At 40.2% G+C, this 72,089-nt stretch overlaps 1 protein-coding gene across 2 annotated transcripts; it reads right to left on the bottom strand.

Annotated features, from left to right (window-relative positions):
• Positions 1–30,875: 30,875 nt before the first annotated feature.
• Positions 30,876–48,095, bottom strand: CDK1 (cyclin dependent kinase 1). Of its 2 annotated transcripts, none has more exons than XM_081249446.1 (8): positions 47,996–48,095; positions 45,975–46,036; positions 43,721–43,877; positions 42,798–42,921; positions 39,723–39,893; positions 38,376–38,539; positions 38,124–38,265; positions 30,876–35,361 (listed from the first exon to the last, which is right to left on the bottom strand). In XM_081249446.1, the coding sequence occupies exons 2-8, from the start codon at positions 46,009–46,011 to the stop codon at positions 35,263–35,265; spliced, it is 894 nt and encodes a 297-aa protein (XP_081105572.1). In that variant the 5' UTR covers positions 46,012–46,036; positions 47,996–48,095; the 3' UTR covers positions 30,876–35,262. The 2 variants fall into 2 exon arrangements, with proteins under 2 accessions (XP_081105572.1, XP_081105573.1); XM_081249447.1 differs by lacking the exon at positions 47,996–48,095 and adding an exon at positions 46,322–46,452.
• Between the last annotated feature and the right edge of the window lie 23,994 nt (positions 48,096–72,089).

The following is a 72,089-nucleotide window of genomic DNA, read 5'->3' as shown; positions in this document are numbered from 1 at the left end:
AGGTCATTACAGAGTATTGAGTAGATTTCCCTGTGCTATACAGTAGGTCCTTTTAGTTATCTATTTTATATATAATAGTGTATATATGTCAATCTTAATCTCTCTGACCTTTTCTTATATAACTTAGTTTTCCTTGGACTCAAACAGCTTTCAAACTTATTTGTCCTTGGGACATAGTACGGTACAGTGGTTGTGTGAGTGTGAGGAGTGTGAGTCTTATGACAGCACGCTGTGTGAGCACTGCAGTGGTGAAATAGGCACTTTGGTACATAGCTGGTGGGGATGGTAAAGGATCCAGTCTCTTGGAAGGTAATTTGGCACTAGCTATCAAAATTACAAATGCAGAGGCTTCCCTGGTGGCGCAGTGGTTGAGAGTCACCTGCCGATGCAGGGGACACAGGTTCGTGCCCCGGTCCGGGAAGATCCCACATGCCGCGGAGCGGCTGGGCCCATGAGCCATGGCCGCTGAGCCTGCGCGTCCGGAGCCTGTGCTCCGTAACGGGAGAGGCCACAACGGTGAGAGGCCCGCATACCGCAAAAAAAAAAAAAAAAAAAAAAAAATTACAAATGCATATAGCCTTCAATCCAGTAATCCCATTTCTGGGAATGTATCCCACAGATAGACCTGCACACATAGGAAATGAATGTGAGCTTGATCCTTCTTGTAGCATTTATATTATTATTATGTTATTTATTATAATTATATATTATAGTACAATGGTATAATTGTATATTACAATATAAGTATATATTATTATACTCTATATTCTATTGATACTATTATTGATATTTATTGTAGCATTTATATTATTATTATATTACTTTGTTATAATCATACATGATAATGGTATATTATATTATGGTATGTTATATATAAGTGTATATTATTCTATTCTATATTGTTATTATTACTATAGCAAAAGATTTAGAAACAACCAAAATATCCATCAGTAAAAGATGGATGGTTAAATAATTACAGAACATCAGCATAATGGAATACTATATAGATGTTTAAAAAGTGAGAAGGTGGGAGTTCCCTGGTGGTCTAGTGGTTGGGATATGGCACTTTCACTGCCATGACCTGGGCTCAGTCCCTGGTCGAGGAACTGAGATCTCGCAAGCTGCATGGCATGGCCAAAAAACCCCAAAAACAAACAAAAAAGTCTGAAAGCCCTCTATGTACTGATATAGTAGATATTTAATACTATATACAGAAGATACATAATTCATATTATATGAAAGTGAATAGATTTTTTATAATATGTGATCTATATTATATATTCATGATGTATAATACCATATACATGTGTGTACCATATATATATATATATATATACTGAGAAAGGCAGCTTGGAGAGAGGTTAAGAGCACAGAGTCTGGAGCCAGAGTACCTAAGTCAGAAGCCTGACCCCACCTCTTCCCATCTGTGTGATCTTGGGCAACTCACTTAACCTCTCTGTGTCTTGATATAATCATCTATAAAATGGAGATAATAATAACACTTATCTCATAGGGTTGCTGAGAGTATTAAGTGAGTTAATATGCATCAAATGCTTAGAACTGGGTCTGGCACACAGCAGAGAAGAACCATATAAATGTTAGTTAATTTTATATTCCATGAAGTGAAAAGAGCAAAGTTTGGAGGTGTATAATATGCTATGTTTTGTGTAAGAAATGGGAGAAAATAAGAACCCCTATTTGTATTTGCTTTTCTTTGCACAGAACAGCATTAGAAAAATACTAACAGGAGGAGGGTGTGTGGTGCCAGACATAGATAGGAGAAACTTTTTAAGTGCATATCTTTGAATGTCCTTTCAACTTTTTGAGCCACATGGATTTAATGCCTTTTCAAAAATATATATATATTGTTAGTTTTTTTAAAAAAGAAGTATGAACCTCAGATTCATGAGAGTCTGAACTCTGACTCTACCACTCACTAGCTCCAAAGCCTGGCACAAAATTACAAAATTTATGACTTCTCCGAGGCTGAGATTTCTTTCTGCATAAAAATCATATCCACCAGTAATTGAGATGCACCAGTAACATGTCTGGTGTAGGGCGGGCCCATGGCATGTGCTCAGGAAGTGTTAAAGGCCCCTGATTCCACTTGCTCTTCACTTCACTTTCTTCCAGGTGCCCCCAAAGACACTGATTCTCCTCCTCCAGCTGCTGGCCTTCCAGAACCTGAAACCAGATTACCTGGGGATGGAAGAGGAAGGCCAGACTCTGGGATGAAATCAGAGCAGGGTTCAAATCCCAGCTAAGTGGATTATTTACCAACAGCATGGACTTGAGCAAGTGGCCTCAGTTTCCTCATTTGTAAAATGAAGACAGTGACAATGTCTCCATCTTATAGGGTGACGGTAAGAACTAAACATGGTGTTTGTGAAGCGCGCAGCTTAGCACAGAGGAGGCGATGCGTCCGCGGAAGTGACTGTGATGCGGAGGGCAGGAGGGGCTGGGAGAGATGAGACGGGGAGTGGCATTTGTTCCCACCTCACGCTCTCCCAGTGTTGCCAGTGCCTTAACTGCTGAAGGCCGGGTGCTAAGTCTTGCCCTCTTTAGCCTCCTGGGGGAGAGAGAGCGTCTGGGTTAAGAGAACACGTTATCATTCTCAACATGCAAACAAAGGCAGATGAGGCCCCAGCTCTCAAAGCATCTACACTCCTGTGGACCATAAACAAGCAAGCACAGAGAAGTAGGATCATGTTTGTGGGCTGCTGCCTGAGTGAGATAGTTATGAGGTAAATTGGAGAGCTCCAGTGGTTGGTTTAGGGTTTGACTATGCTTTTTTCAGATTGAAGATGTCCTAGTCTCCAGTTTTTTGAAAGATTGAGGACTTCAGACATGATATTCATCTAAGGAGAAGGAGGGGAGACGTCAAAATAGGAGGCAGTTTAAATCCTGTCTCCACCATTCACCTGGGCCTGTTCTCTCAATTGATGGAGGAGCAGTTGGGCTGGAAGGTAGCTAATTCTCCAGGTCCTGACACCAGGATCCGCTGCTCGATTTGGCATCAACCATAATATCTATGTGATGTCATTGCATAATATGATTTTTATGTCTTTGCAGACTGTAGTGTTTTACTTTTCCTCTTGCCGAGAGCCATGTGCAGCTGTAAGTGTCATGGAGTCAGGTTTTTACTATTCTGAATGTGAAAGGCCACATTTCTGGCAAGATGTGGATAAGCAAAACCCCATGTGTGTCTATAAAACTAAATAGGAATTCCAAAGTATCTCCTAGTATGAGCCCGGGATGTTACCCAGGTTTTAAAATATATAATTTAAAATCCATGATCCTCTTGAGAAAAAATTCAGGGAAGTAAAATAAATCTGCTCTTTTCTATACACATGCCTCAGGGAAAACAGAATTTTATGTAAATAGCTGCAGGTGGTGATGTAACAGTATTACAATAGCCCCTATCAATTCTTGGAGTTTTCCAAGTGTGCTCTGAACAAAGACTCTGAGTCTTTGTAAATTCTGTTCCTTCTCCCTGGAGTACCCTCTCCCTTCCTCCCTACTTGTACCTAATTCGCCTGAAAATTTTCTAATTTTCTTTCAGTTACAACCGAGACAACCCTTTCTCTGGGAAGAGATCTTCCTGTGCTCTCCCCAAAAGTGGGTTAGTTGCCCCTCCTCTGTGCTCCCTCAGCAACCTGAGTCTTTAGCAAATGATTTAAATAATCTTTACCACACTGTTTAAATAAAGTTCTTTTTTTGCTCTTGACTTCATAGCCACAGAATTGGTTGAAAAATAATCTTTGGTTTGTAATGCATTATCATTGCTGGCCTATGCTTGGCCCTGTTTTATAGTTAAGTGTTTTATTTTATCTCTGTATTTATTTGTAACCATATTGCCCAGTAGAAATATAATGGAAGACACATATGTAGCTTTAAATTTTCTAGTCGACCCATTTAAAAAAGTATAAAGTAACGTATGAAATTAGTTTTAACAATATATTTTATTTAACCCAATATAGCCAAAAGATTATGTCAATAAATAATCAATGTAAACATTATTAATGAGATATTTACATTCATTTTTTTCCATATGAAGCCTTCAAAATCTGGTATATATTTTACATTTAGAGCATATATTAATTGGGTCTAGTCACATTTCAGATGATCAATAGTCTTACGTGGCCAGTGGCTACCACACTGGACAGCACAGATTTATAATATAGCCAAATTCCATGCACACATGACCAAAAACAAGAGCTAAAATACTACCAATAACTTATGTCTACCTATAGATGCTTCCCTCATCCTGCTTCTTGTCATCTGCTCTGTTGGCCCAACTAGAAGTCAAGTTCATGGAGAACAGAAGATGCATATTATATAGATGTTTATGTTTCATTATCTTCTCAAAGTGTGGTCCCTAGATGCTGGGAGTCCCTGAGACACTTTTATTTCAAAGTGTTTTTTATAATAATATTAAGCCATCATTTGCCTTTTTCATAGGCTGACATTTGCACAAATCACGAAAGCAATGGTGTGTAAAACCGCTGGCACCTTACCACAAATCAAGGGAGTAGCCCCATACAGCACTGGTAGTCATTGTAATCGTCAATGCCATGCACTTTCGGGTTTTTTTTTTTTTGGCGGTACGCGGGACTCTCACCGCCGTGGCCCCTCCCGCCGCGGAGCACAGGCTCCGGACGCGCAGGCTCAGCAGCCATGGCTCACGGGCCCAGCCGCTCCGCGGCATGTGGAATCTTCCCGGACCGGGGCACGAACCCGCGCCCCCTGCATCGGCAGGCGGACTCCCAACCACTGCGCCACCATGGAAGCCCACTTTTGGTTTTTTTAAAAAAGAAAGTTGCACTTAAGAAGTCCTTGATTAAGCATTAAAATGTATTAATTTTATTAAATCTTGACCCTTGAATGCTCATCTTTTTAATATTCTGCGTGATAAATGGGGACACACATAAAGCACTTCTGCTGCACATCGACGTGCAAGTGTTGTCCCAGAAAAGCATTTGTGCCATTGTTTGAGCTGTGAGCTGAGCCAGTGGCTTTTTTCATGTAACACTGTTTTTACTTGAAAGAACAACTGACAGACAAACCATGATTATTCAGAGTTGGGAATTTAGTGGACATTTTCTCAAAATAAACAAAGTAAACCTGTCACTTCAAAGAAAACAACTCACAATATTTATTGACAATAATAAAAATTTGAGCTTTCAAGTGAAGACTCAAATTTTGGAAAATTTATATCTACCACTGTGAATTTCATAGCTTCTCAATATCTAAACACTTTTCCGGAGAAGTTGGTGGTGATATTAACAAATGTGAAAATTTTTTTGGTTGTTATGTAAAGAAGTGGCAACATTTGGAAGATATGTATAGCTCAGGGAGCCAATATTTCCCAAATGACCAGTGTATAATGTTAACAAAATCATGCATGGGTAAAAGATCCACTCAAAGTGCAGGATAAAACAGTGGATTTTAATGTAAGAGAGAACAAAATGTTCATTGATGTGGTTTCAGATTTTATACTGCAACTAACCTTTAGGAAGTTATACTTATTGAGTTTTGGTATAGTATCAAAGATTATCCACAATCATTTGAAAATGCTACCAAGATATCCCTCCCTTTCCCAAATGCGTACTATTTTTTTCTTTTCCTTCATATACTTTAAGCAAAAAACATATTGCAACAGATTGAATCCATATTGCAAGCAGATATGAGGATTCAGCTGCTCTCTATTAAGCCAAAATTAAAGAGGTTTGCAAAAATGTAAAACAATGACATTCCATTCACTTTTGTTTGGGAAAATATAGTTATTTTTCATAAAACGTATATTATTCATGTTTCTATGTAACAAGTTCAGTATTGTTATTTTTATTGTTTTTTTAATAAGTTTATTTATTTATTTATTTATTTATCTATGGCTGCTTTGGGTCTTCGTTACTATGTGCGGGCTTTCTCTAGTTGTGGAGAGCAGGGGCTACTCTTCGTTGCAGTGTGCGGGCTTCTCATTGTGGTGGCTTCTCTTGTTGCGGAGCACAGGATCTAGGCATGTGGGCTTCAGTAGTTGGGGCTCGCAGGCTCTAGAGTACAGGCTTGGTAGTTGTGGCACACGGGCTTAGTTGCTCCGCGGCATGTGGGATCTTCCCGGACCAGGGCTCAAACCCGTGACCCCTGCATTGGCAGGCAGATTCTTAAGCACTGCGCCACCAGGGAAGCCCTGTTATTTTTAAATAAATTAATAAGTTAAAATTTTTTAATTTCTGTTTTAATTTCTAATACAGTAAGTACTGATAAATATAACTAAAATAAACAAAAGCTCTGAGACCCTCAATAATTTTTAAGTGTGTAAAGTATTTCTGAGATGAGACCAGAAGTTTAAGAACCACCAGTCTAGCACATTTCCTATTCTATTCTATTCTATTCTATTCTATTCTATTCTATTCTATTCTATTCTATTCTATTTTGCTTACACATTGTATTTTGCTTACATATTATATTTTACTCGTATATTATATTTTGCTTACATATTATATGTGTTAATATATAATATATTTTATAGCTTTCATAATATTTTACTATTATCTTAAAAAGTGATCAAAGTCAACATCACCGGTGATGGGACAAATCAACATCATATGCTTCCCAAATAATGTACTGAGATAGACACAACATCTTTTCTATGGTATTCTTAACAAAAATGTACATCCTGAATCTAATCGTAAAGTAACTTCAGATAAACCCAAACACTGACATCTACCAAATATTTTACTTGTACTTTAAAAAAATGTCAATATATGAAAAAAATACAGGACTTCCCTGGCGGCGCAGTGGTTAAGAATCCGCCTGGCACACCCCAACGAAGAGCAGCCCCCGGTTGCCACAACTAGAGAAAGCCCGCGCGCAGCAACGAAGACCCAACGCAGCCATAAATAAATGATAATAAATAAAATAAATATTAAAAAATATTAATGGCAATTGGAAAAACCTGAATAAAGTCTGTAGATTAGAAAATAATAGTCAATGTTAATTTCTTGATCTGGATCATTGTACAGCGGTTATGTCAGAGAATGTTCTTGTTTTTAGGAAATACACCGTGAATAGGGGAAAGGTATCATTTCTGTTATTGACTCGGATGTTTCAGAAAACAATATGAGAGAGAGGGGGTCGGAGAGAAAAGAGCAAACATGGTAAAATAATATTTGGAATTTGGGAAAAGGAAGTTCAGAAATTCCTCGCATTATTAGTGCAATTTCTGTTAGTCCGAAACTGTCAAAATAAGGAGTTAAAAGGGAGAAAGTTTACTCAACAAAAACACGAGTGAATCTTTTTCTAGATACTCCACTTTTTTCAGCTTCTGGATTTAGATCTAAGAGGGATTAAACGGAGGAAAACGAAAAGTCTCTTACAGACATAAAGAACAGACTTGTGGTTGCCAAGGGGGAGGGGAGGTGGGGGAGGAATGGATTGGGAGTTTGGGATTAGCAGATGCAAACAATTACATATAGGATGGATAAACAACAAGGTCCTACTGTAAAGCACAGGGAACTATCGATATATTCAATATCCTGTGATAAGCCATATGGAAAACAAAATGAAAATGAATATATATATGAGTCATTTTGCTGTACAGCAGAAATTAACACAACATTGCAAATCAATTATACATCAATAAATTAAAAAAAAAAAACAAAACCAAAAAGTCTCTTAAGGTTATTATTATATCCTTACATTGCTTTAACAATACGTGCTAAAAGTGCCTCCAAAATTTACCTCCCCCTGTCATTTTTTCTTAAAAGGGCCTTTAAACCCCAGAAATTGAGGTTTTCATTACATGCACTGCAAATTATTTTGTTCCTACTTTGATGTGGCAGGAAAGAGGATCGTTTGCCAGTCTCTAAGGCAACATGAAGAGGAAGAGTAATTAGAGAATTACTGTTGGAAGAATTTAGAACGGCGCTTGCGTCCCATCTTAGCTTTGGCCATCAGGAATTAGGACAGCCTGCAGGGAAGCTTAACCTCAGCGGCTCTCAGTTCCAGGAGGCTCTGGACCGCAGGGCCAGGTGGGGTGGGACGCCGGATCCGTGAATCTTCATTCCATTCCTCTGGTCTGAAAGTGCACCGCTTGTGGCTCGACTGCTTTGAGGGTGAAAAAGGAGCTTGGGGCATCTAGGATTGGCTGAAAACGTGTGTGGTTAGGAGTCTAGCCCTACGGATAATTAGAAGCAGATCCTGGAGTGAGGGAAGGTTTTTTGTTTTTGTTTTTTTCTTTTTAGAACAACACGCCCTCCGTCTTTTCTTAACAATTCAATTCTGCATAGCTCGCCTCTCCCGCCTCCCTCTAGCGGCCCCGAGGAGGATCGTCACAGCCGGAGGAGCCATTGTTTTGACCGTGGCTTCCTTGTTCGGACAAGGGTCGCGAGCATTGGTTTCTTGTTTTAAGAGCCAGAGCCTTATAAATTAGTTACTCCACCCTGGGCTAAGGATGTTTAAATCTAGAGAGGTTAACGAAATCTCCCGAGGACGCAGCAAATTATAGGGCTAACCCAGGACAGGCACATAAGTCAACTGACCCCAGTCCTGAGCCCTTCCGAGGAAAACTTGAAGAGGGACCCACTGGCACACACGGAGAATCCCCAAAGCCGTACTTAGAAGAAAATACAAAGCCCTTATCTCCTTATCACTCAGGGCCTGCAAGCCCTGCACACCCCGCCCAACTTCCTTTCTAACCTGCTCCCAAGCTCTATGGGCTTCCACCACCTGCTTTATTTTTACCGTGTAGACAGCAGCACTCTCTGGCATTAGACTGTGCATCCATGTATCTGTTCATCGTCTGTCTTCCACTATACAATATAAGCTCCACGAAGGCTGCTTTTTCTTTCTTGCTCTCTCCTCAACACCGATCGCCTGATACTTGTATTAGATTCCCATGACTGACCTAACAAACCGCCACAAACCTGGTGGCTTAAAACAACGGAAAATTATTCTTTTACATTTCTGGAGGCAAGAAGTCTGAAATCAGTTTCACTGAGCCAGAATCAAGGTGTTAGCAAAGGCCACACTCCCTCCAGGGGCTGTAGGGGAGAATCGGTTCTTTGCTTCTTGCAGTTTCTGGTGGCTGCTGGCAATTCTTAGCTTGTGGCTGTATCACTCCAGTCTTCAAGGCCACCTTCAAATCTCTCTCTGCCTTTCTCATAAGGATACTTGTGATGGTGTTCACGGCCCACCCAGATAATCCAAGCTAGTCTCTTTGCATATCAGGAAATTGAGTTTCCTAAAGATTAAGTGACTGCCCATGGCCAGACAGGTAAGAGTCTCATAGACACAGGTTTGAATCCAGGCAGTCTGACTCCAGGGCCCCTCCACTACCGTGTACAGGAGTCTGATGGGCACTTGTACTTTTATGGTTTTTGCTTTATAGATGAGCCCAACTATCTATCCTTTACTAAGTCCTATTCTAGACACCACAGGGATACAAGGAGGTCAAGGATCGTGCCTTATCCTCCAGGATGTAGCCATTTATGTGGAAAGAAAAAGCATAAAGTTGGATAGTGGTTACCCTTGTGTGGTAAAGTGACTAAAAGAGCATGAACGGGCTTCTGGGAGCCTGTAATGTCATTTCTTGACCTAATGCTGGTTACAGTAGTGTGTGAAACAGTTTGGAAAAATTCATCACTATACACTTGTGATTTATGTGCTTTTCTTTGTGTATATTTTGAAAAAAGCATAAAATTAAGGCATAAAGTCAGGATTCTGGGAAATGCAGGGGCTTCGAGAGAGGCCATAAGGCAGTCTCTCCCACAGCACTGGATGTCTAGGCCATTCCCTAGCCTTCTGACTAACTGCCTGACTAATAAAGGGCTGTGAAGTAGGAGGTGAGGGAGTGGAATTTTCCAGGGACTTTCCTATCAAAATTCCCAAGGTCAGCCCACCTCAGACTCAAGTTTGGCTGTAAAGCAGAGTTAAACAGACATTTTAAGTAACATTTAAAACGTTGCCAATAAGGATTAACTCCCCCCCCCAAAGAAATCGACTGTCACATAAATGTGGAAAATCCTAGGCTAAACAAATTTTGATCCCTTTCTTTGCTGCAGGACTTGTCAGAGCCTTTAATATATTAACATGACCTCTAAGTCTCCAAAAGGGAGACATATTTTGCATTTTTTCCCCAAACTTATTTTACTATGGAATACTTTATTTGTTTCCTTAACACTTTCAGGATTAATATTCTAAGGAACAAATTTCGGGAAGTGCTATTGTAGAATCCTAATTTATAGATCCAATTCACCCAAAAATAATGGAGACCAAAAGTCATCTTTCAAAGCATCCCCTGAGACCTTTCTAGGTTACTCTCACTGTCCCTCGACAAGCCATAAGAGCTGGTTCAAATGACTAAATAAAATATCCCATAACCTAAATGTCTGGATAAATGATGGGGCCGGGGGGACACAGAGGACAACTGGGGAGCAGGGGAAGGTTAGGGTGCAAGTAGAAAAAATTACAATGACTTGAGTTCCAGATTGTCCTGAAAAGTCATAAGAGTGGTCTGGTTGAACAAAATGATTATTTACTATGAGGATGCAGAGCTTTCTCCCACAGCCAAAGCGTGGACTCTGGGACCCAAGGACAAGTTGGAACTGGACACCTGGATGCCACCAAGGCTCCTTCTCTGTCCTAAGTGCCCCCTTCATCCTTCAGTCTCTCAGTAGACCTATGTTTTTGCTTCTTGGCTGGCAAGATGGAAAATACAGTTGCCAGCAGTTCCAGAGTTTATGTGTCACTGTCCAGTCATGAGGACTGAGACTCAACTGACTTAATCCCAAATTCCTGAAAAAGGGATATTGGTCAGGCTGCTAGCCACTGGTGAGAACACTGGGTGGGTCACAGCGCATGCCAGTCACACCACGACGGTGTTGGGGGGAGGGGTGCAGTATGGATGCCCACATCCAGGTGGGGAGCTGGGCAGATCACCCAAAAGATGGCTGTTCCATCTTTTGGAACAAGGATCCATCCTGTGTACATCTGCTTTGTAAAAGCACTTTCTCACCTTCTACGTACATAAAGAAATACGATTTTTTTTTTGATGACTCGGGAACTTTCAGTTCTTCAGAATCATGATCCAGAACAGTGACTCTCCTCCCCTGACCTGTAGATGTGTCCTGTGGAAGGGACGCTGCAGACTGTGCTAGCCATTTCTGAAGATGATTTCACCCAAGTAACATGAGATGAGCTTGCATTTTTTAAAGAATGATTTGTTTCTTTCCCCTAAAATTTGAGTCCATGGAGGGAAATTTGGTTAATTAACAATATTTGTTTTGGGACACTGGTTGTTTAAAGCTTCACTGGGCAAGATTTCAGTTGTTTTCTGCTATTACATCCTCCATATTTAACGCCGTCGTTTTGAAAATGGATTGACTTCAGAAGTATTTTTCTCTTGCTTTGGAGATTTTTCACATTGGCCCAAATGGGTTTTTATTTTCCATTTTAATTTATACAGTATAAATATGATGTTGGACTTCTTTGGAGTTAACAGTTTCACTGTGCAGATGTTTCTTGAAAGCCTTTTCAATTCACAGGGTTGGTTAAAAAAAAATTTTATTTATTTTTTATTAGCCTGGCTGCCTGCCAGGGGTAGGTGGGGAAACTGTTCCATTTTGCATAAAACTGTAAGATTTTCTTTCCCTGTTCTTTCCCCACCCCCAGCCAGCTACATGATTATTAGGATTAAAGATGCCATAGTGACATCTTGTGGTCAGCTGCCAGAGACACAGCAAACAGTGGTCATGGTGGGATGACAGAAGTGATCTGTTCATTCTCCCATAAGTATTTCGTGATTTACTTTATTTGCTTTTTATTTACCAGTTGGCTCAAATCACCCTAGATTTCCAGGTTGTTTTGCTTTACGGAAAATACTGAACTTTACCCCCATAGGAAGGATAAACATGCTGTGTTCTGGAAGGGGAAAGAAGCACATAACTCTTACTTTTTGGCTTTTTGTTGGACCCCCTCATGAAAACAATGTTGCACAAGCTACTCAGTAATAACTCTGAAAAATACCCAAATCTTCTCCCTAAAAGCGGACAGGAAAGAGTGATTCTAAATAAGCTCTCATTCTTTATTCTAATTCTCAGCTTTCAGAAACTAACAGGCGGTTTGTTTACTTCACTTGTTTAGTATTTAGATGAAAACCTATAAATAATAACCCTCCAATCTTTATTTCCTCTCCCTAACTAGTGTCAATGGAGATAAAAACCTGCTTGCATAATTCTTGACTTTTAAAAGAAAAATGTAGCAAATATTATACAGAAAAAAAATTATGCTTACCAGAAATTTTGTAAAACGTAGAAAATATGATGTAATGTTAGAAGAGCAAAACACCAAGTTATATATCAGTTGAGGTCCTATATACATATCAATGTGAAGATCAGCATGGGTGTAGAAGTCTACACAAGTGTGGATATAAATGTCAATATCAAGGTCCATGTGGAGGAGGGCATAGATGCAGAAACAAGCCCAGAAAAAAACATATATACTAACAAACATTTTCTGTTTCATAGCATTATAACTAATAACTAATATTTACTTTCTTATGCTGTTCTCGATTATCTATTTTTTCTTGACTGAACATATATTAAAATCATAATCAGGAAAAATACTTGGCAATTTTTTTTAAAGGATCAATGTTCTGTTTGTTTATATGTAAAATATCTCCATTTCAGGATGACACAGAAACATGAAAAAAATTCCTGCAAAGTGAGACGCATAGTAATGCACTGAGATGAGGGAACCGGAGTGAATCATAGATCAAAGTCACTCAGGGAGAGCTAAAATGCTTGGCATTCCAGAAACCTAAAGGTCTGTCCTGTCTCTTAGGTGCCTTCCCTGTGGAGCTGAGGATACGGGGTCTCTCTGGTGTATGGGGCCACTCTCTGCAGGAGAGGTTTGCCAAGGCCTCCAGAGAAACTGTGAAATAGTTCAAGTTTGTCTTTGGTGCAAAATGTGCATCTCTTTTTTCAGTACCTAATGTATACCAGGTGCTTTGCTAGAATCTTGACATATGTTAGTACTAAGATTGACAATTCTCCAAGGTATCTATAAAAGTGAGAAAAGTGAGAGTTGGAGAAATTAAGTGCCCCAAATCACACAACTGGTCAGACTGGGATTTGAACTCAGTCTCAGTGGGCTCTAAAGCCCCTGCTCTTTACACTACACCTGCCTCTCACCGCCCTTTTCAGCAGATGAAATACTTTACACACACCTTTAGTGTCTCAGATCTCCAGAATCATAAAAGCAAATTCCTTTAGAAGCCATTGAAATATATCCTGAGAAGAACTCCTGTCAGGTGCCCCTCAAATTCCACTGTTATGGTGAACACCTTTATCCACATGCTCCTCGTGTTTCCATAAGAGAAGAGGTTTTCTTCTCCACTCCCCCCAAAAAAGAGTGGTAAATCCTTCTGGTTGCCTCTCTTCCCCATCACTCACTCGACCCCCTAGGGAGAGTAGTGTGATATTTCAGTGGTGATACTTGTGAGAATCTAACATCCTTTGGATCACATGAACAAAGGGGCAGGACACCTGACTGTAAAGGTAACACATACAGCCATCAGTCCTCTCTTCGTTAACCAATGTGTTATACAAAGCCAATAAAATATTAACTTTTCACATTAAATAAGTTAATTCTAAAGTTTAGTTGGAAAAATAAATAGGCAAAAGTAGCCGAGAAAATTCTGAAAAAGAATAATTACCAGATTTTTTCCAAATCAAAGTATATTATAAAGCTATAGTGATTAAAAGTGTATAGTGCTGATACATGAATAGACCAAGTGATCAATGAAAGAGAATAAAAAGTCCATAAATAGACCTAAAAGCACATGGAAATTTAGTATGTGATAAATTTAATATAGCTTAAAGAACAGTATCTCAAATCCATGGAGAAAAGATACGTTTTTCAATTAAAGGCTTTAGGACAACTGGATGGCCATCTAAAATAAAGTTGGATCCCATACCTCACAACTTCACCAGGAAAAATTCCGAGTGGTACAAAAATTTAAATGTAAAAAAGAATAGCATATGACAAGTGACATAAGAAACCATGGGAGAATTAGTTAATAATCTCAGAGTGCAGAATACCTTTGCATTTATGACACACACGAAACACAGAAGTCACAACGTTCTGCAGAAAAAATCAAAGACAAATGACAAAACTGGAAGGAAAAAATATTTATAATAGACACCATGATAATTTTTCGAAATATATAAAGAATTCCTAAAAATCAACAAGGAACAAACCAATGGCCCAATTAAAAACTAGGCAAATGATTTGCAGCAACATGGATGGACCTAGAGATTATCATACTAAGTGATGTAAGTCAGAAAGAGAAAGACAAATATATCACTTATATGTGAAATCTAAAAAAATGATACAAATGAACTGATCTACAAAACAGAAATCGACCCACAGACATAGAAAACAAACTTAAAATTACCAAAGGGGAAAGTGGGGAGGGATAAATTAGGACTTTGGGGTTAACAGATACACACTACTATATACAAAATAGATAAACAGCAAGGACCTACTGTATATTCAATATCTTGTAATAACCTATAATGGAAAAGAATCTGAAAAAGAATGTGTGTGTATATAAATATATATATTTATATATATATATATATATACACACACACACATATGTATAACTGGATCAATTTGCTGTACACCAGAAACTAACGCAACATTATAAATCAACTATACGTCAATATAAGTAAATACATAAATAAATTTTAAAATAGGCAAATGATATGAACCAACTCTTCCCAGCACAGAAAAGACAGAAGGTTCTTAAAACATCTGAAAAGGGGTTCAATGTCACTCACAATTGGAGAGATGTACTTTACAACTATCAGGGAGCGTCGTTTTGCACCCGGCCCGTTGGCAGACCTGAGACTTTGGTAGGAGACTGTGCTGGTGAGGTTGTGAGGAAAGAGGCCTGCTCCTACACTGCCGGCAGAAGTGGAAATCAGAACAGCCCCTGTGAAGGGCAGTCTGTGAATGCCCATATCCTTTGACCCAGCCATTCCACTCCCAGGAATTTATAGAACAAAAGATGCTCCCGTATGCAAAATGACTTAAGTACATGGTCATTCATTGCAGCAATGTTTAAACAGCAAAAAGCTGAAAACATCAACCGAATATTGGTTAAGTAAGTTATAATACACCCACCTAAAAGGCTACCATGCAGCTATAAAAGAAGAAAAGGATGACACTCTTTATGGGTGGGTATAGATCATCTCCATGAGATATTGTTAAGGTAAAATTCAGGGCTTAAAAGTGCATAGACTGTGCTTTCATCTTGTGTTACAAATCAAAAAAGGAATGCACTGAATATACATATCGGCTGATGTTTACATAATCTCTCATTTGAAGAAGTGCTAACAGTGTTTAGTTAAATAGCCAGAAAGGGGCTTCCCTGGTGGCGCAGTGGTTGAGAGTCCGCCTGCTGATGCAGGGGACACGGGTTCGTGCCCCGGTCCGGGAGGATCCCACATGCCGCGGAGCGGCTGGGCCCGTGAGCCATGGCCGCTGAGCCTGCACGTCCGGAGCCTGTGCTCCGCAACGGGAGAGGCCACAAGAGTGAGAGGCCCGCATACTGCAAAAAAAAAAAAAAAAAATAGCCAGAAAGAATGACCTCTGAATGTCTCAACTCACTCAACATGATGAGACCTTCGTGATGCTCAGGGCTATGCTCTCCACCTGAAGGTCAGAGAAGACTAATAGCAGAGGCGTGAACAGTACCCTCGGGGAGGCCCGAGCACTCCAACTACCGTGTCCTCCCCAGAACGGGGGGATCTTTTCAAACCATGTGGACACTTTTTTCTTAATTAATTGATACAAATCTGATACATTGATACATTCTCATCAACAACATATTTACATTCATCTTAAGATAAAAATAATGATTTATTTTTCCCCAAGGAAGATGCACCATATGGGGCTGAGATCTCAGATACTCACAGATATATGGTGGCCTTCACCCAGTTTTGGCAGCAAGAGAGAATTGCTTGGGATCCATGCTTACATCTTTAACTACCCAACTTTTTATGCTTGATCTTTCCTCCTGAATTCCAAATAATAACAAAAATAACTGAGATTTGTTGCACGCCAGGCATTTTGATTAGATGCTCACGGCAATCCTAGGATGTGAAGATCATTATTATCCTCATTTTAAAAACACAGAAGCTGGACTTCCCTGGTGGCGCAGTGATTAAGAATCTGCCTGCCAAGGCAGGGGACACGGGTTCAAGCCCTGGTCTGAGAAGATCCCACATGCTGTGGAGCAACTAAGCCCATGCGCCACAACTACTGAGCCCGCGTGCCACAACTACTGAAGCCCACGCGCCTAGAGCCCGTGCTCCACAAGAAAAGCCACTGCAATGAGAAGCCCGCGCACCGCAACGAAGAGTAGCCCCCGCTCGCCGCAACTAGAGAAAGTCATCGCGCAGTAGTGGAGACCCAACGCGGGCAAAAATAAAAAATTAAAATAAATAAATAAATAAATAAATAAATAATAAAGACGTGGAAGCTGAGGCTCAGAGGGTTAAATGTTTGCTCAGCATCACACAAGCTAAAAAGCAGAAAGGCTGAAGTTCCACCACAGATGGATCGGACGCCAAAGTTATTTCTCTTTATCTGTATCAAGCAACTTTCAATTCTCTCTGCACTGTTGTTTTTTGGGGGTTTTTTTAAATGTATTTTTGGCTGCGTTGGGTCTTCGTTGCAGTGCGTGGGCTTCTCAATGTGGTGGCTTCTCTTGTTGTGGAGCATGGGCTCTAGGCACACGGGCTTTAGTAGTTGTGGCACATGGGCTCAGTAGTTGTGGCTCACGGGCTCTAGAGCACAGGCTCAGTAGTTGTGGTGCACGGGCTTAGTTGCTCCACGGCATGTGGGATCTTCCCGGACCAGGGCTCGAACACGTGTCCCCTGCATTGGCAGGTGGATTTAACCACTGCGCCACCAGGGAAGCCCTGCACTGTTCTTTAATGCCTTCTTTATTTGGTTCTCTTTCTAGTGCTCCTCCATGACATATCAAACCTTATACATTCCTCTGGCTTCAATGTCTACAAATTCTAGTGGTTCTCAATCCGAGCTGCACATTGGACTCTCTTGGAGAGATTTTAAAACATACCCACCGGGCTTCCCTGGTGGTGCAGTGGTTGAGAGTCCGCCTGCCGATGCAGGGGACACGGGTTCGTGCCCCGGTCCGCGAAGATCCCACATGCCGCGGAGCGGCTGGGCCCGTGAGCCATGGCCACTTAGCCTGCGCGTCTGGAGCCTGTGCTCCACAACAGGAGAAGCCACAACAGTGAGAGGCCCGTGTACCGAAAAAAAAAAAAAAATACCCACCAGAACTCACCCACAGATACTTTGTTTTCATTGGTCTGGGATGGATGGGATCTAGGAATCAGTGTTTTCAACCCCTTCCTCCACTCCATGTGTGTTTTATTCAACTTTGCATCCTCAGTGCCTAGTAGGCACTCACTAAATATTTGTTAAATGAATGAATGAATGGATGATGAATGAATGAATGAAAGAAGGAAGGAAGGAACGAACGAATGAACGAACTTCAGGGTAAGGTAGGAGCCAAAATTGTTTTTGACAATAAAGCAAGAGCAGTTTTGAAAGTCCTAGGCTAGGTCATAAATGCAGAGTCATTTTGATCTCCTTCTGGGACGCTGAAGAAGAAGGAAGCTGCATCCCTGTAACCGGCTCCATTTCCACACAATGGAAAACTATAAATAGCAGCCCTGAATCACATGAGGGTTATGTAATATAAGGTTCACAGAACAGGCTGCCTTTATCACTCAGGCTTAAGTTGCACTGAAATGGAAACTCAGCTGATGCCCTATGTATTAGTTTCTCCAAAAGATGAAAGTCTCTGGCATTTGCCCAGACCATCTATTTCCATTGCCCAGGTTTGAGGCCGGTTGCCAGGGCCTTTCTTGATAAGGAATTCCTGCTGTCTTTCCAGAGAACAAGTAGGCAATTTCAGCAGAAGAATTATTTTTATTTGCAAAGATAAGACCAGAACTTCCCCTGATCAAGTGAAAAGACCGTGTATATCAGCTTTTCAGACACTTGGGAACACTGGATCATAAGCCTCCAGTGAGAAGATACATAGGCCACACTCGTGTGTACAGTTCCGGAGAGGTCACCCCTGCTTGTTCCCGTAGAGATTTGCTGATCATCTGAAATCCTTTGGTGAGACACTCAAATCCACTGTGTGCAATTTAGAACGGGTTTGTCATCCTCTATAAAATGATAAGGTACCTGGCCTGCCGAGGAAAGGGATCCGTGAGCTACTTCTGAATACACAATTGATTCTCACTGGTTAATAAAGGGGAACTTTGGAATAAATGTTTCCATGAGCCAAAGCGTAAGGATGTGGTGGCAGAGATGGGCACCCACATTCTCCTTTTCTTCTTCAACGCCCAACTAGCCCTCATTTCCCATCCTGGCTTGCAGTTAGGCATGGACATATGACCGTGTCTTAGATGATGGAATGTGACAAGTGAGGTGTGCCGTGTCCACACCTGGCCAGGCACATTGCTCCATGTTTTTATCTGCCTTCTGGATGGCTGGTATGGAGATGCCTGCTAGGGCAATTCTAGAAGCCACGGGATGAAGATGCTAGAGCATCACCCGTCTGGGTCCCTGAATGACTGCCTATAGGAGAGTCATCCTGTCATCCTTTTCATTACCCAGTGCTCTCATCAGAGCAAGAAATACACTTCTTGGGAATTCCCTGGCGGTCCAGTGGTTAGGACTTGACGCCTCCACTGTAGGGGGCACAAGTTCAATCCCTGGTCGGGGAACTAAGATGCCACGCGGCGTAGCCAAAAAAAATAAAATAAAATAAAACTTCTCTTGTGTTTGTGCCATTTTACACTATAGGTAGGCAGTGAGCCTTCCCTATCTAATTATAGATGTCATGAACATATCATTACACTTTAGCATCAAGGACAGGAATCCCTCATTTGCTTTAGAAGAAAAGATCTCACAAAATGGCTTACTCAAAACGATTCTGCCAGACTGCCTTTGCCCCCAGGTGGCCCTGGGAGTTGATAAGCTCAGAATTCTTGTCTGAAACCAGATGGGGATGTTTTTAGGGATCATCTGGCTTACCTCTAACGTGGATGAGCAATTTTTCCAAATTTCATCTCAAAACACAGACACTCTATGCAAGGACTTTAGCAAAGGCCTGAACTGGAAGAAAGGGATACTTCAAGTAAAATTCACATTGCACAACAGATGGGTCTCTGGAACAGTTGATCAAAATTGAAATTTTTATCAAACTGATCATATGTCAAGAAAATAACAAAGAATCTTTTAAGACCTTTTTGCAATTCAAATAATCACAATCCACATTCCCCACCTAAGTACTTTTTGAAATATCATAGACTAGTAATTCTTTTAGTGAAACACAACCTAGATTTTTCAGAAGCTGTAATGATTTCCACGATATCACTGAAGCGAGAGCGGAGGTGGAGTGGAGAAAGAAGAAAATAGAACACTTAGATGAAAGTGAAAATAATCCTCAGCCCAGAAATCCACTATGGTACAGCAGAAAGGATTCCTGGGCAAGAAAGTAGGCGAAGAGTGTTCGGTGCCCAGACACTGGATAAATGAGCAGAACTCGTTGGTGAAGTTGGTAGAATGCTCTAGAATTCTATTCCAGAGATAGAATGATAATGATAGATGATGCTTGCTTGGCATCTATTGCCAAATGTAAATGTCTGGCCATAGAAGAGAGGGGAACTCGGACCCCAGCTGATTCCCTTCCAACTCCAGATGAGGGGCAGGAGTGAAGGGGGTTGATAAAGTACGGTGCTTACTTGGGAAAATAGGTGAAAACTCACTCTGCAGAAGAGCTCCAACATCAAATAAACATAAAACGAGTTCTCCAAGTATGAGGGGAAAAAGTACGCTCTTAAAATTCAAGATCCTGGCAGGAAGGAAGGGATTACTGAGCTAAGAAGAAATCTATCCTTCCTCTGTGTAAGAGAGAAGATCTGGCACAGACTGTAGGACCTCACTCAAACTTTACTACTCTAGAAACTTTGTATAAGTCTCTCCTCAGCCATCAGGCCAAATCTGAACCCAGTGACTTTGGAAAGCTTCCCAAATGAGCCTTTCAGCAGTTTTGTATGCTGTTGAGAAAGGAGAGGCAGTGTAGCTGTGGCTGTAGAGCAGGGAAACCCAAATTCTTGATTGCCCCCCCATTGATAAAACACTATTGAGCACATGACATATGTGTAGCTATGGATTCAGAAAGTATATATGTGCACTACTGCATGTAACACTAACATATTATACATCATGGAAAACATATTCCCAATAAAAGAAATGTTACAAGGATACATCAAAATATTTTCTTTTTGCACCCTATGTGGGTTGTCTTGTACATGTTGGACTCTACCACCTTCAATCTTGGTCCTGGAACAGAGCCCTTATCTTCACAGGAGTGACTACAGTATGAAAAGGAGAATAATGCTGCACTCAAGTCTGTTGCCCAAGTAACCAAAAGAGTCATGTGGAAATGGAACTCCTTAAGGGGCTAACTCATGTTTCATTTCTAGGGCTAGCAGGGTGCCCTAGGACACCAAGGACATGCTGGGTCTTCAGTGATGCTTGTTGAATTCAAACATGATCGAGTAAATGACTGAACAATCAAACGAATGCATGACAAACAAAATTTTTAAGCTACAGGAGAAACACAATATTTAAGGCGTAATTCTCACTTGTCAATGAAAAATCTCCATTGCTGGAGGAGTGCACATCTTCTGCCTGGCCTACAGTCTGGAATTCCCAGGACCAGAAATCAGCTAAAGTTCTTTCCAATTTCTCATCAGGAGCTTTTCTTCAAAGGCCTTTGAGGTCTAGGTGGGTACCACAGAGGCCAGAAGAAGACCAAGTAAGGCCACAGGGAGAAGTGATGGAAACTGGCTAAATGAAGGATGATGCATAGGGCCTGATGAGGGTGATCATATTTGCCTCTGTTAGGCCAAGTGTTTTCTTCTCTGGGTGTCTAATGGTTTTGTGACTCGTCTCATCAGCTACATTGTAAACCTAAACAGGTCTGGGAACATAGGGTGTTTCTTCTTCTTCTGTCCGCTCCATGGTCTGGTGGAATGAGAACTAGACTTGGAATCCAAACCTACATGTCTTCTACCCAACTAGCTAGATGGCCTTAGACAAGACACTTAACCTCTGTGATCCTCAGTTTCCTTATCCAGCCAATAAGGATAGTACTACCTCACTCAACAGGCTGTTCAAAAGAGCAAAGAAGACTTTTGCAAACTGTGGTACTGTATACAAATGTAAGGAATTACTACTATAATTAAAGCAGAGAATAAATACATGTTGAAACGCCTTGAACTGAATAGAGAGGTGATGCAATCCTTTACACTAGGCAAAAAATCAATACGTGCCTCTACTTAAGACTCCTTTTAAAAATAACACATATAGAGAATATATTTATACACATAGAAAAAAACTTAAATATACATATATATAGAGAGAGAGCAAGCTAATGCATACATCAACACATCACATTATTGTCACCAATGGATTGGAAATATTGAACGTTTGTGATATTATGGTAAATAAACAAGCATTGATTAATGTTTTTCCATTTTACAGTTTAAAATATATGTTAATTGTATATGTGTTTTATTGGGACATGCAATATACCCATTATAAAATACTGTATCCTAAACACCATAATGGTTATCACTGGAATATTTCTGCTAGTAGAATTACTCTTAAATTTTATTTTCTTCTTTGTGCTTTTCTCTATTTTCCAAATCTTCTTTAATAAACACATCACACAACTTTTTTTTTGATTCTGAAGTATTTAAAAAGAAAAAACAATCACCCTTTTATACCTGACTTACATCTGTCTTGGACTGGTGGGTGACCACAGACTTTTGTAAGAAAATTTACAAACAATAATGAGGGAATTCCCTGGCGGTCCAGTGGTTAGGACACCACGCCTAATCTGTCTGTATATGCTACTTTGGGGTAAAAACAGAGAGGTATAACAATATACATTCATATTTACTTGCATAAAGAAAATATCAGGGGGGAAGGAGAGGTGGGAACCCAGGTGATGAGGACAAGAAAGAAGCAGGACTGTGTGTACTTTTCGTTATACTGTTTGAATTTTTAAAATATCATGTGCAAGTAATAACTAGCCTAAAATGCACATATTATAAGAGCTCCTGACCTTTGTTCTGGGGAGTCAGGCCTCACAGTGGGTCTGTGCTACAGGCTGCCATCACCAGTGGAGAGATGGATGTGCGGGCCTGGGCGGCGTGGAGGCACCAGGCTGGTCCTGGACTCGCTCTCCTCAGCCTGCTGTGTAGTCGTGCTTAAGATTTATCTGCTTCCTGTGGCAGCGCGGGTCCCCGGCTGCACACTGCCTACGTTCTCTGCTCCAACCCAGCACGGCTCTTGGTCGCCAGTTGGTCACATTGAACACAGCTGGCTATGTTTCAGGGACTCACCCTGTTCAATACACTTTCCAAGCCAGGCTCAGTACAAATTAAAAAACAAACAAACAAAACAAAAACACGTTCCCTTTATAGGCTTGCGTTCAGATGAGTCTGAGATACAGTTGAGCTAGAAAAGCCTGGGAGGTGCCCCCAGTGTGGCCAGGCCCCCTCCATGCTCCCAGGTAGGAAGGATCTGCAGCAAATAGAGCCTCAGACTTCCTCTTGGGAGTCCATTTACTCTAATGGGAAATGCTGACATAGGGTTCCTGACTAGCCAACTGCAAGCTGCCTTCTGCACATGCTCTGTCGAGGGGATGTGGGTTGCAGAATTTTGTCAATACAGGTAGGCTGGTCACATCTGGTGGCCCTCATCTGATCAGCAATGTTCCGTGAAACTCAGGGAAACATTAAAACTTTGTGAAAACTACATTAAAATTAGAAATGTCTATCCATGAGAACATACTATTGAAAAAAATGGCAAGACAAGACAAGGAATGGGAGAAGGTATTTACCACACGTATAACCAACAAAGAATTAGTATGTAGAACATAAGTAACTCCTATAAATCAGTAAGAACTAAACAATCAAAAAATAGGCAAACAAGCAGTACGCTCCATGGTCCCATGGATCTCTCTTGCTGCAACAGCGTTTGGAGGCCACAGACCCAGGGACGCCCCTCGCTCCAGCCTCCGACTACCCTCTAACGTTTCTTCCAGTCGCAACCCTCAGAATCAGCAGTTCAGGATCCTCGGCCTCGGGACCCGCCAACACCCTTTTCTGAGCTTAACTCCTTATTATGAACCAACCATGAGCTCCCAAATTGGTCAGAATGATTCCACCGAGGTGGAGGCCATTGTCCACCACCTAGTCAACCTGCATCTGCAGACCTCCTACACCTACCTCTCTCAGGGCTTCTATTTCCTCCGCAACGATGTGGCTCTGGAGGGCATGGGCCACTTTTTCCTCAAATTGGCCAACGAGAAGCGGGAAGTCTCCCAGTGTCTCTTGAAAATGCAAAAACAGTGCAGTGGCTGCATCCTCTTCCAGACGTGCAGAAGGCGCCCCAAGCTGAGTGGGGTAAAACCCAGGACGCTATGGAAGCCGCCATGCTCATGGAGAAGAACCTGAGCCGGGCCATTTTGGACCTGCATACCCTGGCTTCTGCCCACGCAGACTCCCACCTGTGTGAGTTCCAGGAGAGCCCGCGTCCTAGATGAGCAGGTGAAACTCATCAAGAACATGGGCGACCACCTGACCAACCACGGCAGGCTGGCTGGCGTCAGGCTGGGCTGGGCAATTATCTCTTCGAAAGGCTCGCCCTCAAGTACCACTAGGGGCTGACCAAAGCCCAGCGACCTTTGAGGAGCCCTCTGGTGTCAGGGCTTCTGCCTTAAGCCTTCTCTGCAGCCAGTAGGCAGCTTTTTAACTACCCTGGAGCCCTCTCCCAAACCTTGGACCAAGTGGAAACAATAAAGCTTTTCTGCAGAAAAAAAAAAAAAAATAGGCAAACAATTTTATACCTCTTAGGTAGTTAGAGGTGGAATGGCTCAGTCATACTCTGTGGTATATTTCCCTTTTTAAGGAACCAACAAATTTTTCTGAAAAATGGTTGCTAGTATGCAGAATTGCAATATATTTTTCATACTGATATTATATTCTGTAGTCTTGTAAAACTCATTTATTAGTTCTAGCTTTTTTTGTAGATTCCATAGGATTATCTATGTTGATGATCATGTTGTATGCAAATAAAGACAGTTTTATTTCTAAAAGGCAAGCAAGCAATTTACCAAAGGAAAACCTGGATGGTCAATAATATATAGAAAGACCCTCAGTCTCAAGGAAAGAAAACGAAAACTTCAGTGAAATATTGTTTTGGACTAATTAGATTAGCAAAATTGTAAAAGTCTGACAATCTTTTTTATTTATTTATTTATTTATTTATTTATTTATTTATTTATTTATTTATTTATGGCTGTGTTGGGTCTTCATTGCTGTGCGCGGACTTTCTCTAGTTGCAGTGAGCGGGGGTTACTCTTCGTTGCAGCGCACAGGCTTCTCATTGCTGGTGGTTTCTCTTGTTTCAGAGCACGGGCTCTAGGTGCACAGGCTTCTGTAGTTGTGGCACACAGGCTCAGTAGTTGTGGCTCGCGGGCTCTAGAGCGCAGGCTTCATTTCAGTACAGTAGTTGTGGCACACAGACTTAGTTGCTCTGTGGCATGTGGGATCTTCCCGGACCAGGGCTCGAACCCGTGTCCCCTGCATTGGCAGGTGGATTCTTAACCACTGTGTCACCAGGGAAGCCCTGACAATTCTTAATATTGGCTATTAAAACAATGGGAACACATACACTGTTGCTAGAAGTGTAAGTAGGTGTACCCACTTTGGAGAGCAATTTGGAGTTGAAGATATGCACAACCTATATATTAGGATGTAACTGGAAAAGAAAATCCATTCCAGGTCTTGAAAGGAATTTAATCAAAGGAATTGGTGACCTGTGGATTGAAAGAGCTGGGAAGTCAAACAGAAAACAGTGAGGGGACCAGGGACCAGCCATTTCAGGAACTCACTCCCATCTCAGTCTATTGAGACAAAAGACTGAGGCTACAGAAGACCAGGAGTTTGTTGGGGTCTCTAGGCAGAAGCTAGAACCAGGGTGGACCTGTGGAATGGGAGCCAGAGGTGCAGAAGCGACATCTGAGCAAGAGGCAGATACGCACTCTGACTTCTCTCTCCCGCCAGCGCCTCCCATTGGCTAAGCCCAGAAGCAAGCCAGGGGACACGGGAATCTGGGAAATGCAACCTATGGGGGTCAGGTCCCTGAGATGCAGAACAGAGCAGGGGAAGGACACGGAATGGGTCTGTACCCCCTACAAAAAAAGCCCTTGCACACTAGCAGATGGAGACATATATAATAAAACTTATAGCAGCGCTGTTCATAACAGCAAAATAGGAGAAACAAGTGTCAATTAATAGAAGAGATGAATAAATTATAGTAGAGTCATACAATGGAATGCTGTAGTAAAAGCAAATGAATTATAGCTACATTTATCAACATGGATGAATCTCACAAAGCCAAACAAAATAAATAAATGTCAGAATCATTAATGTTTATATAAAGCATAAAAGCATGCAATATGATGATGATGATGAAGATAGATATGTTGTAAAAGTATAGAGAAAAGTTGAAAAAGTGTAAGGAAATACATCTTTTTGAAAAAGAAAGGGAGATGTGGACAAAAAGAGATATACCGTGGGTTTCAAATGTAATAATAATGACACTGGGTAGTGGGTACACGGGGCCGCTGTATATTGCTATTGATAGTTACCTTAACTTTACAAAGGGGCCTGGAGGAGTGTAAGTCTGAGTGGCTGTTCTAAATGGCAGGAAGAGACTCCACTATCTTTGATTGGAGGCAGAGCTTGATGCCATTTGGCGAATGCGGACTGGCCCGAGAAACCCCTTCCAGCTCTCTCTCCCTTGGACCCAATCCAATTAGGCAAACAAACCTCGACCCCGCGAGCTCTAGCCGTGCGGTTTGGTCCCATCCCAGCAGCATCCTCCTGACTATCCTGCAGATATCGTGGGTAGGAGCTATGCTCCCGATAAGTCTTCAGTGTTAGCTTCTCAGGCCCCTCCGGCGGGCACTGGTTCTGTGTCTCACCATGGCAGGAAACACATTTCAGAGCTCTTCAAGGGTCCCCGTGAACCGCTCCCTGCCACTAGACTTGGGTTAGTTAGACGGTAGCATTCCCAAGCGTAGCCCAGCTCTCCAAAGATCACCATCCCCCAAATCTCTCTACTCTAAGCTTTTTCACTTTGCTTTTTTTTTTTTTTTTTTTTGCCTGAAGGATCTAAGCAGGGCCAGCTTCACAGGCATGTGACCTGTGCAGTCACAGGGGCCTCCACACTTGGAAAGGCCTTGGGGCTGGTTTAACGCTCTGTTGTTGCTGTCTGGAATTTAATACTTTTACTTTGCACCGGGCCCTGGAAATGCTGTAGCTTTATCCTGGGCCCAAGACTTGCGGGACAGGTTCTTAGAGCCATCTCCTTGTAAATCTGCGTATCAGGTATGGAATTCTGATAACTACTCTGACAACTACCTTACTGGCCGCAAGTCAAAAGAGGCAGGAACATCCCATTACATTTATTTACTTGCTTATAATCTGTCTTCCCAACAAGGTGTTGTAACGTCCACGAAGACGAGTTGAACGCTGTCCTCACGACCTAGTTATTCGGCTCATAAAACGTTTTCAATACTCATTGGAAGAACGAACATTTACAGAATCATTAAACCCATGCTTGTCCCAGAATTGTTTCCTAACAATAGTTTATATGAAAATCATACACCAGATTTTAGACAGAGGATATATTCTTGAAGAATGTGCATAACTCAATACTGATTTTTCCACAGAAGTTAATGGGAGATGCTTCCTCAAAATCCGCAACTATTGTACATTTTTGCTTTCATGCTGCTTTTTATTTTCTCAAGATTAACATTTTACAGGGTCCTTGCTCTAAAATGTGCCATGGGAACTGTTTGTTTGGCCTTCATGACATTAAAGCCAATCTGAAGTTCATTCCAAAATGCCAAATTCTCAGCCTATTTTTCAGCCCTAGCATTGTCACCCCCATTTAATGAGTGCTCAGGTGAGATTGCCTCAGAAGGTAAAAATACTTCAAAATATAAAACAGTCGATGTGAAAATAAGGAGAGTCAGGACTTTCCTGGCGGCCCAGTGGTTAAGACTCTGCGCTTCCAAGGCAGGGGGCGCGGATTCGATCCCTGGTCGGGGAACTAGGATCCCACATGCCCAGTGGCGTGGCCAAAAAAAAAAAAAAAAAGAAAAGGAAGTAAGGAGATTTATCACCACAGGCACCTGTAGGAGCTCTAATTCAGGGAAGCCACAGCCTGGCTGACACAATGCTGACAAAGGGCTGCAGGTATGTTTCCCCTGTCAAAGTGCCAGTCGGCAATGGCATACACCAGTTTTACAGTCCTCTTGGCTTGCCAACCTTCAAATGAACTTTCAAAAACTGGTGGTATTTCCATTATTTCAGATTCTATACGTGATCTTACACATACACTTATACTGACATTTGCATAATTAAATTCACACAAATGCCACCATACTGTGTGTCACTAGGTCACCTGTGTTTCAATGTGTCCATAAACACACGGCTCGGGCCTCCCTGGTGGCGCAGTGGTTGAAAGTCCGCCTGCGGATGCAGGGGATACGGGTTCGTGCCCCGGTCTGGGAGGATCCCATATGCCGCGGAGCGGCTGGGCCCGTGAGCCATGGCCGCTGGGCCTGCGCGTCCGGAGCCTGTGCTCCGCAACGGGAGAGGCCACGACAGTGAGAGGCCCGCATACCGCAAAAAGAAAAAAAAAAAAAAAAAAAAAAAAAAAAACACACGGCTCTACACTAAACAGAAGAACTAGTGGATGGTGAAGCAGCAAAGCAGCAGCGGCTCTGCAGCACCAGATGACCTGAAGTGGTTTTGGCAGCAAAATCAAACACAGGGATACTTCTTAAACGCAATTTGTTCCACATGGCAAATGATGGAAGAAGTGAAATATCTGACTAATACCTAATATTTAATTCCTAGACAAAACATTTCAGTGCAAATAGGGAAGTGCTTTATTTACTCTGATCCAAGTCAAAGGTAGCTGGATAATTAGTTTTCTTTAAACAACATTCAGCTTTTCTGACATCTCATTTTCCAAAAGCAGCTGTTAGCCAAATATAGTATTGTTTATTCACTCCCTGGAAGGCTGTTTTTAAAAAGAGCTTCTTCTGGTAAAAATATTGCATCACATAATTGGAGATAACAGGAAAAGTAGGAGTTGATGTTTGTATTTAAATAAACATCTGCTCAAAAGTCCAGTTTTCTGTTTGTGAATAACTGCTTTATTTTGTGCCATCAGGCACACTGAATGATTGCTGTTTATTCCTTGCTTTTTCAGCCATGCTAGGAAATATTCCAAACATGGTAACACATGAGATAGTTCTCTTGAAAAGGGATAAAAGAGATAAAGCTGAGTTCTTTGCCTTTTCCTTTATTATACATATGCCAGCTATTCCAGTGCCAGAGACCATATGAATATGTAATATTAACATCACAATGTTTATTACATGATACATACTTAAATTGCAGTTGGACAGTTTCTTTTTTTGTTTTTGTTTTTTAGAATGTGACTATTTAAAAATACCTGTAACACCTGAGTTAAACCCCCCATTACCCTCTGAAGGGAAGTAGAGAATGAAAATCGCTATTGCTCTTGCAAAGAACACGCTCAGCACCTCTCACTTACAATGTGCTTGGCTTGCATGTGCTACTTGCATTGTTGGCTATTTCACTTTTAATTTCGAACAACTGAAAATCTACGCAACGTTCTCTGATCTGACTTCTATTTTCTCCTCACTGATTACTTGGGTTCTCTCCTGTCTGCACATTTTATCCTTAAAATACATAATTTCTTTCTTGAAGCCATTATTGACTCCCAGCTTCACTGTCAGAGGCAATCTAAAACAGAGTAGAAGTCTCTTTAAATTGGAAGTCAGAAAACCTAGGTTCTGTTTCTCACTCTGTTGCTGAAATCTGTAGGTTCCTCCTTGGGAAAATAAGGATTGAACCGAACAATGTCCAAGATCCCGTTCAATTCTAAAATTTTATTTCACTAACTTGGAAATGAGATTTGTTGCAAGTGGGTGGGTGGGTCACAGAGTGAATGCCAAAATTTGGGGGGAGGGAGGTGAGAAGTTGGCTCTTTAAAGTTATCCAAGCTGCTAGAACCTTCTGTTGGCATGGGTAACTAAGAGCTCTGAACATATAAATAACACTGCATTTGTCATCCAGTCTGTGTGGCTTCAGATTGATGTTGACTGGTCTAAAATGCTTCGTGCTCACCAGGGAAACTGCAATCTTTCTATGTCCTGAACCATTTTCCATTAGTGCCTATGCATGAGAAGTAATTCAAACAAGAAGCCAAAAAGCATTTCTAAAACTATGTTCAAATTCTAGCAAGAAGATTTAAGATGGAGCAAATGTTCTGCTTCCCACTTGGATCTTTGAAGCAGTGAATGCAGTTCATGAAGAATAGATTTGTATTTTCTTGCACATAAATATGTCTGTCATGATACCAGAACCATTGAGACAAATGGCTATGGTCGGTTGGGAAATGTATCTTTTCTGTCCATATTATAAAGTATGTTTTATGGTATAATTATTCTTGTGGTTTTATAGTTAAGGGCATTTTTATAGTATAGGAAGCTTCTGTCTATTGAAATAGCATAGGCCACTTAATTATTATAAAGCTCTTTACAAATACAAAAAACTACTAATACTCATTAGGAAACAAATTCTCCCCAAACATTCTGCTTTTGTCATTGCATTATTTCCTTAACAGAAAAGTATAGCATGGTTTTGAAATCCTATCTCAAGGAAAGGCATGAACTGCCCATAGAAATAAATGCTGCAGATTTCTCCTCCTGACTGGTAAAGAGTAGGTACACATATGTAAGCATTCCTCAAAAGTTTGTAGGTTCTTTTAAAGGTCAATAGGAATACATCTATATCAGTACCATTCTACACAACCAATACTAGAAGCTGCATTGAAAACAATGATTATGAGAAATAAAGTGCTTTTAAAGGAAGATATTTAACTATGTAAGGATTTATAACTATGAGGGTGCTTAAAATTCAGGGTTCCTTTAGGATTATTTATCCAAGTGTTATCTTGGTATTGACAACTGTGGCTCTTTGGGGTTGAAATGACAGAACCCCAACTCAAACAAGATTAAGCAAAAAAGAATAAACAACCCACAACTCCTACACCTACAAGGGATAGTGGGTAGCTCCAAATGTTAAGGCAGCACCGCCGGAACCAGGGACATCATCACTTTCTTGGCTCAGCCCGTTCGGCAGAATGGGGGAGATGCCTCAGGCTTCCAGCCATGTCACCCCAGCTTAGCACTACCAGCAGAAAGACGACTTCATTCTCTCAAGGTTTCTATAGCAAAAAGGACCCTCATGGGCCTTGCTTAGATCGTTTGCCCACCCCTGGACCAATTACTGCTGCTGGGTTATGGTTTGTTTGTTTATAAAGGTCAGGTTATGGTTTACTGCACTGGTCCAATCTGGGTCATCCGTATGAACAAGGAGCCGGAATTAAGAAGCACAAGAGGACCACGTGCAATGTGATAAAAGGAGACAGTGCTGCCTAAAATGGGGTAGGAAAATGAACTGGACTGAAAGCTATCTCACCTTGGTCCTTTCAGCCTTGAGGTAGAGGTCTCAGGAGCTTCGGTGCTAACGAGGAGCTTGCAGGCCTGTGAGGGCTGGTTTGCACAACCCTGAGCTGGGCGCTCCTTGGCATCTGGGCTGCACTGGCTTTAGTATTTGCCTGCCTTCTTCAGGTTCTTTCTTCTTAAGCTTTAGAAACTAAACACATGTTCACTTTATCGGTTTATTGTGGGAAACAACATGATGCCATGGAAAGAGAACAATGTGAAGCCAGAAAGCCCCCAGATCCTTGCTCCAGCGTTTACTAGCCTTGAGACCTTTGGCAAATTACTTATGCTCAACGAATCTTAGTTTCACCATCTATAAGGTAAAGTTGCCCACTCCCTTACAAGGTTGCTGGGAAAGACAGGGAATGTATGTAAAGCACAGTGGCTGCTCACTATAGATGTTCAGTTGGTATTGAAGGGGAGGTGCCATAACCTTTGAGCAACCTTAAAGGGCTGGGATCATGTCTAATGCTTGAGGTTCTAGACCAAGGGCTGTGAGGATGAAAGAACAAGACATGGTCCCAGCCCTCACTGGACTTAGAATTTAGTAAGGGAGAAAGTAAAAGTGCCAGAAGAGGTAATATAAGAAAAAAGTGCTGAGACTTCAAAGGAGAAAGGAATTAGGCGTGTGCCAGGAACTTTACCCATATTCCCCATCTAGGGCACCTTGTGTTGCCATTTAACAGATTTAAGCACCAATTACTGTGGCAGAAAAATAGCTCTAACTGCCCAACTTTTGTAATGTATTGAAAAAAGAATATTTAGGGCATTCTGACAAGACATGTACTATATAATACATGCATGATGCCTGGCAGCCCTATCTACATCCCTCACAACAATCCTACAGTCCTACCTATGTATTTATATAAATAAATCCCATTTATTATCTCCATTGTGCAATTGAGGAAATAGATTCAGAGGTGTTGAGTGACTTATCCAAGGCTACAGATAGAATGGGCAGAACTGGGAACCAAGCTCCGATATGGCTCTAAAACTGGAATCTTTACATTACACCGTTCACTTGTCTCAATTCTCAATGACAACAGAAGATTTAGGTTCGAATTCCAGTTCAACCTCTAAATGTATGCCTGGCTCTAGGCCAGTTTCTCCTTCTGCACTTCTGTGCTTCCTCTACAAATAAGCTGACCAAATAGCTAGGTTTCTGTTCATTTCTCTAGAGTTCTGAGAACTACCCAGGCAGTGATTCTCAAAGTGTGGTCCCTGGACCAACAGCAACATCACCTGGGAACTTGTTAAGAAAGTATATTCGTGGCTATGCAGGATGTACTGAATCACACTCTGGGGATGGTCCAGAAATCTCTTAACAAGCTCTCAGGGAGACCCTAATTCAGCATTCTCAGGAATGCTGGTATTGTGATACCTTTTTTCCTCCTCAAAAGTCTATGACTCTCAGTGCATCTCTTCTGAAGCTTTTAAGGCATCTTAGAAACTTGATATTTACATGACAGCCTGGGACTAAAAACGCCAAGTCTTGCTTCCAAATACTTCATTAAACTTCACTCCTTTCTCCAAAGGGTCTAAAGTTACAATCCCTGTCAGTACCATTAATATCCCACCGGAGCCTTCTACTAGATGCTATTTTTAAGTCAGAAGTACCTCCCTCTTCAGGGACTTTCACCCTTTATCCCTCCATCCCTCGCTTTCCCTTTAATCATTCAATACTCTATCCATCTTGTCCCAGACTTATTTAAACAATGCCCACTACTCTCTTAACTCCACAGCCCACAAACATCTCTAATTGTCTCTACTCTGTCCACAAAATGCAAAATGATCCTAGGGTCCTATGGAACCTCATTGACTTCAGTTTGAATATGGCAACATTTAAAAGGGGTGGAACTGAAGTTGACCGATTAGGAACTACAGTTTGCTAAAGGCACTAAAGTGGAAGTGTATTCCACCTAGTAGAACTTTCAAGTCTCCTTCAGTACTTTAAAAATTATTTTTTACTAATTAAAAATTATTTTAGTTTGTTAATCCAAGTCTCCAAAAGACCTTGTATTAACTCTAAAACACTATCATTTTTTTTCAAACATTTAATTCACATATGCCAAGTCCACATATAAATTAGTAAGATTTTACTACAAATTACGTATTAACTTCTTTGCACCATTACTGACTATATATTTTAACTTTAACAGCAACAACAAAAAAAAACCCTTCTCTAAAGCCTACGGACAATGAGAAGGTAGAGCAATTGTCACAGAATATGGAAGTCTTCTATTGGTGATGAAATATACAACCTTCTCCCCTCACTAAAGAGTACAGCCTGAAACAGAAATAGAACAAGTTAAAGATAATGCAAGGTGACATGAAGTTTTAAGACAACTAAAACTAAATGTCGGTCCAAAGTTGTTAAACTCACCACCAAGTGGTGATAACTGGCTACATCAGAATCACCTTGGGGAAATTTTGAAAAGAGACAAATTTTCAATTTCAGAAGTGTTCAGGGTGGGACCAGAATTAGTCTCAGGTGTTTCTAGCACACAACAAATATAAGAACTATTGGCTCAGGGAACAGATCCACTTTAAAATTAATCAGAAGCACCATAGCACAAGCCAATGTAAAAATATGCACGAGATGAGGACCCAATTCAGTAGCTCTTCACCCAGTCACTGAAGCTGACGTAAACACTTTACACGGGACTACACAGATAGCTGGAGCAGGATGGAAAGGAGGTCACTCATTACAGCAACTGTTGGCAGTGTTCTACCTTCTCATTTCCCTGGTCCACTAAGTAGGTTCTCAACTGATGAATTACTGACTTTTCAAACAATTAGACTGCATGGAACAATAGTAGTGAGGATGCATGCTGCTTCTACCAAGCCCACAAGGCCCCAAACATTGGTGACACCAGTGCATCTATATATTATTGAAACAAAAATACCAAGAAATAATTATAAAAGACACACCGGTAGTTTCGGGGGGGAGGGCGGGAGAAGGGTATCACTGATTAATGCTGAGCCTGAACCGCTAAAGGGCTGCAATGCACAATTTGAAAAGTAGACTCACTTCAATACTTCACTTCATAGGTAAGAAAACACAATTCTGTAGATACACCATTTCACCATCTCAACTCAATCTTTGGTGTGACCTTTCATTTAACAAATTCCCTCCATGAAATCCCTCCACAGTATGACCTCAAATGACTTCCAAGCTCTGCATTCCCTTACTGCAGGAGGGCTTCCACCAAAGCACCTAGAACAAGGCCACCAAACCTCTCAACTTATAAGCCCTGTTGCCAAAGAAAGTGACCCATCCTTTCTCCTCAAGTGCAAAAATTTTAAGACAACAAGATTAGGTAGATCACCCATTACATTTTCAATCAACTGGATGAGTCACACAAGAATGCCCATTCTAGCCATAGGTAACCAGGAGGAAAAATAGAGTATATGGGCAGATAATGGATAGATGTACACTAAAAACGATAAAATTATTTTCAGAGACACTTCTCTTGGCTATAACAAATAAATTAGCCTGCTTACAGGTAAAAATCACAATGAGCACCATTATTAATTAAACAATTCCCAAAGCTAGTGATTTTAGCTAAATAATTTTACATTAGAACCTTCTAAGAAGGTTGCTAATAAACTATAAGAAGGCTGCTAATAAACTAAACTATGTCAAAATTTACAAACCGAGTTTTAAAGTCAGGCTTGAAAGCCAAGATAAGCAACTCCTTTGAATAGTTATTACCTCTGACCAAGGCACAAGAATTCACTCAAATAACTTTCATAACCTACCTAAAAATAGGATAGCTCATAAATTTTTTAAACTTCTTCCCTGCTGTGGACAGCCCTTAATCTCTGACTGTAAAACTTAGCAAACTTTGGCATACGCTAATGTTAGTTTTATAAGTTACTAAAAACCTCTCTAAATTAAGCATCAGTTCTCAAATCTGGATAGTTTTCTCATCTGAATGCCTAAACATTTAGGTCACGAATTGAAATATCAGTAGAAAAATATTCATCTTTGGGCAGGTTGTAGAGTTACCACATGGCAAGAAACTGACAAGAAAATTTAAACATTCAGAGCATAAAAATACTTCAGAGCATTATGAATTTTCAACTTAGCACACTTTCCTAAAGTTTAGTATTTCCAACTACAGGAAAAGCAGACTGCTGCAGGATTTTAGATGATTTAAGCTAACTCAAAATTTTCCCAATTCCTGACATCAGTACTAGATTTATATAGTTTTATTATAGTAACAAATAGTTGTTACGGTGGGATCTACAAACATATACAGAATTATTATATTTAAATTCATATAGAACAGTATTTACACTTTTAAGTTACACTTTTGAAATCAGAAGATGAGTCACAGCTTAAATTTTACAACAAAGAAAAGAAAAATACACAACACAAAAACAGTTAACAATAAAAATACAGCTATCTGTTCTCGACACAACACATGGAAACTGTCAGAAAGCTACATCTTCTTAATTTGACTGTCCAAATCATTAAAGTATGGATGATTCAGTGCCAGTTTGCCAGAAATTCGTTTGGCAGGATCATAGACTAACATTTTCTGTGGGAGGAAAAAGATTTTTTAAAAGGTTATTTAAGAAATAAACCATTTAAAAAAAAATCTCCAAAAAGCCTTACTTTTCTACCAATAAGCCATAAGCTAATAATTTTAATGAAAAACTACTAAATGAACATTTCTGTTAGTTTAATACCAAACCACATAAATGTCTTACTTCACCCCCTAGCTCTAAATAATCTATTCCTTAAATCATAGATATCTTGATAACCTCTTTTTGCTATAAATTATGGTTTAAGACACAAGCATTGATAGCTTTAAAACCAAGGCATAAATTCAAGAAAGATTATCTAGTTAATTATATTTACTTTGAGAATTAAATGGCCCTCTGAGTTATTTACAGCATTCCTGAAGTGGTGGCAATTAACTATAGAGGTTTCGAATGTAGCTTCCAGCAAGTTCCAAATAAAAACAAAACCAGAGTGCAATGTGTTATAAACATAGTTTAAATGAGTCACTAAATGAATTATGGTCAGACAACCTAGTATTAAAGTTTATTTACACATTAACAGAAAAGGCTGAATAAAGTTAAAATTTATCTTAAAGAAATATTATTAATCTTAAAGAAAACTAAATCAATAAGCAGACCCAGAGATACTTTTACTATCTAGTTACCATTTGAGCTCTTATTATATAGCTAGCACTCTATTAAGTGCTTTGTACGTTTCATGTTACTTAATCCTCACAAAAAAAGGTAGGAATTAGTCCCACTTTACAAATAAGAACTTTGAGGCTCAAAGAGGTTAAGGAACCTGCGCAAGTTCGTAGAGATTAAGAGTGATAAAGCTGAAATTTTAAACCAAGACTGACTTATGATTTACAGCAGTGATTGTCAACTTGGTGAGACTCTGCCCCTCAGGGGACATGTGGCAAAGTGTGGAGACATCTGGGGTTGTCACAACTGGGAGGAATGTGTTAATGGCATCTATAGGACAGACGACTGGGATGCTGTTAAATACCTTACAATGTACAGGACAGCCTCCAGCAGCAAAGAATGAGCCAGTCCAAGATGTCAATACTGGCTAGACTAAGGAACCATGATTGACAGTATGTTTTTCATTTCATTAACTAAAGTGAAATTCTTCATGTTCAAGAATCACGGAAGTTAAAAAGACAGACTGGGCCAGGAATATAGAAGGCCTTTTACATCATATCATCAATATTAATGTACAAAATATCTGAGTGGCAGTAAAGGATCTTGGACTGCACTTGTAAGCATTTGGGAACTCTAAGCTGAATTTGGTGGCATGATTTATAAATTGTGAAGGGGCCCAAAGATCAGTTTGAACATGTGTATGATGATATAGCAGCAGATTTTTTTTCCTTTTTTTAGTAACCTGTCAAAATCTTTTTTTTTTTTTTTTTTTTTTGCAATCACATTACCTGAGATTCATAAAAACTAGTCCCTTCTAAAATCCCAGTATTGGACTTCCCTTGTGGTGCAGTGGCTAAGAATCTGCCTGCCAATGCAGGGGACACAGGTTCGATCCCTGGTCCGGGAAGATCCCACATGCCATGGAGCAACTAAGCCCGTACCCCACAACTACTGAGCCTGTGCTCTAGAGCCCGCAAGCCACAACTACTGAGCCTGCGTGCCACAGCTACTGAAGCCCGCGCACCTAGAGCCTGTGCTCTGCAACAAGAGAAGCCACTGCAATGAGAAGCCCGCGCACCGCAATGAAAAGTAACTCCCGCTCACTGCAACTAGAGAAAGCCCGTGTGCAGCAACGAAGACCCAATGCAGCCAAATAATAAATAAAAATAAATTAAAAAATAAGTTTAAAAAGAAAAGAAAAGAAAAGAAAATCTCAGTATTTAAATACTGTTCTGAAACAAATTTCCTGAGGCAGGTCTAGGACAATTTTTTATCCTAAAAAAATTTTTTTTTGTCTTGTTTTTAAAGAACACAACTGTTTAGTTGGGAACAGCAACGTAACAGAGGGGAAAGGTTTTAAGAACTACATTCGTCCTTCTGTTAACCTGTGTGATGTGGAAACAAGGCAAAGTAAGAAATGGGAATTCATGCAGTAAAGACTTTAAAAATGAAAACGACTGTGTCTAAACTAAAAAGCAGTAAATACTGAGACAAAAAACCTGGAGAGGAAGGCCACGCCAAGCCCACAACTTAAAGGTCTCATCCTCTCCTTCAGAGTATCTACAGCTACCTATCAGATTAAAAACAAGTGAACAAGGGCTTCCCTGGTGGCGCAGTGGTTAAGAATCCGCCTGCCAATTTAGGAGACATGGGTTCGAGCCCTGGTCCAGGAAGATCCCACATGCCATGGAACAACTAAGCCCGTGCGCCACAACTACTGAGCCTGCGCTCTAGAGCTCACGAGCCACAACTACTGAAGCCCATGCGCCTAGAGCCCGTGCTCTGCAACAAGAGAATCCACCACAATGAGAAGCCCACGCACTGCAACAAAGAGAAGCCCCCACTCACCGCAACTAAAGAAAGCCCGCGCGCAGCAACGAAGACCCAACGCAGCCAATAAACAAATAAATAAATCTATATATTAAAAAAAGTGAACAAATGCCAAATCCTCCTCTCAAAACCACTAGTGTTTTTTGTATCTAAAATGGAGCTAGTAATGTGCTCGCTTTGGCAATAAACAATAACAGACATAATAGTTATGTGCCTGGCTCAGTATACAGTGGTTTTCTTCCTATTTCCTACGTGAAAGAAAGAATTAAGTACATTCAGAATCATGCACAGTGTTAAAGTCAATATAAAGGGCATTCCTTACTGAGAGCAGATCCAAGCCATTCTCATCCAAGTTTTTGACATGGGATGCTAAGCTTCCTGGTTTCCACTTGGGAAACGTATTCTTATAGTCCTGTAAAGATTCCACTTCTGGCCACACTTCATTATTGGGAGTACCCAAAGCTCTAAAAAGCCATAGCAAAACAAAAACTTATGGTTAAAGTATAAACATAATTCTCGTTATATACATGTTAATTTAAAAGTTCTTAGTAGCTCAAGTATAACACAAAAATACCTGAAAATTCTGAAGAGTTGATCGATTTCTGAATCCCCATGGAAAAGTGGTTTCTTAGTTGCTAATTCAGCAAATATGGTACCTATACTCCAAATGTCAACTGGAGTTGAGTAGCGAGCTGACCCCAGCAATACTTCTGGAGATCTATACCAGAGTGTTACTACCTATTACAAAGAAAATATCTTACTTGGAATAAATGTGGCATGTTAAATTACCTAAATGTAAACATTTCTATTTCATTAGGACTGTCCTTTAGAATGCTGCTTGATTGCCTCTGATAATAGTGTTTAAAAGTCAATTAACTATACACAATACTAAATGTTAGATAAATAATGAAGTATTTCTAAGTTATATTCATTAGGGGGGAAAAGAAAAAAGCATTCCAAGTCTTTTCAAATCATTAAAATGCGAGGATCAAAATAGCCAAGTTAGCCTTCACTTACAAAAAAAAAAAAAAAAAGCCCAATGATAACGGATTTGGGGTTGACACTGTACAAGTGCATGTAGCGATTACATGCTAAAATCACAACTAAGTCAAACAACAGTTTATTAGTAGTCTAGCACCAATCTACTATTTTAGCATATCTAATTTATCACATTGGAGGTCAGTGGCATATGTTTAAGCCAATGGAAACCAAATAATCTTTATTTATAGAGCCATGGGAAAAATGATAAAAAGGAATAATTAAAAGAAGCCAAGACATTTGACCAGATCAGCACTGTCATTAAGTTTTGATCTGGAGGAAGTCTTTGGGCAGAAGCGTAGACAACTCCACAGAAGACAAGGTTTCCCAATAATCCTTAACTATGTGAGTCAACATTCCCTTTCCCTCCAGAACTAGCAAACAAAATGCCAAGTCATCAATATAACACAGACAAAACTTGGTTATATTTAGAAGCTTCTAAATACATCTGAAACAGTAGCACTTAAGCAACAAAACCTGTCTTTTAACCAATCTTATTGTTTCAAGAGAGGATCCAATCAAGAGACAGAAATCTCATGGTAATTTGAATGGGGAAAGTTTACTGTAAAGGATTAGTAACTATAACAGAAGATTGGAAGATTTATATTGACTAGTAAGAATAATGACTCCTTCCTGTAATGCCTCTCCAGCACCCTCTACGGTCAAAGCGTAACATCACAGCAACTGGCAAAAGAAAAATACTCAAAAGGTTCCAGATACATTTTCACATAGCAGGCAATGAAGGATAACTTTGGAGCAGAGAGGCAATAAACTGATACTGGCACAGAGTGGAAATCTTTCTGATTGAGTATTTCTTTCTTGACTTAAAGAATATAGAAAACAATCCTGCAATCACACGTAACAAAAGCACCAAAAAACATACCTCATGTGTATATACTCTAATAGGTATTCCAAAAGCTCTGGCAAGGCCAAAATCTGCCAGTTTAATTGTTCCTTTATCATCAATCAATAGATTTTGAGGTTTTAAGTCTCTGTGTAGAACTCTTCTAGAGTGACAAAACACAATCCCTTGTAGGATTTGGTACAAATAACTCTGGAAGAAGGAACCATAAGTTAGAAAGTTAACTATACCATTTAACAATTTTCTAAATAATCTTGGTGGCTTTCTTTCAAAGACATGAGAAATTATAATGCAGAGAAATAAGCAATTTACAAAAAAAGTTCTCAAGCAATTTGAGACTAACAGGAAGTATTTGGAGGTGGGAAGCCCATTTATATAAGGTATTCATGTTTGTATACCTATGACAAAGATATTCACCTTATGGGCACATCTTTATGAACTCACTTATTCTTCTTTTACTTATTTTGGTCCTTAATTCTTAAGTCATAAGTTAGTTTTCTATATAGAAATTTTCTTAAACTTTTGTTTTATATAATTATAGCATCTCTATTTCTACCTTGAATAAGGTTAGTCTTTTCCATTTCAGCCTTTTATATTTACATATTCATTTCCTCTTTGGAGACATTGGTCACAGACTCCAAAAGAAACAACAAAGAGAATATTATGACTGTGTATTTAAAGTGATACAATTATCGCAAAATGCTGTTTGGTAAGTTCAGAGAAGTGTTTTATAAGATACTTGTTGCCAACACAATGTAATTGACATTTGAAGCAACATGGATATTACAGAAATAGAAAATATACATAGTTACAGTGTTGACTTATAAAGTTCAAAATTACAAAATACATAAAATCAATCAGTTGGAACAACTGGCTAGCCATTTGGAAAAAAATTAAGAACCCTCGGTCTTACACCAAAATAAAACTTTGATCCATCTAGAATTTAAGGCAAAAGTAGGGGGTGGGGGTAATCTACTAGAACTACTAGAAAAACATTGTCATGTATTGTTCTAATACATGTGATCTTTGAGTGAGGAAGACTTAAATAAGACATAAAAAATCTCAAAGTCCAAAAGTCATGTATAAGATTGTTAAATTATAAAAATTACTAACGGTGTACTCCATTAACAAATCAAAAGACAAAAAAAAAAGGAATAAAAGAACTATTATCAACGTGTTACCGATAAGAGACTCTTAGAAACCAGTGAAAAAAATATCCTAACAGGATCATCAGTGAAGAATATGTATAGGCTGTTTATAAAATGGCTAAGAAATGAAAAAATGTTAAGTGACATGCAAAATGATATTAGTCTTTTTCACATAATAGATTATTATCAAAAAGACTGATAAAAACAAGTTTCGACAGTGAGGTATTAAAAGAAAATACACACCATGATGTTTAAGAGTAAATTGCTCTAATTTTTTAAAGGGCAAATGACACTCTCTATCAAGATTTTAAGTGTAAATAAACATCTTCAACCCATTGATTCCACCTGTGAGAATCCATCCTATAAAGATGTATATGAAGATATAAAGATATTCACTGCAGCACTGATCATAAGGGCATGAATCACCAAGCTGGAAAACAATTTCAATGTCCACCAGTGTGGAACTGGTTTACCTAACTGTATCAAAAATTAGGAAGACGAGGGCTTCCCTGGTGGCGCAGTGGTTGAGAGTCCGCCTGCCAATGCAGGGGACACGCGTTCGTGCCCCAGTCCGGGAAGATCCCACATGCCGCGGAGCGGCTGGGCCCGTGAGCCATGGCCGCTGGGCCTGTGCGTCCGGAGCCTGTGCTCCGCAACGGGAGAGGCCACAACAGTGAGAGGCCCGCGTACCGCAAAAAAAAAAAAAAATTAGGAAGACGGGCTTCCCTGGTGGCGCAGTGGTTGGGGGTCTGCCTGCCGACGCAGGGGACATGGGTTCGTGCCCCGGTCCGGGAGGATCCCACATGCCGCGGAGCGGCTGGGCCTGTGAGCCATGGCCGCTGAGCCTGCGCGTCCGGAGCCTGCGCGTCCAGAGCCTGTGCTCCGTAACGGGAGAGGCCACAGCAGTGAGGCCCACATACCGCAAAAAAAAAAAAAAAGGAAGACATCTTGATCAAAGTGGAATTGAAGAAAAAAAATCATAGTGGGGATTTCCCTACGAGGTGATATTACAAGGAATACTCATTACAGTTACATTAAGACATAGATGGATGTCAAAAATAAATGTTTCTGAGTAAAAAAAAAAAAAAAATTAGAAAGACAGGTAGACCTATGGTCGAATAATGTTTTACACAGAAGAAGGGAAAGTAATGCATACATATATATATAAATATATATAATCCCATTTTTATAAAAACAGTAGATGTATATACACATACAAAGTTGACATATGAGTATCTCTAAGATTACTAATAAAACAATGGCTACACAGGGAGATCAGCTCCGTGCTTTGAGACCACCTAGAGGGGTAGGATAGGGAGAGTAGGAGGGAGACGCAAGAGGGAGGGGTTATGGGGATATATGTATATGTATAGCTGATTCACTTTCTTATACAGCAGAAACTAACACAGCAATGTAAAGCAATTATACCCCAATAAAGATATTAAAAAAAAAAAAGAATACCTACCTCTGAGGAGAGGTTTGGTAGAGATGGTGTAAGGATAATTACACATTTAAAATTTAAATGAAATTTAATGTCTAAAATAAATTAACCAAAATATATTCAAAACCAGAATAAAATGAAACCACCTGCCACCATCACCCTGCCCCAGGCTTTTGCTACTTTGTTTTACACGTACCTGACTGCCAAATAAAGACCAGGATATCCTAGCTTCCAACAATGTAATATGTACTTATTACTTTTATGTTATCTCAGGCACTACTTTTCACTTTACAGCTAGAAGCACTATCTAGTAATAAAATGGATAACCGTTAACAACCTAACCCATAGACTAACTGTGTGGGAGAAAACGAAATATTCTTTTCTTCCTTGTTCTACTTTTCTAACACTTTTTCCAAGCACATTTTCATGAAACACAGGGACTTCTACAGAGTAAACACTTTACATTCACAGTGGAAAAATACTAATAAAATTAGGCAAGATTCTTACCTTAACAAGTGAAGGATCCATGAACTGACCAGGAGGGATAGAATCCAAGTATTTCTTGAGATCCATGGAAAGGAATTCAAAGATGAGATATAACCTGGAATCCTGCATAAGCACATCTTGAAGACTGAAGAATAATTATATGAAAATTTAAAACTCTAACATTTTTGACCTCTCACAAAATAAAACTATTTCTATACATTTCACAGTTGCTGTTACAAAAAGTAGGGCCATAAGAAATTTTACTATACTGTTTTGGGAAAGAAGAGGTGGTAGCTTCCCTAGTTGTGAAAACCGTAGCACTAAATTAGAATTTGAGAAAGGAACCTCAGGGCAGCAACTGAAAAGTAAGGCATATTATATTAGGCGCTAACTGGCAAGCGGCTTCTACTCCAGAAGAACATATCTAGGTTGACTGCTTGTTGCTCAGAGCTTGTCTTTCCATTGAGGTAAATAATAGAAACAAACCTTACTAGTTGCTCACTATCTCTAGCCCCAGAAAAATGCAGTTAAATCCTAATTTGGAAAGATGCCAGTCCAAATACTTGGAAAGAAAAACTTTTTCTTCATCTGACCTATCTACCTGTCTCAGGTCTCTGATTAAGGAGTCTTTAAGGATCAGAGCTCTCAGAGTGGGAGCAGTGTCAAAGCTCTGTGAAAAGGACTTCCTTTTCTCCTTTGACCAGTTTACCCTGATTTTCCAGCCCCCACTACTAATCTTCATCACCAAGCTCCTCTAACTCTGTTCCTGCTTTACCAGCCTCTTTTTTTCTATGCCCAGCATTCTCAGTGAACAAAAATAGTAGGGTTCTAGTCAGCTCAGAAAGGTTAGACCAGAAATTAAGCAAATGTAAAAGTTTCCACAATGAAATTCACATTTGAAATAGTATGCAGAAAAGGATTCAAATTCAGATATTACACCATACCTGACTATATTTGGATGACGAAGTTCTTTTAATAGAGATATTTCCCGAATTGCGGTACTAGGAACTCCTTCCTCTTCACTTTCTAGTCTGATTTTCTTCATGGCTACCACTTGACCTGTAGTTTTGTGTCTACCCTTATACACAACTCCATAGGTACCTGAAATACACAAAGTGTCTGCTATGTGACAACCTCCACAAACTAAAAAAGGTTTTAAAAATGATTGAATTCCATAAGGTGTCACATGATAGAAATGTCTGCTGTGGCCAGATAGGAAGCATCTTAGTCATCATTATACCCTCATCACTTCCAAAACAACACTGAAGGTAACTAAAACCTATCATGTCTGTAGTTTAGAGAATTCATATAGTCATCACAGGTTTCCCATACATTTAAATTACCAGTAATTTTCCAGCACATTTTAGAGAAAAAGGATCGTTTGCAGATTGGAATGTATCTCCTGTCAGATATCCTACCTGGCAACAAGGTAGGCATAAAATACAGTGTAAAGATTTGGGTTCAGGAAATATTACTAACAGGAGTCACTGTGACACTTTCAGAAAACTTCATATAGAGTGCTTCGTACATTTCAAATATATAGTCAACAATCCTCATCTAGAAAAGAATGAGGATAAAATATTTTATTAAATATTTGATCTATTCAAGCTCATATTATCTACTATATAGCAGAAAGCCTCACATCCATTTGGAAGTTGAGAACACTGATTCTTATATATGGGCTTCAGATAATGAGCAACAATGTCAATATTGACATTGACAGGGATCCTGGAGTGGATCCCACTCAGGAAGATCAGTCATTTGCATAATATAGTCAAATAAACTGTTAATGGTAAATTCAGAACTTTTTAAAGTATGCTTACCTCTCCCTCAAGTGTACAACATTCACCTGGTCCTAAAATTTACTCATAACAACTACTGATTAACTTATAGCAAACACTAGATATGCATTTTAAAAAATATATTTATTTATTTATTTGGTTGCACTGGGTCTTAGTTTTAGCTTGCTGGTTCCTTAGTTGCAGCACGCAGGATCCTTAGTTGTGGCTTGCAAACTCTCAGTTGAGGCATGCATGTGTGATCTAGTTCCCTGACCAGGGATCGAACCCAGGCCCCCCGCATTGGGAGCGCAGTCTTAACCACTGTGCCATCGCTTAGATTCCTTGATATGTACTGAATTGAGTTTTAGACATCACACGTGCTCTACGGCTCTCTTCTGACTCTTTCTGAACCATATCACTTCTCAATGAACTACTGGAAGAGAGTTCTAGTTAAACAGAGCACAGTGATTCCACTGGTTAATTACCAAAAATTATTTGTGACATACAAGGTATGTGCTCTGAAATGAACTAAGCATTATAAAATTTTAAAATGTTCGATATGGACAAGTTATGGAGACTGAACGGTAAAGAGAAAAACCTTTGATCAACAAGTGTTTACAGAGTGCCTACTAAATACCAACTAAGGTTCCACATCATGGATATAGCTATGTTCTCTATAATCTAAAAAGACATTTCCTTGAGACAGGAAGAAGTTCCAAGACTAATGTAACAACACTCAGATTTTTGTTATTCAGAAGAAACCAGAGAACAACTTTGTAATAACTGAAATAAAAAAAGTCTGGATATATTTAAGAAATGAATTGGGCTGTCAAAAACTCAATGTCAAAGGGGAAATGTCAGGGGAACAAAAACGTTCACAATTCTGAAATGTGAACACTTTTGTGTTTTATTATGCAGAGAACATATGTATTAATGCACTAATACACTGTTAGATGTACCTGAAAGACGGGATTTAAAAAAACTAATTAGTTAATTAATTTTTTAATTTTTGGCTGCATTGGGTCTTCGTTGCTGCGCACAAGCTTTCTCTCTAGTTGGGGCGAGCAGGGGCTACTCTTCGTTGCAGTGCGCGGGCTTCTCATTGCGGTGGCTTCTCTTGTTGCAGAGCACGGGCTCTAGGCGCACGGGCTTCAGTAGTTGTGGCTCGCGGGCTCTAGAGCGCAGGCTCAGTAGTTGTGGCACACGGGCTTAGTTGCTCCACGGCATGTGGGATCATCCCAGACCAGGGCTCGAACCCGTGTCCCCTGCATTGGCAGGCGGATTCTTAACCACTGTGCCACCAGGGAGGTCCCAAAGATTGGATTTTAATGAATATTTACATGTCTTCATGTCAAGGATGTTACAGCATCATTAAATCATTTTGTAAAAATCCTTTTATATTATTGAAACCACTCACCTTCTCCAATTTTCTCTATTTTGGTATAGTCTTCCATAGTTAATCAATGGGTATGGTAGATCCTAAAATGAGAGGAAAAGCTGATTTGATTACATGTCACTAACTCAAAGCGTGCTTTTACGTTATTAATGAGATACTATAAGTAAAGCATTTCCCACAGTACCTAGTGCAGTATTAATTTTCCATGAATATTAGCTATTATATTAAAACAATAGTTAGAAGGGAAAGAACTCAAAGACTCTCCCACCCTTCTTAGCTTCTGAAACATTGGAAATATTTGTATATCCTATACCAGTGTAACATTTAGCCTCTTCCAAATTAACCCTCAAATTTACACATGGACTTACCTATTCTTCCCAAACAAATCCCAGATGTTCTCTTTATGTAACACTTCTAAGGAGCACCAGTGTGTGCCAGAGTTATACCCAAATATTTTAACGTGTTTCAACTTGCTCGAGTGACAGGTTTAATCTTTCTCCTGTTGTCAGCAGTCACATAACACAAACATGACAAAAAGTTTCAAGGTACTTTTTGTAAGGTAGGAAAGATCACTAAGCACTCTAAAAGAAAAAGTGCAATTCCACACATAAAATCTAATTATACCCCACACAAATGTCAAGAACAAAGTAAAAAACCATATACTTGAATCACAAAGAATGGTAAAAAAAATAAAAAGAGCTAAAATGACAACCAGATACTCAAGACTTCCTGTTAAGTCTTGGCTGGTAAGTTTGCAAGGAAACAATAGCTCCAGCAGCCCAAAGCATCATTTTATGATACATCACCGATGAAACCATATATAAAGGTCACTGAGCCTGCGGTTATATTGACCCTCAAGTTATGTTTCTCACAGTCTTCTTCAAAATCATTCCCGAAATAAGTAGAGATAAATCTTTTTAAATGAACAAAATTGCACTACCCTGGCTATCTTAAAAATGGTTAATTTTACAAATGACAGTGGACGATTAGGATAATTATCTTTTCTTCAATATCCAGATGTAATATGCCTAAAGCACAATGAAATTGCTGAGCTCACTTTAAACAAATAACTGAAAACCAACCCAATTTCAAAGCTTACTCTTCCACCCTTTCCTGGTTGTAACTATTTTAAATAAAGGATGCGGCCTCAGCGTACCTTTTGAATGCCCCCTGTGCTACCCGTGGCAGGATGTAAAATACCAGCGGCTTAATCCACCCAGAGACCTCCAGGTCTTTAGAGGAAGCAAGACGTGCACACTGGTAACTTCAGTATTAAATAAAAATTGATTAAAGGATTTAAAAACACACGTTTCTAACTCTCGGCATTTCTTAGATTTGCACTTTTTGCCAATTCCATAGAATGTAACCACCGCCAAGCATAAAATAAAAACGACGACGACAACAACAACAAAAAATCCAAGTTCTCTAGTGTTCTATGCCTTGGCTAAGTGTTCTTAAACGCTCTAGGAGGGCTAGGGTCATGGGCACAGAGGCAGGCCTGAGAAGGTCCACAAGGTAGTTCAGCCGATCGGTTTTCCCGGGACAGCCTGTGATTGGGAACGGGCGCGGGTACCTGGCCCAGGTACGGTCTTGCTTTCCACCCCCGGAGGGGAGGGCAGGACGCACCGCGGACGGGCGGGAGCTGCAGGGCCGAGGGCCGAGCCTGGCACTCTGCAAGCGCTCGGCGTCGTCCAACCAAGGCACGGATTTGGCTTCAATCAGGACCCGGGAGCCTCCTCAGCCACCCGCGTGACCCCAGACTGCAACTCCAAGGCCAGAGCAACCTCAGCCCTGCCGGAGTAACCCCGCCGGGGCTGCGCTCCCACAAGCCTCCCGCTAGAGCCGGCCGGCGTCGCTCCCACGCCCAGGCCCCGGACCCCAGGTGAAGGCCCGGCCTGGCCGCACGCAGACACCAGCTGCCCAGACCCCAGCCGCCTAATTATCACCCGGTTCCGTAATACTCCCCCTCCGAGGCCCACGAGTCGACGCCGGCCTGCCGAGTCGACGCCCCATAGGCATGACCCTGACCCCGGCAACTCTACCCGGCTTATTATCCCCCGGCGAAAGCGGCGGCGGCTATCACGTCAGCGGCGCTCTCCCCTAACTTCCAAGCGCCAGCTTTGAAGAGAAGTGCGAGCAGTTTCAAACTCACCGCGCTAAAGGGTCCTGGATTCACCAATCAGGTAGCCCGTAGACTTTCAAAGGAGCCAATCAGGGCCCAGCTTCCCTTAGGCTGGGCGTCCCGGGTGGCTAGAGCGCGAAAGGCGGAGGAAACGGCGGCTGGAGAAAAAGCAGGAGGGCGGGCGCCCACTGAGTCTGAGCGCAAGCGCCGTCTTTCATTGCAAGAAAGTGTCGTCTTACTGTTTCTAGTCATCAGAAACCTGCTGTTCGCTCTGGGTTGGTTTTTTTCCCCCTCCCAATATTGGCACAATTAAAATTTATTGTACTCAAATAGCTCATCACAAAAGCGATACTACACGTAATCCAAATCCCATTACTTTCACTTCTAATACTTAAAGCTAGTGTGTATTTATGTTTTTCTAAATTAATGATTCTCAGGCTGGACCAAAGGAGCACATTTCGGTTACCTTAAGAAGGAGATAACAGAAAGCTAGGAAAGATGTCCTCAAAAATGTAAAGAAAGTTTTCCTATATATATAGATATAGGACTTAGATATCTTTTTTTACATTACACACACACATATATATATGGCTGTGCTATATTTTTACCTCACATTTTATTTTAAATTTTTAATCTATTTAACATTTTATTTAAAAATTAAAATAAAATTTTTCTTTTAAAAAATTTTAAAATATTCTCACATCAGAATTTTAAATGTTCTTTAAAACACAAAAATTTGCACTTCTGCGGGGGAAGAAAAAGAGATCTAAATTACACTTTAAATAATCCAGTATCCCCAAATTCTTTCGTTGCCCTCCAATGTATCCTAAAGAGAGATTACTGCACTTGAACATCATTGTGAAGTCTTTAAGAAAATAAAAAAGTAGAGCTTCCCTGGTGGCGCAGTGGTTGAGAGTCCGCCTGCCGATGCAGGGGACGCGGGTTCGTGCCCCAGTCCGGGAGGATCCCACATGCTGCAGAGCGGCTGGGCCCATGAGCCATGGCCACTGAGCCTGCACGTCCGGAGCCTGTGCTCCACAACGGGAGAGGCCACAACAGTGAGAGGCCCGCGTACCGCAAAAAAAAAAAAAAGAAAAGAAAAAAGTAAAATAGAACTGGGGATAATAAGAGTGTTTGCACTGACTCTAAGGGACCTAGAACAAAGATTGATTACCGTGAGGGCTACAATTACATATTAGATGACCCAGATTAGGATAAGCAATGGAACTAGCATATCACATGCATTTAAGTGTTTAATACCTTGTTACACAGGAGCAGCATCTGTCATCTGGCTGTATATGTGGCACAAACACTCAGCCTTGGCAATTTTGTGCTACTGGGTAACAGAAGCAGAGCATTTGGGATTCAGGGTGGAAGTAGGGGATTGGGAAATCTTGGCCTGAACCTAACTAATAACTTTTAAAACTTATTTTTAAAATCTCAAATTCACATTTTAAATAAAAACTGCCCCAGACAAGTGCTCTAGAGAAGACTCTTCTCTGCTAGTCTAGGATATTATTTTTAACTAATTTTAACAAATAAATATATATATAGCTTTCTCTCTGGGAGGCCTAAGCAAGGGATTCAATTTATATCATCTAAAAACAGCTAGTGGGCCTCCCTGGTGGCGCAGTGGTTGAGAGTCCGCCTGCCGATGCAGGGGATACGGGTTCATGCCCCGGTCTGGGAGGATCCCATATGCCGCGGAGCGGCTGGGCCCGTGAGCCATGGCCGCTGGGCCTGCGCGTCCGGAGCCTGTGCTCCGCAACGGGAGAGGCCACAACAGTGAGAGGCCCGCATACCGCAAAAAGAGAAAAAAAAAAAAAAAAAAAACAGCTAGTAATTCATTATATACATTTTACATTCAACATAAAGAAGACCACAAGCTTCCATAGCTCTGACGCGAGATTTTTATTTAAATTTAACTCAGGGGGAATTTCTTGGCGATCCAGTGGTTAGGACTCTGCACTTTCACTACGGTGGACCTGGGTTCAATCCCTGGTCGGGGAACTAAGGTCCTGCAAGACTGGTGGCAAAACCAAAAAAAAAATTTAGCTCCGTTATCTCTCTTTTGTGTGTGTGTGACTTGTCTTTTTTTGTTTGTTTTTTGTTTTGGCTGTCTTTCTTTTTAAAGTTTCGGGGTTATTGTCAATTCAGGCTATCATCTTAGCAAATACAGTTTATTGTACATTGGGCCAACTTCTATTCAGTGTCACAAAAAATAAGTCAGATACTTTTCCTGCTCTAGGTGTTGGGGGTGGAAGATCACAACCATTACTTATAATTTGCTTCTGGCACTGAGGTTGTACGTTCTGCTATAAGCCGATATGAAAACACAGAGCAGGAAATTACTAATTCAAGCAGAGGATGTGACATTTGAAGGAACACTGGAGAAGGAATTGTGGAGTGGGGCTTCCATGCAGAGGAAGTTGCATGAGTAAAGCACTGAAGTCTGCCCAAGTTACTCAGGGTGCCTGCATCAGAGGGTGTAGGGCCCTTTAGGTGATAAACAGGGAAGGGAATTTGGAGTCAGAACCTTGAAGAGCCCTGAATACTGTTCTAAGGGGCTGCTCAGGAGACCTACAGCCTTGGCACAATATCTTAGACCAATTCTGGAAGTGGCGTGGAAAAAAACTAAAGAGGATGGAAAGGCATGTGCTCCCCCAAAGTTCCATATTTATATTTTGGCAACCTCCATTTAGAAGGGGAAAAAAAAAAAGATCCATTGGTACTGCACCTAAGTTTTTTGGGTTTTTTTTTTTGTTTTTTTTTTTGCGGTACGTGGGCCTCTCACTGCTGTGGCCTCTCCCGTTGCGGAGCACAGGTTCCAGACACGCAGGCTCAGCAGCCATGGCTTACGGGCCCAGGCGCTCCGTGGCATGTGGGATATTCCCGGACCGAGGCACGAACCCATGTCCCCTGCATCGGCAGGCGGACTCTCAACCACTGCACCACCAGGGAAGCCCCTAAATTTTGTTTTGTTTTGAGATATGTGTTACTGTGAACTGAATTATGTTTCTCTCCACTACCCGCCCTCCCATCCATACCTTGCAGCCTCTGGCTCGGTGTGATGTTATTTAGAGATGGCTCCTTGGGGAAGAAATTAGGTTGAAATAAGACCATGAGGGTGGAGCCCTCACTGTGGGATTAGTGTTCTTCTAAGAAGAGACACCAAAGAGCTTGGTCGCTCTATTTCCTCCACGGGGCGACACTGCTAGAACGAGGCACCATCTGCAAGCCAGGAAGAGAGCTCTCACCAGATTCTGACCATGCCAACACCTCGATCCAGCCTCCAGAACTGTGTGAAATAAATTTCTGTTTACCCCACCCGACCTATGGTCTTTTGTTATGGCAGCCTGAGCTTAGACAAGTATTTTTTCAGATAAAGAAGTTTGAGAAACGTGCTTTTAAATACGTAAAATACCCTGGAAGGAGATGCAACAAACTAATAACAATGCGTCTGTGTGGAGTGGAATAGTGCCTGGGGCACAGAGGTGGGAGGGAGGCTTTGGTAGCTTTTGAATTTTGAACCATGTGAGTGTATGGTTCAAAACTCAAAAGCTAGTCACCTTAGTCCAAAAATGAATGAAAGAGTAAATGGATGAATGTATGAAGGAACGCACGCATGAATGAATCTTGCCAAGGCTTCTTTTGCTACTGGATAAAATTCATAGAAGTTTCTAAAACAAAGTATCCAAAAGGAAAAGACTGTTCCTTTACATTAATTCAGAAAGTAAAACAGTGGAAAAAAACACGACACATAGTTTCAAGACCTTTTAATCACAACCGAAAACACTGAACTCTCATGGCTGTTCCTCAGACATTTCTCTGATTACAAAATAATGGGTTTTTTTAAAATAAATGTTTCAAACAATTCCATAATAAAAGTGTGTCACATACCATACAGAGTGGAGTAAGTCAGAAAGAGAAAAACAAATATCGTATATTAACACATACATGTGGAACCTAGAAAAATGGTACAGATGAACCGGTTTGCAGGGCAGAAACAGAGACACAGAGGCAGAGAACAAACGTACGGACACCAAGGGGGGAAAGTGGTGGGGGACGGGTGATAGTGGGATGAATTGGGAGATTGGGATTGACATGTATACACTGATGTCGATAAAATGGAAAACTAATAAGAACCTGCTGTATAAAAAAATAAATTAAATTCAAAAAAAAAAAGTGTGTCACATACAATCTCCATGCCTCCACCCTCATTTCCTCAACAAAAGACAGACAGAGGGATCACTGCTAACATTTTGGTACTTTATTTTTTTAATTTTTAATTTTTAAAAATTTCCCTCACCTATTTCACTCATCCTCCTACCCCCCTCCCCTCTGGCAACCACCTGCTTGTTCTCTGTATTTATGACTCTTTCTGCTTTGTTATATTTGTTCATTTGTTTTTTAGATTTTACATATAACTGAAATCGTACAGTGTTTTTCTTTCTCCGTCTGACTTATTTCACTTAGCATAATACCCTCTAGGTCCATCCATGTTGTCACAAATGGCAAGTTTTTTTTTTATGGCTAATATTCCATTGTACACATATACCACATCTTCTTTATCCATTCATTTCAAGATAGGCACTTAGGTTACTTCCATATCTTGCCTATTTTGAATAATGCTGCATGAACATAGGGGTGCATATATTTTTTCGAATTAGTGTTTTTGTTTTTTTTGGAAACATACCCAGAAGTGGAATTGCTGGATCATATGGTAGCTCTATTTTTAATTTTTTGAGGACCCTCCATAAATGTTTTCCTTAGTAACTGCCCCAATTTACATTCCTACCAACCGTGCAAGAGGGTTCCCTTTTCTCCACATCCTCACCAAGACGTGTTATTTGTTGTCATTTTGATAATATTCATTCTGATACCTCATTGTGGTTTTGATTTGCATTTCCCTGATGATTAGTGATGTTGAGCATCTTTTCATGTGCCTGTTGGCCATCTATAGGTCTTCTTTGGAAAGATGTCTATTCAGGTCCTCTGCCCATTTTTCAATGCCATTGTTTTTGTTTTGGGGTTTTTTTTAAATCAAGTTTCTTTCACATATGAGCTGTTTGTACTAATACTCTGAGTTTATGCCATACAAACACAGCAATTGTGGAAGATTCTAATTTACGTGATTCTAAATATTCCAGATCCCAAGAACTGTCTGATGCATTTATAATTGTTCATGCTGTGTTAACGAGTGTGTTCCTAATACAAGAAAAGTTCATTCTAGAGGAGGTAATGATATACTACAGTATCGAAAACTCTCTTTCATTGCTTCCACCATATCCTTAAGAGAGATTTCTGCACTTGAACATCATTCTTAAGTCTTTAAGAAAATAAAAGAGTGAAACAGAACTGAGGATAATAAGAGTCGTCTGGTAAGGTTTTCTCTTTGCACTGATGGGACATGTAGATATAACTTTACAAATCTGATAATTGGAAGAATTTTCCACAGATTAGCTTTTCCCCTATTACACACTACCCACTTATTTCCAGTTCAGGTAACATCTCTTGCCCTATATCTTCATTTCCAGATGCCTGGAGAGTGAGCAGAATGGATGGAAGGAGTTGTCCCAGAAGCTTTTCTTATATTAGGACTGCTGGGAGTAACTTGGAAGTGTTAGATACCACTCATCCTAATCTCAATATATCCTTAATTCAACGTCTCCTGAGCTGAATCTCAACAGTGTTCATGGTCCTGCCAGTGTCACTGGACAGGTGGAGAAGTGTGACTGACTGGAAGTTGAAGTGGAAAGAAACAGCAGCCTTAACAAACTGTGTTCAAAATATCTTATTTTATACATTTTACAAAGACATGACCATGTGAACACCTCTCTCAGAGCCCTGGAAGGGGCCTGTGCAAAGACAAGATCCTGATATGTAAGTTTCATGAGATTCATGGTGAATTTAACTCTGAAATTGGCAGACAACTTCATACATATTTGGAGCCAGGAGAAATGATCAAGGCTGTTATTTTAGCTGAATATCTGAGATACTTTTGGTGGTGTTTTATGAATTCCTAATGTCCCTTAAATTTCACAATACTGCTCATGCCTAAGATAGGCCCTTCTGCTGGAACTAAAAATTTAGAGTGACAAGTAATTCTTTAAATAGTTATGTTTGAAAAGTCACCTCAGTAAACCAGGGTAGTGGATTATGATTAGATATTTAATCAGTAAGTTAAGGAATTAATGTAAAAGTCCATTTTCTAATGGTGTTAAACAGATGAGGATCTATTTTAACTCAATCAGCTGTCATCTGGAATGATACAGGCCTGGGATTTCACATTATGAAATATTCTGCTTCATGTGACATGCTTACTATAATTGACAGATTCCAAAGAGAGAAGTTATAGTTACTCCTTCTTACTGCTAAAATGATACAGAAACATAATTTACTCTATCTTTAAAAAACAAGACAGGCAGGCTTCCCTGGTGGTGCAGTGGTTGAGAGTCCGCCTGCCGAGGCAGGGGACGCGGGTTCGTGCCCCAGTCCGGGAAGATCCCACATGCCGCGGAGCAGCTGGGCCCGTGAGCCATGGCCGCTGAGTCTGCGTGTCCAGAGCCTGTGCTCCGCGACGGGAGAGGCCACAGTGGTGAGAGGCCCGCGTACCGCAAAAAAAAAAAAAAAAAACCCCAAAAAACCAAAAAAACCAAGACAGGCACTTCAGAGCCTTGTAGCACCCGAGTGCCTCTCCAAGAACGTCAGTTGTCTGGCTCTTGTCTGTGCATCAGTTTATACCTGATGTGAGAGTGAAGTGCGACAGCAAATTAAACTCTATCGGCTCCACTCACCAAATATTTGAGTTTCTTCTGTTTGTCTGGAAGTATTTGGTGGCTACTAAAGATACAAAGATGGATTAGATATCTGTTCTTATTGAGCTTGACAGGAGGGGCAGAGATAAGAAAAATGCACCAAATGATTATACTCCTTTTATGCTAATTAATTAAATACTTTCCTTCTGGCTGGTACTTTGAGCCGAGTACTGAGGGAATACAAGGTAAAGTGATTTACATTCGAATAAGGCAAAAAGAAAAAGATATCCACTGTTTCAATAACATTTGATAACTTTATGAAGGCCTTATTTTGTCCCAAGCACTAGCTTAAATAATGGGCATACAAACAAGAATCAAATGCAAGCCCCCAAACTTCAGACTCCAGATGGGGAAAGATATAAATGAAAAAATTTCAAAGAGGAAAAGTAGAGATTTTGATTCAACAAGACAGAACAAAAACTTTTTCCTACCCCAGGAATCAGTTTTGATTTCTTCCACAGCCAATCCCAAACCAAACATCCAAAATGAAAAGTAGGAGGAAAGCCATTCAAGAGACACTGTCCTGACCAAGGGCCCTTCTGGAATGGCTGTGCCATCACAGTTAAAAGCTCAGGGTCCCAATGTCCTTAGCAGCATTATTCACAATAGGCAAGACACGGAAGCAACCAAAATGTCCACTGATAGATGAATGGCTGGATAAGATGTGGAATATATGTACAATGGAACATTACTCATTCATAAAAAGAGAATAAAATAATGCCATTTACAGCAACATGGGTGCACCTAGAGATTATCATACTAAGTGAAGTAAGTCAAATGAAGACAACAATCATATGATATCACTCATAGGTGTAATCTAAAAAAAGATACAAATGAACTTATTTACAAGACAGAAATAGACTCACAGACATAGAAAACAAACTTATGGTTACCAACAGGGATAGCAGAGGTGGTGGTGGGGAAATAAATGAGGAGCTGGAGCTTAACATATACTCACTACTATATACAAAATAGGTAAGCAATAAGGACCTACAGTATAGCATAGGGAACTATACTCAATATCTTGTAATAATCTATAATGGAAAATAATCTAAAAAATAAAAGATATGTATATATATAACTGAATCAGTTTGCTGTACATTTGAAACTAACACAACTTTGTAAATTAACTATACTTCTATTTTAAAAAAAGCTTAGGGTCCAAAGGTCACCTGGGCTCAAATCCTTTTAAATTCTGACTCCTTCCCTTAACTTCTCTGTGGCTTTGGGCAAGTCACTTCAATTCTCTGCGCCTCATTTACTCAAATGATGAGAGTAATAGTACCCAGTTGTGTCGTTTTGAGCATGAAATGAAGTAATCCATGAAATGTCTAGTTAGATCAACGCCTTGCCCACAGTAAGAACTTCACACATAGGATTTTCCTTGATTGTATTGATCACTGTCTCTCACAAAATTAGCTCTGGTGGTAGATACTGGAACAGAGACTTGAGTAAATTGCTATGGGGTCACAGGAGAGATGGGAAAAAACAAAACTGGGGGAGGCAGATCAGGCTTCATTAAATGACATGACCCTTGCATTGGGTTGGGAAGGAAAGCTGATGTCAGTTTAAATGGGAACGGAAGGGGAGGAGCCTGCGGAGAACATCCAGGCAAAGGGAACAGCATATGCAATAGACGGCATAGTGTCAGAGGTACCCCGCTTACGTGAAATTGGTGAAGGGAGCTTGATGATGCTGAATAAAAGCACATTTGAAAAAAGTCTTGAAATATGAGCACAATTCTGGCAAATAGAAATGAAAGAAGGAAAGTTGGTGGGGTGGAGATGACTACACGGGTGGCAAGGTAGGCAGAAAGGAAAATCATAGGGCAGGCATGGTGAACACGCCCCAGTGAGATTTGGCTGGAAGGTGGGGTGTGACAGGAGGTAAAGGGATAGGAGAGGGGAAAGGAGAGTTGGATGCATATTGTGAAGACTTTTGGAAGTCACTGTGGGGAAGTTTACCAGCAGCACTTCAAACAGCTCAAAGGGAAGGAAGGACTGAAGGTTTTTTCATTCATTTGAGCAGGGGATTGATAGGATCACATTTCCCCTTTAAACAGACTAATCTGGCAGTATTTTTCACAGAGGATTAGTGTGGGAAGAGAGAGGAGCAAGAATGTCAGTTAAAACTGACCTTAAGCCTTCCGTGGTGGCGCAGTGGTTGAGAGTCCTCCTGTCGATGCAGGGGACACGGGTTCGTGCCCCGGTCCGGGAAGATCCCCCATGCCGCGGAGCAGCTGGGCCCCTGAGCCATGGCAGCTGAGCCTGCGTGTCCGGAGCCTGTGCTCCGCAACGGGAGAGGCCACAGCAGTGAGAGGCCCGCGTACCTCAAAAACAAACAAACAAACAAACTAAACTAAACTAACCTGACATTTAAACTGACGTTAAAACTGATAACTCGTTCCAGGAGTTCATCATATCTAAGATTGGGACCAACTCTGTAAAGCTGAAATTTATAAATCTGTGTGTGTGTGTGTGTGTGTGTGTGTGTGTGTGTGTGTGTGAGAGATCTGGAAACAATGCTGTAAGGATATTATGACTATGGTTCCACTAGAGGGTAGTAGAGACAAATTGGTAAAGTAGATGAAGCTGTTTCCATCTCTACCTGTTACAAGCCAAGTGTTTTTCTTCTTGTCTATATTTTGTAATGTTTGTAAGCTTAATTCAGTCATTCCATGGCTAAGAAAAATATGACAAGTACATTTAGTAGGTTGTAGCTCTAGACAAGTTAGTAAATTCAAGGTACCCAATTTTTAGAAGGTAATATAGCTGGGTTAGGAAGACCAGAAAACCAGTTGGTATTTAGTTAGCCTCTTCACAATAACCAATATCTCATTATGACCTTGAAAAGAAACTTAAAAAAAAAAACTGAACCAAAAATATTTCATCCAAGTCTTTTATTGATTATAGTAAAGGAAAAAGAAAGAAAAGGAGAAGAGGAAGAAGAAAGAGGAAGAGGAGAAAAGAAGAAAAGAAAAATTGGTAAAAGTTAATTCTGGTGTGTTCTCTTAGATAATTGAAGTTGGAAGAAGCATATTTTTAATATACTCATTTATAGATAATGTCTTAAAATATATATTGCTATGTTGTATATATTGCTATATTTTATACACATACACACATCCTTTTGGAAACTAATATAGCACTGAAGAGCTATAATACCCATACTCTTTTTTTTTTGTAAACTTAGTATTTCCTCCAACATTATTTTATCTTAAGTAAAACTTTTTAAATGAATAAAAGTCATATATTTGAAAAAGCTTATTACAACATTTTCTATAATAACAAAAATTTAGAGCCAACCTAGAAGTCAAATAGGCAAATAGTTAAAAAGGCAAATTATTATATTCCCCCCCTTAATCAAATACCACACACCCAAACACATACATTATGATTGCAAGTTTATAAAATCATGAATTTATTGTAGAATGAAATAGACACAGAATTGTTCTCTTAGTGTCATGGGATGTGTGGTCATTTAAACACATTTCCATCCAACTAGTTTTATGGTGTTTTTACAATGACCACACACTAAAAGGGAATGTACTGCCACTAACATTTTACTTACAATTTCAAGATATTGTCATTTAACTTACATTTTTCAAGGCTGCATGGTGCAAAGATCACTATATATTAAAATTCTCATCACAATAACTCTCTTCAATGACCTTACCTTGTTTTTTTTTAAAAAAAAAAAAAAAAAAAAAAGGAAGGAAGGTATGGAGGAAAGGAAGAAACTAAATTGAGACACCTAGAATGAATATGTCTACAATCAATATATCTCTGGAGTAAAATATAGTATTTGAGAAGATTTATAAATACCTTCCACAGCAGCTTAAGAAAAGGAATGCAAAGAAGCCAGCAGAGCAAACAGTAACTTCAAATGAAATGAGTTGGTATTGCAGCAGTACTGTGTGTTACTAAATATCAAATAGGCACGTCCTACTGTAGGAGTAGATGCTTCCGTAAACTTGTTGAGTCATGAAAATGTCTGTGTTGATCACCCTCTTCCATCGGTAAAAACGTGATAAAACTCCAAAACTAAAAACAAACTCACCTTCATTTCAATGTCTTCTAAACACTTGCAAAGGCAATAATCATAGAATTTATAAGATAATAAAATGTTAAAGCTGTGGAGCCTTAGAGATCATCTTATGAGGAATGAAGAGAGTGTTAAGGAGATAAGTTTTTACATTTCCCCTATTTTCAGAGCTCCATGGACTTATTTGTATTGTTATTTAAGTTCCAGATAATAAACAGTGTAACTTTGTTAGTAAGCAGGAAATAATGTAAACATGTATTAATATATGTATATGTGTGTATAGTAAAATAGATAAAATAAATCAGTTTAAATGTTTTGGTATGATAATAATAGCTACATTTTATAACATTTAGACTTATGCCATGAACTGTGCTAAGAACTTTACATGGTCTATCTTTTAAAATGCAACAGTCCTATTGGTGCAGATTCAGCTTCAAAGGAGGAAACTAAGATCTAGAGAGGGTAAATAATTTGTCCAGTGTCAGCTGACAAGAGGTAGAATGGAGCCTTGAACCCAGGATTTTTCTGACTCCAAAGCCCAGCTTCTCCACTACCATGCAATCTTCCACTTATGTGTGATAAAATAAATATGACCCTCTAAGATGATAAATTATTGGAAATGTTATTAACACTAATTTTGGTAAATAGGAATTATACATTTATCCCTTATATTGCATATCTTAAGGATAATTTCATTCTCACTAGTGTTTCCTTAAAGAACAGTAGAAGTGTATCATTTTCTTTAAATAAGAATATGATTAAACAAGGTTGAATCATAGGTTAATAGTAGAGTATTTAAAATAGTTGTTCATTATTCTTGGAACACCACATGATTAGCTTCAGATGAAAGGGATGAAAAAATTCAGAACTCATTCTCAAATAGCTGTTGGTCCAGCTTTTCTCTCATTACTAGAATTTTCCACTCAAGATATCTGGTTATTTTCACTGTTTTTGTGGGTGTAGGCTGATGGTGCCTTAAGAACACAGAAGTGGATTAATGGTTTGTGACACACTTTCATCATTGGTGCATTTTTGACCACCTTTATTCATACAATTATTAATTTATAGTAATAATGTAATAAGCACCCACGAAACCATAACCCAACATCAAAACTGGGACCTTAACAATAGCTTACATGTGTGTCATCTTTTTTGTACCATCTCATTCCACAGTCACCCCAACCTCAGGTAACTGCTATCCTGAATCATCATTTCTTTGCTTGTATTTTTGTGTAATTTTATCTTACCTGTACAGTCTTAAAGAGTGTGTGTGTATATGTTTCCCCTCAACTTTTTATTAAAAAAATTTTTAACCTACAAAAATGTCGAGAGTAATAACAATAAAACCACTATGCCTTCACCTAGATTCACTGATTATCACCATTTTGCCAAACTTGTTTTATCTTATCTGCTCCCTCCCTTCACCCCTCCCTCCCTCCCTCCTTAGACTATGTAACTGAGCCCAGGAAATGTCAAGGGGAGGAGTGGGGAAGCACCAGTCAAGACTTGTTGGTCTGGGGACTTCCCTGGTGGTCCAGTGGTTAAGACTGTGAGCTTCCACTGCAGGGGCACAGGCTCAATCCCTGGTCGGGGAACTAGGATCTCACATGCCAAACAAAGAAGACTTGTTGGTCTGCAGTTCTTTTCCCTGCCCTTCACCTGCACAGCTTTCCCGTGCTGCCCTCTGGTCTAGCAATTTCCGTCAGTCTCCTAGTGACTTCCAGTTGTTTAGTTTAAGATGACAAGAATGCAAACTATGCGGGCCTGGAGGCAGAGACTGGTTATCTCTGGCCCCACAGGAACTGGACAGGGTTTAGCACAAGGTAATGGTCCAATAAATAATTCTGTAGTGAAATAGTGATAAATGAGATGAGGGTGGGACAACAATGGTATTTACATATTGATGACAAACACATATTGGCTATTTAACAATATTGAAGATAGAAGGTAAGGGTATATAAAGAATTTGAAAAAAAAAGGTAAGTTCATTGGGTTATTTTACAGAAGTAAAAATTATTTGGTTTGTTATTCATACAGATGGAAAAGTCAGACAAGAAGCATTTACTTGCTATACGTACATAAGTTTGTATGAACTCTATGAGGCGTTCAGTATTTTTGGCAAAACTTTGTCTTTTGAAACTCTGTTTTAGAAGACATATCTTTCAGAAATAAATGAAATAAAATAAAAAAATAAAAGACACATCTTTCTCAATACCAGCCTCTCTTGTGGTTTTCCTCTTACCACTGGTTTCTGCATCCCAGTCTCCTTCACTGGCTGACTTCCTTTCTCTCCATCATGATTGCCAAGATTCCACCCTGGGTGTTCACTTCCCGCTCTATCCTCTTTCCTTGCATAGACCATCTCATTGAACCCCAAGGTGATAGTTACCATCTATAGAACGGTGGTGACTAAATGCTTACTTCCAATCCTCACCTCTCTTTTGAGCTCCAGGGTTACTCCTCCTGGATTTCCCACTGGCATCTTAACCTCTAATATCTTCCCCAACCAAATATAGTCTCTCCATTTCACCCACTCCCAAAGTTGCACTGGTCCATTGTTCTCCCCAGCCACACCTAATCTGATATGTCCATTCTACCTTTTCTTTTCTTTCCATTCCTACTGCTACTCCTGTAGTTTATGTCATCATCACTTCTTGGTTACGGTTTCAATAACTGCCTACCTGGTTTTCCTCCCTCCAGAGCCTCCTCAATCTCTACAGCCATGTTAGTACCTTCTTTAAAATTATTCAGTAGCTCTCCATCACAGAGATAATAGAGCCTAAACCGATTAGCATGGCTTTCTCCCTTCTTTACAGTACAATTCCTGTCTATCTAACCTATCACATCTCCTTATAGCCCTGACGCTTCATTCTGTGCTACATCCAGTAGCTTCAAAGAACTTGTGATTCTTCAGTCACATCATATTGCATTCTCTCTATCTGGAATGACTATCTGCTTTATCTGTACCTTGTTGAGTGAAATGGTCTGTAATTTTCTGGCTAAGAGGAAGAGAAAGGCCGCACTTTTAGCTGGTAGTGAAGGAATGAATTCAGTAATTTCAAGAGAAATTGAAGGTCAGCCAGAACACAAGAGGCAGCAGCCTTATAGAGTGGAAAGCAAAACAAGGAGAGGAAACAGAACTATTAGCTAAAGTTTCATTGTCCATTATCAGGTTCTGGTTTACCTTGGCTGTGGGATCATCATTTTACGGTAATTATACCATAACGAGAAAACCTACGTGCAAATAAAGTAAATAGTCATTAGGGATCTTGGCCTAGTAAGCATTCCTTGGAAGAAAGTCAGGGAGTGATTTTGGGAGATGTCTGTGCTATAAAGAAAGAATGAAGTCATGGAGGGGAGGGAAATGTTTATGTATTTACAGGATTAACTTGAGCCTGTGCTTGGGAGAGCTTCCTGGTACCATACACCTGTGTTTTCCCCACTGTTTTTGTCAGTCAGTGTAAACGAATAAAGCATGTGGTTATAAATGTCTCTCATAGTCTATTCACCTGTTTCTGTTTGGAAAGAAACCCTAGAAATCAAGAAGCTAGACTGGAGAAATGGTGGACACTTGCTGTCTCCAAAGGTTTGGAAAAATTTAGGCGGTTTGGTCATTGGCTTGCCCTTCTGGTCCTGCCATTACTAAATGAGGAAGGGGTGGAGGGGTGTAGGGGGCGGAGTCAAATTTATCCAAACCTATCCTGGAGATTAGAGCAAGGAGACAATCTATAAGGAACTTGTTAAATACATGATATCTCCCCAAATTGTAATCCTAAACTATTAAGAAAAAAGAAGCCTAGGAGGGAAGGGTGGGGAAAAGAGATAGTTTCTTATGTATCAAAATGGTATCGTCTCCAATATACAGCTAAATAAAAAAAAATAAGATGCAGAACATGAGTATACTATGCTAGCTTTTGGGTAAGAAATAGGAAAAATAAGAATATACATGGAGCATTTGTTAATATTTGCATAACAACACTATAAACGTACATAATAACCTAATAAAAATGGTTTTCTATGATGGGAGAAATTAGGAAACAAGATGGAGAGTGTTAGCAAGGTATCTTAATTATGATTTTTTATATTGTTTTGATATTTGAAATATGCAAATGTTTTATCTACTGAAAAAAAAGATGATAAAAGTAACTTTATGGAACTTATGGTTACCGGGGGGGGGTGGGGGGCGGGAAGAGGGAGGAAGGGATAGACTGGAAGTTTGGGATTGACATGTACCCACTGCTATATATATATATATATATATATATATATATATATTTTTTTTTTTTTTTTTTTTTTTTTTTTTTTGCGGTACGCAGGCCTCTCACTGTTGTGGCCTGTCCCGTTGTGGAGCACAGACTCCGGACGCGCAGGTTCAGCGGCCATGGCTCACGGGCCCAGCCACTCCGTGGCATGTGGGATCTTCCCAGACCGGGGCATGAACCCATGTCCCCTGCATCGGCAGGCGGACTCTCAACCACTGCGCCACCAGGGAAGCCCCCCACTGCTATATTTAAAATAGATAACCAGCAAGGACCTATTGTAACAAAAATAAATTGAAAAATTATAAAAAACATAAAATAAAATAAAAGAGAAAAAAAGATATAATAAAGAACTCACAATTTGGTTCCAGCAAAAAAAAAAAAAAAAAAGATCAAATGCCAAACACAATTTTGCTTCTGACTTCTGCCCGCCTCTGTACTTGTCATTATATTTAAGAATTTTCTCATTAAAAAAAAAATCTAAGTTTAACTGTTGATGAGTTTTTGCTACCTTCTAGAAATGAATCAGAAAGAAATTATCAGATGATTATTAGACAATTGACAGGGAGGGATAGAGAGGGAGAGATGTTCATCACAGCGTCCATTCTAATAGAAGAAAAAGAACTTTGACAGGCGATTGACTAAACACAATAGTATGCAATTATGTAATGAATACAGGGAGCTATAAATTATGATATAAATGATATATTATTGAGAGTAATAGTGGGAAAATATGATACCAAATAGTATGTGTAGTATGATCTCTCTATATGGAAATAAAAAACTGTGGAACAATATGCACCAAAGTGTTCATTTGAGAATACAGGTGACTTATGTTTAATCTACGTTTGCTAATGTGGTTAAGTAATGAGTTAATTTTTTATGTATTAAAGAGGGGGGAGAGATAAATTAGGAATTTGGGATTAACATATACACACTACCATATATAAAATAGGTAAACAACAAGGGCGTACTGTATAGCACAGGGAACTCTACTCAATATCTTGTAATAACCGATAATGGAAAAGAATGTGAAAAAGAATAGATACATACATAGGTATAACTGAATCACTTTGCTGTACACTAACAAAATATTATAGATTAACTATACTTCAATTTAAATAAGTAAAGTTGACAATAAAAACATTTCATTATGTATTAAATAAATAAAAGTTCAAAAAATACCACCTCTCACTGTCCCTCTCTCTACTCATTAAGTAGGGCATTCTTCCATATTTTGTACTATTAAAGAAGTGGGCAAAAATGGGCGGAAGACCTAAATAGACATTTCTCCACAGAAGATATACAGACTGCCAACAAACACATGAAAGGATGCTCAACATCTTTACTCATCAGAGAAATGCAAATCAAAACTACAATGAGATATCATCTCACACCAGTCAGAATGGCCAGCATCAAGAAATCTAGAAACAATAAATGCTGGAGAGGGTGTGGAAAAAAGGGAACACTCTTGCACTGCTGGTGGGAATGTGAATTGGTACAGCCACTATGGAGAACAGTATGGAGGTTCCTTAAAAAACTACAAATAGAACTACCATATGACCCAGCAATCCCACTACTGGGCATATACCCTGAGAAAACCATAATTCAAAAAGAGACATGTACCAAAATGTTCATAGCAGCCCTATTTACAATAGCCCGGAGATGGAAACAACCTAAGTGTCCATCATCGGATGAATGGGTAAAGAAGATGTGGCACATATATACAATGGAATATTACTCAGCCATAAAAAGAAATGAAATTGAGCTATTTGTAATGAGGTGGATGGACCTAGAGTCTGTCATACAGAGTGAAGTAAGTCAGAAAGAGAAAGACAAATACTGTATGCTGACACATATATATGGAATTTAAGAAAAAAAATGTCATGAAGAACATAGGGGTAAGACAGGAATAAAGACACAGACCTAGTAGAGAATGGACTTGAGGATATGGGGAGGGGGAAGGGTAAGCTGTGACAAAGCGAGAGAGGGGCATGGACATATATACACTACCAAACGTAAGGTAGATAGCTAGTGGGAAGCAGCCGCAGAGCACAGGGAGATCAGCTCGGTGCTTTGTGACCGCCTGGAGGGGTGGGATAGGGAGGGTGGGAGGGAGACGCAAAAGGGAGAGGATATGGGAACATATGTATATGTATAACTGATTAAATTTGTTATAAAGCAAAAAAAAAAAAAAAAAAAGTGGCAGTAGAAGCACTGACATTTACTGGGTGTTCCCCAAGTCCCAGGCATTGCTGTAAGTGCTTTATAAGGATTATATAAGTTAATAATCAAAATATCATTATAAGGTTCTGAAATAGGAGTTATTATATTTCCATTCTACAGGTGAGGATCCTGAGGCTTAGTGAGGGTAAGTCCTTAGCCCAAGTCACATTGATAATAATCAGTGGTGAGGGTCTTGAACTTAGTCTGACTCTAGAGCTTATGACCTCATCATTGTGCTATTACATTATATATACCTTTGTTGGGCTCTTATCTCACTTTGTTATAACCGTACAATCTTGGCTCCCCAAGATTTCTTTTACCTTTCCATCCCTACAAAGCAGCTCAGCACCAGGCTTTTAACACACAGCTAAGTGTTTGTTGGCTGAATGAATGAATTGGTTTTCAGCCAGGGTAGAAGTCGTTCAGCTTAGCACGTCTCTGGGTATTACAGTGTGGTGGTTCCTAATCATATTGGTTGGTTGCTTCTCAGGAATATCTCTCTATCCAGACACATCACTGTGATTTCCATGTTTCTGATAGTCATGCATTCCTGTACTGTGTACCTGAGGAGTAATTTTTTCATTCTATCAATAAGCCTGTCGAGGAAAATTGATAAAACATGTACTGGGTACCTAGTATGTAACAGACTTGGTCCTGAGCACCAGATGTACAAAGATAATAAAAAAGTCTGCTGTCAGAGAAAGACAAACATCATACGATATCACTTATATGTGGAATCTAAAAACATGATACAAATGAACTTATTTATAAAACAGAAAGAGACTCACAGACATAGAAAACAAACTTATGGTTATCAAAGGAGGGGGAGGAGGAGGGATAAATTAGGAGTTTGGGATTAACAGATACACACTGCCATATATAAAATAGGTAAGCAATAAGGACCTACTGTATAGCATAGGGAACTATAGTCAATATCCTGTAATAACCTATAATGAAAAGAATCTGTAAAAGAATATATATGTATATCTGAATCACTTTGCTGTACAGTTGAAAATAACACAACGTTGTAAATTAGCTATACTTAAACAAACAAAAAAACTCAGTTGTAATGAACTCATAGGCAGAGGCAGAAGGTGGGGGTGGGGTTTCCCCAGTCATCACACCTTTACTATAGAGAGGAAAGCACACAAAACCAGAGAGCCCAGAGGAAGAACAGCTCCCTCCAACTGGGAGTGGAGCATCCCGGAAGACTTCCCAGAGGAGGTGGCAGTGACTGAGCTGAGTTTTACAGGATGAGTGGGAATGAGGCTAACAGTAAGGAGTGGATGGGCAATACTTTTTTTTTGCGGTACGCAGGCCTCTCACTGTCGTGGCCTCTCCCGTTGCGGAGCACAGGCTCCGGACGCGCAGGCTCAGCGGCCATGGCTCACGGACCCAGCCGCTCCGCGGCACGTGGGATCTTCCTGGACCGGGGCACGAACCCGTGTCCCCTGCATCGGCAGGAGGACTCTCAACCACTGTGCCACCAGGGAAGGCCTGGGCAATACTTTTAACAGGAGCTTGATGTTAAGGCAAGCCCTTTTACAATTTTGAGAAAAGACTTCTCTGATAAGAATCCTAATAATTGATATGTGGATGTGTCAGTTAAAGTAGGAGAGTGGAGATTTAGAAATTGCGTGCAAGGAGAAGTGTATGTGTGCGTGTGTGTGCACAGGCGAGCCTGTGTGATTGTGCAAGATCAGGGTGAAAGGAAGTTACATTTAAGAGAAAACTAGATCTTGTTTCAGATCACATCTCTGTTTTCTGACATTCTCAACAGTAACTGCAGTAATTGTGACTAGGCCAGTCTCCTGTACGTTGGCTTGGGCACAGGAATTCCTTTCTCTGATTCCAGTAGCCTGAGGCAGAGTCAGAGTGATTTCCTCATTATTACTCATAACTCAGTGACCAGGAGGAAATTAACAAGCTTCAAAGTATGTCAATTTTTTATCCAGAGAGAATTTTAACCCTTATGATTTTATCAGCCCAAATAAATAAATGACCAAATATATACATGGCATTTCTTCTTTCTAACTCTAAAAACTTTCTCAAAGACTCAGAAAGTAAGCAGGCTCATCCTTTGGTCTCCAGAAGCCCAGAGGCCAAAGCAAAATTTCTCCAGGTACTTAAATAGGTAACTAGGCGAGGACCCAGGATAAATGTCCTGAAAGAAGACTGAGCTTATATAGTCGAATCACCCAACTAAAAAAAAAAAAAAAATGACAACTGCTTTAATTTCAACTTATATATTGAAAACTGTACCCCAGATTTCTTCATCTCAACCACTTTGCTTGTGAAGTGGAGGAAGAAGTAGAGGAATTAATTAAAAGCTAATTAAAATCCAGGCAATTTAATTAAGGGGTTAAAAACTAATTAAGACAAACTTAGAAATGTTACCCAGCTCTACTTAGAAGAGCAGTAAAAATCAACAAAGTCATCCAATAAACTTATATTTTACCTGCAAACTTTTACATCACCTAATTAAGTGGGCTGAAAAAACGGGGGGCGGGGGAGGGAAGGGATTATATTTGAGCATGAACAATTTGTGGGAGAGATACCAGAGATGAGTAAAATCAGATTTCTATTTCTTCTGTACATTTAGTGAATTGTATTCAAAGCTCTCTTAACTGAACATCTGGTGGCTTTGGGTGATTCTGGACAGGAAGTAGGTAGATTTTTATGTTGAATACACGGTGCATTCTTGGAACACATTAAGTGCAAAACCCTAGCCTCTTGGATCTCACACCACGCAAGGTCGTGGAGAAGTTCATTAAAGGGCTTTTTAAATAATGACTAGGTTTTACTTTTTTTATATATAAATTTATTTACTTTATTTATTTTTGGCTGTGTTGGGTCTTCATTGCTGCGCCTGGGCTTTCTCTAGTTGCGGGGAACAGGGGCTGTTCTTCATTGCGGTGCGCGGGCATCTTATTGCAGTGGCTTCTCTTGTCGCGGAGTACGGGCTCTACGCACTTGGGCTTCAGTAGCTGTGGCACACCGGCTCAGTAGTTGTGGCTCGCGGGCTCTAGAGTGCAGGCTCAGTAGTTGTGGCACACGGGCTTAGTTGCTATGTGGCACGTGGGATCTTCCCGGACCAGGGCTCGAACCCGTGTCCCCTGCACTGGCAGGCGGACTCTTAACCACCGCGCCACCAGGGAATCCCTGACTAGGTTTTACTTTTGCTAAATGATGAAACAGTTCTGGTGATTCAGGGTCTGTATAATTTGTGTTTGATGTTCAGAGTGGTTGGTTAAATAGTACACTTCCCATCCCAAGGCTATATGTATCCTTGGGTACCACCCCTTGCAAGGCTGGAATTGCTGACGTGAAGACAACCATTGCCCCCATACCGGGAAAGAGCTGGGAGAAGGTGACTGGATTCTAGGGCACCAAGATCCTCTAGACAGAGAAGATGGGGTTTGTCTATCTGACCTGTTTACTTGATTTTCTCTTCTGAGTCCAGCCATCAAGTCTTCATCCAGTCAACAGATCACTACCCCCAGTTCTCCCAGTCACTTACAGCTGTTCTCACTTTGACTCAGTAGGAATACTCAAAGGTACAATTTTGCTGCCTGCAAACATGAGGTTTTCACTGGCAAAGACTGATACCTAGTATATGACTGAAGTGGAGGCTGTCAGGGCACCTTACCCAAGAGCAGGGTTTCCTGACCTCAGCCCTATTGACGTTAGGAGCCAGATAATTCTTGCAGAGGGCATTCCTGTGCGTTAGATGCCAGTAGAAACCTTGCAGGTTGTGACAATTAAAACTGTCTCCAGACATGGCCAAATATGCCCGGGGGAACAAATAGCTCCCAGTGGAGAACCAGTGCCCTAGATCCATGTCCCAATAGGTGTAAAGAGGAATTTCTGCTCCCTGGTAAGTTTGAAGAGTCTTATCTCTTACCTCTTGACCTAAGAAGAGAAAGGCATCCTTTCCTACCACACTTCACACCCACCACCCCCCATGTAAGCCAAACTCAAGCCAGCCTCCAACAGGAGACTCCTGAATTGTTTCTTCCCCAGTTTGACAAATCTCTGCTGATGTCACCTGGTAAGTTGTCAGTTTCTCTTGTAATGATTTTTTTTAATACACCTCTATTGGAGAATAATTGCTTTACAATTCTGTGTACAACAAAGTGAATGAGCTCTATGCGTACATATATCCCCATATCCCCTCCCTCTTGAGCCTCCCTCCCACCTTCCCTATCCCACCCCTCTCGGTGGTCACAAAGCACCGAGCTGACCTCCCTGTGCTATGCAGCTGCTTCCCAATAGCTACCTATTTTAAATTTGGTAGTGTATATATGTCAGTGCTACTCTCTCACCACGTCCCAGCCTCCCCTTCCCCCACCATGTCCTCAAGTTCATTCTCAACATCTGCATCTTTATTCCTGCCCTACCACTAAGTTCATCAGTACCATTTTTCTAGATTCTATATGTATGTGTTAGCATACTGTATTTGTCTTTCTCTTTCTGACTTACTTCACTCTGCATGACAGACTCTAGGTCCATCCACCTCACTACAAATAACTCAGTTTCATTCCCTTTTATGGCTGAGTAATATTCCATTGTATATATGTGCCACATCTTCTTTATCCATTCGTCTGTTGATGGACACTTAGGTTACTTCCACGTCCTGGCTATTGTAAATAGAGCTGTGATGATGAACATTGTGGTACATGTATCTTTTTGAATTATGGTTTTCTTTCTTGTAATGATTTTGCTGCTGGAGCTCCATCTTCCTTTCCTTGCTCTTTTGATAAAGATAGAACTTATTATTTTTTTTTCAGGTCTCTGGGTTACTGGGATGCAAGATTTTTTTCTACGTATTCCATGTTTCCCTGTCATATTTGTTGAAATAGTTCTCTTTTCTGTCACCCAAAACCACACTCCAGAATCTTTCTGAATTCTCTCCACTCTATTAGCCATGTGATTCCATACTTTGTCAATTGCTTATGTCTCCTCAGTCAGAGTATAGGGTCAGAGCGCCCCATCCCAACACACCAGAGAAGAAAACCCTTAGGTATAATCATTTTCATGGTCATTCTCAACTTGGGAAACAAACCTAGCTCTCGCTCTTTTCTCCTGCTCACCCACCACCTTCACCCAGAGGAGCTTGGCATTGACTTAAGGAAGTGTTTCTCACACTTGAGCTGACATCAGCAGGGCTTGTTGAATCAGATTGCTGGGCCCCAACCTCAGACTTTGGATCTGGTCTGGGGTGAGGCACAATGACTTGTATTTGTAATAAGTTCCAGGTGATCCTGGTGCTTCTGCCCCAGACACCCCACCTTGAGAACCACTGTCGTCAGGTGTGATGGCAGACGAAAAAGCCCTCAGAGATGCTCTTTTGCTTCCACATCTCCCTCCTTCCACATATGCCACTGTTTCTAGAAATGAGAAAATAAAGGCGCTACAGCCAAAAGGAGAATGAGTGGGGAAATGTACACATAGAGAGGCCCTCTTGGATTGAGCCCCTCTTCACCTGGTATCCTGCTAAATTGATTCCCTCTCTGCCTCCCTTTAAATACCCTCAGGTAGGCCTCTGTGCCTGCACTGACACTATCCCAGAAACTCCACACCCTCGCCTTCAACCTCACACATACTGCTGAGAAGCAGAGGAGCTGAGGAGCAGCGGGATTTAGGGAGAAAGTGAGAGAACCCCCTTTTAAGAACAAATATCTCTTCTCATTTTCTTCTTCCATCTTGGTACTGGAACACTTCAACATTGGTATAACTTAAAAAGAAGATATTTTCATGTGAAGAGACATAACATTTGAATTGGGACAAAGTATTCTCATTGTGATGCAGGAAAACAGGTCCCTGAGAGATCTGAGCAGGTAAGACAAGCATGTGGCACACATGGCTCCTTTTTCCTATCTCTGACCTGTGGCAGGCATCACCAGTCGATCACAGCACTCTTCTCTACTGAACCCAGACCAATCAATTACAGATGACACTTTAAAGGACATTTATTTGGCATGCTTGGAATATGACACAGCTTTGAAGATAGGCAACTCTGTGAACTCTTTCGAGGTTGTGAGTTCACTTATCAATTTCTGAATTCTACCCATCTATTAAAGCCCAGGTCCTATCCTATCCACTCTAGGGAGCCTTCCCTAAGCATACTGATGTTGGTCTTTCCTAAATTCCTCTCCTTTGTTACTGATACATCCTGGGGAGAATCCAGATTTTGTGGGGACTGAAACTTGACAACAGTGTTGTAAGACTTTCTACAGAGAAACTGGAAAGATAATTCAAGTTTTCCTTTAGGTTGATCTGAATTTGTTTAGAAAAGTTTATTTGGATTTTGAACTAATTATTGATAATGTCATGTAAGTTTTCAGGACGTTCTTTACTTTGAGAAAACCACTAGCAATTTTCTTTCGTATATGAGTGCTAAGATTTCAGAGCATTTCAAATTTCCTTTGCAGCGTCTAACCGAAAATAGCCTAACTGACGACTCTCAGTGACAAGGTTGTCTTCAATGTCTTCATATCATCATGTTTTCTAGGAAAGGTGCATCTAAATATCTAAAAGTATTGCAGCTGACCCATCACATCCTGGCAAAGGAAACTGGGCAGATTCCTTGGAGCATCATGTTAGGTATGTTCCTTCCTGAGCTCTATGGACTAGAACCAGGTATATATACTCCAAGCCTCATGCT

The sequence above is a fragment of the Mesoplodon bidens genome, assembly GCF_964165515.1.
Source record: "Mesoplodon bidens genome assembly, chromosome: 1".
NCBI classification, from domain to species: domain Eukaryota; kingdom Metazoa; phylum Chordata; class Mammalia; order Artiodactyla; family Ziphiidae; genus Mesoplodon; species Mesoplodon bidens.
This window is presented reverse-complemented; position numbering and strand designations above follow the sequence as displayed.

Coding starts and splice junctions, on each gene's coding strand:
- CDK1 (XM_081249446.1), bottom strand. CDS start 46,011: ATGGAAGACTATACCAAAATAGAGAAAATTGGAGAAG. Junction 42,922..43,720: donor CGTCATCCAAATATAGTCAG/GTATGGTGTAAT, acceptor ATTATTCTTCAG/TCTTCAAGATGTGCTTATGC. Junction 39,894..42,797: donor TGGATCCTTCACTTGTTAAG/GTAAGAATCTTG, acceptor TCCTTCTTCCAG/AGTTATTTGTACCAAATCCT.